This window comes from Pristiophorus japonicus, chromosome 11 (genome assembly GCF_044704955.1).
Source record: "Pristiophorus japonicus isolate sPriJap1 chromosome 11, sPriJap1.hap1, whole genome shotgun sequence".
Taxonomy (NCBI): Eukaryota; Metazoa; Chordata; class Chondrichthyes; family Pristiophoridae; genus Pristiophorus; species Pristiophorus japonicus.
In genome coordinates, this window is record NC_091987.1 from 80632878 (window position 1) to 80704966 (window position 72089).

At 45.8% G+C, this 72089-nt stretch overlaps 1 protein-coding gene across 1 annotated transcript; it reads right to left on the reverse strand.

Moving 5' to 3' along the window:
* Positions 1–16611: 16611 nt before the first annotated feature.
* LOC139275782 (immunoglobulin kappa light chain-like) lies at positions 16612–57988 on the reverse strand. Its single transcript, XM_070892985.1, has 6 exons — positions 57879–57988; positions 26423–26501; positions 23879–24238; positions 21128–21433; positions 19519–19623; positions 16612–16877 (listed from the first exon to the last, which is right to left on the reverse strand). The coding sequence occupies exons 2-6, from the start codon at positions 26484–26486 to the stop codon at positions 16738–16740; spliced, it is 975 nt and encodes a 324-aa protein (XP_070749086.1). The 5' UTR covers positions 26487–26501; positions 57879–57988; the 3' UTR covers positions 16612–16737.
* Positions 57989–72089: the final 14101 nt, after the last annotated feature.

Here is a 72089-nt window from a genome sequence, read left to right on the forward strand (position 1 = left end):
CACCTACGAGGGCACAGTGTACGAACTGCCACTCTGGATTGTCCTTGGCGATGGCCCCTCACTGCTTGGAAGGAGCCTGCTGGGCAAAATCCGCTGGAACTGGATGACATCCGAGCGCTTTCACATGTCGATGAGGCCTCATGTACTTAGGTTCTTAACAAATTTCCTTCCCTTTTTGAGCTAGGCATTGGAAACTTTTCTGGGACGAAGGTGCGGATCCACTTGGTCCCAGAGGCACGACCCATTCACCACAAGGCGCGAGCGGTACCTTACATGATGAGGGAGAGAGTGGAAATCGAGCTGGACAGGCTGCAACGCGAGGGCATCATCTCCCCAGCGGAATTCAGCGAGTGGGCCAGCCCGATTGTTCCAGTACTCAAAAGTGATGGCACGGTCAGGATTTGCGGCGATTATAAAGTAACTATTAATCGTTTCTCGCTACAGGACCAATACCCGCTACCTAAGGCAGACGACCTATTTGCGACGCTGGCAAGAGGCAAGACGTTCACCAAGCTCGACCTGACTTCGGCCTACATGACGCAGGAGCTCGAAGTGCCTCACCTGCATCAACATGCACAAGGGACTGTTCATCTACAACAGATGCCCGTTTGGAATCGGTCGGCTGCAGCGATCTTTCAGAGAAACATGGAGAGCCTACTCAAGTCGGTACCACGCATGGTGGTCTTTCAGGATGAGAAATTGGTCACAGGTCGGGACACCGCCGAGCACCTACAAAACCTGGAGGAGGTCCTCCAGCGACTGGATTGCGTAGGGCTACGGCTGAAGAGGTCGAAATGCATCTTCATGGCAAGTGAAGTGGAGTTTTTGGAGAGAAAGATCGTGGAGGATGGCATTCGGCCCACAGACGCCAAGACAGAGGCTATCAGGAACACGCCCAGGCCAAAGAATGTCACGGAGCTGCGGTCATTTCTGGGACTCCTCAATTATTTTGGTAACTTCCTACCGGGGTTAAGCACCCTTTTAAAGCCCCTACATGTGTTATTGCGCAAAGGTGAGAACTGGGTATGGGAAAAAAACAAGCAAGTAGTGCCACAGTATCGCCAGACACAGCCTTCGAATTCCGTGTGTGTCCACAGGCAATCTAAAGGTTCAGTTTGCAGTACTGCAACACCCTCTCTGTGCAAAAGCAGGGGTGGCGGGGGAATGGACAGGAAGTTCAGGCACTGTCATGTGGTTCCAGGTGCCGACCTGAGATTTACAGAAATATGGGGCAGGTGCATTCTAGTACAGTGTTATTGTATTTGGACAAATTTGAGATCACATGGTAAGCTGACCATTATTTTGAACAAATTAAATGCCCAACAAATATCTCGGCAGCATAGACGTAGCGAGGATGTTTCCAATTGTTGGGAAGTTTAGAAATAGGGGGCCATAAATACAAGATAGTCACTAATAAATCCAATGAAGAATTCAGGAGATACTTTACTCAGAGATTGTTAGAACGTGGAACTCCCTACCACAGAGAGTGATTGGGGCAAATAGCGTAGATGCATTTAAGGAGAAGCTAGATAAGTAGATGAGGGAGAAAGGAATAGAGAGATGTGCTGATAGGGTGAGATAAAGTAGGGCGAGAGGAGGCTCCTTGATCCAGTGGCAGGGGGGGTCCAAGACGACTGGAGACCAGGCACTGAAGGAGTATCCATAATAAGGTGGATGAATTAACTGTGCAAATAGATGTTAACGGATATGATGTGATTGAGATTACAGAGACGTGGCTCCAGGATGATCAGGGCTGGGAACTCAACATCCAAGAGTATTCAACATTCAGGAAGGATAGAATAAAAGGAAAAGGAGGTGGGGTAGCATTGCTGGTTAAAGAGGAGATTAATGCAATAGTTAGGAAGGACATTAGCTTGGATGATGTGGAATCTATATGGGTAGAGCTGCAGAACACCAAAGGGCAAAAAACGTTAGTGGGAGTTGTGTACAGACCTCCAAACAGTAGTAGTGATGTTGGGGAGGGCATCAAACAGGAAATTAGGGGTGCATGCAATAAAGGTGACTTTAATATGCATATAGATTGGGCTGACCAAACTGGAAGCAATACGGTGGAAGAGGATTTCCTGGAGTGCATAAGGGATGGTTTTCTAGACCAATATGTCGAGGAACCAACTAGGGGGGAGGCCATCTTATACTAGGTGTTATGTAATGAGAGAGGATTAATTAACAATCCCGTTGTGCGAGGCCCCTTAGGGAAAAGTGACCATAATATGGTGGAATTCTACATTAGGATGGAGAATGAAACAGCTAATTCAGAGACCATGGTTCAGAACTTAAAGAAGGGTAACTTTGAAGGTATGAGGCGTGAATTGGCTAGGATAGATTGGCGAATGATACTTAAGGGGTTGACTGTGGATGGGCAATGGCAGACATTGAGAGACCGCATGGATGAACTACAACAATTGTACATCCCTGTCTGGCGTAAAAATAAAAAAGGGAAGGTGGCTCAACCGTGGCTATTAAGGGAAATCAGAGATAGTATTAAAGGCAAAGAAGTGGCATACAAATTGGCCAGAAATAGCAGTGAACCTGGGGACTGGGAGAAATTTAGAACTCAGCAGAGGAGGACAAAGGGTTTGATTAGGGCAGGGAAAATAGAGTACGAGAGGAAGCTTGCAGGGACATTAAGACGTACTGCAAAAGTTTCTATAGATATGTAAAGAGAAAAAGGTTAGTAAAGACAAACGTAGGTCCCCTGCAGGGGATGTATAAAGGGGAACAAAGAAATGGCAGACCAATTGAACAAGTACTTTGGTTCGGTATTCACTAAGGAGGACACAAACAACCTTTCGGATATAAAAGGGGCCAGAGGGTCTAGTAAGAAGGAGGAACTGAGGGAAATCCTTATTAGTCGGGAAATTGTGTTGGGGAAATTGATGGGATTGAAGGCCGATAAATCCCCAGGGCCTGATGGACTGCATGCCAGAGTACTTAAGGAGGTGGCCTTGGAAATAGCGGATGCATTGACAGTCATTTTCCAACATTCCATTGACTCTGGATCAGTTCCTATCAAGTGGAGGGTAGCCAGTGTAACCCCACTTTTTAAAAAAAGAGGGAGAGAGAAAACAGGGAATTATAGACAGGTCAGCCTGACATCAGTAGTGGGTAAAATGATGGAATCAATTATCAAGGATGTTATAGCAGTGCATTTGGAAAGAGGTGACATGATAGGTCCAAGTCAGCATGGATTTGTGAAAGGGAAATCATGCTTGACAAATCTTCTGGAATTTTTTGAGGATGTTTCCAGTAGAGTGGACAAGGGAGAACCAGTTGATGTGGTATATTTGGACTTTCAGAAGGCTTTCGACAAGGACCCAGACAAGAGATTAATGTGCAAAGTTAAAGCACATGGGATTGGGGGTAGTGTGCTGACATGGATTGAGAACTGGTTGTCAGACAGGAAGCAAAGAGTAGGAGTAAATGGGGACTTTTCAGAATGGCAGGCAGTGACTAGTGGGGTACCGCAAGGTTCTGTGCTGGGGCCCCAGCTGTTTACATTGTACATTAATGATTTAGACGAGGGGATTAAATGTAGTATCTCCAAATTTGCGGATGACACTAAGTTGGGTAGCAGTGTGAGCTCCGAGGAGGCTGCTATGAGGCTGCAGAGTGACTTGGATAGGTTAGGTGAGTGGGCAAATGCATGGCAGATGAAGTATAATGTGGATAAATGTGAGGTTATCCACTTTGGTTGTAAAAACAGAGACAGACTATTATCTGAATGGTGACAGATTAGGAAAAGGGGAGGTGCAACGAGACCTGGGTGTCATGGTATATCAGCCATTGAAGGTTGGCATGCAGGTACAGCAGGCGGTTAAGAAAGCAAATGGCATGTTGGCCTTCATAGTGAGGGAATTTGAGTACATGGGCAGGGAGGTGTTACTACAGTTGTACAGGGCCTTGGTGAGGCCACACCTGGAGTATTGTGTACAGTTTTGGTCTCCTAACTTGAGGAAGGACATTCTTGCTATTGAGGGAGTGCAGCAAAGGTTCACCAGACTGATTCCCGGGATGGCGGGGCTGACATATCAAGAAAGACTGGAATCAACTGGGCTTGTATTCACTGGAGTTCAGAAGAATGAGAGGGGATTTCATAGAAACGTTTAAAATTCTGACGGGTTTAGACAGGTTAGATGCAGGAAGAATGTTCCCAATGTTGGGGAAGTCCAGAACCAGGGGTCACAGTCTAAGGATAAGGGGTAAGCCATTTAGGACCGAGATGAGGAGAAACTTCTTCACCCAGAGAGTGGTGAACCTATGGAATTCTCTACCACAGAAAGTTGTTGAGGCCAATTCACTACATATATTCAAAAAGGAGTTAGATGTAGTCCTTACTACTAGGGGGATCAAGGGGTATGGCGAGAAAGCAGGAATGGGGTCCTGAAGTTGCATGTTCAGCCATGAAATCATTGAATGGTGGTGCAGCCTCGAAGGGCCGAATGGCCTACTCCTGCACCTATTTTCTATGTTTCTATGTTTCCACGCTGGGGGCTAAAATTCCCGGCCCCAGAAGGTTACCGCCCCCAAGATGGGAGCCTATGCGGGGAGACAGAGGGAAGTGGAGGGGAGACGGGGGCGAGGGATGGAGGGGAGAGTGGTAGAGGTGGGGGGCGGAGAAACCTAGGGCGGGGGACAGGAGGGGCCACATTGCAGCAGAGGTCTGGGGGGGCGAAGTGTGTTGGAGGGGCGGGCCTGGGGGCTCTGTGCCTCTGTGCGGGGAGTGTTCAGAGTGGGGTGGACGGGTTGACTGTGCAGAAGGCGGTTGGTGGATGTGGTGTGCTTGGCATCGCGGGGGCATGGCTCCGGGATGGTTGGGGCTAGGGGCTTGACATCTGGGGGTGTTCGGCATTTGGGAAGGATTCTGACGGGATGTGGTGGGTTGGGTGCGGGGGGAGTGTTCCCGGTGTTGGGTGGGTCCGGAGCCTGGGGGGGGGGGGGGGTTTGCACACGGTCTTGGGATGGGGGGTGGGCTGTTTGGGGCTGGGATTGGGAGAGACTTCTTCACTCGGGGAGTTGAAGTTGTTGACCTGTGGGGATCCCTGCTGCGGAGAGTTGTTGATGCCAGTTCATTGGATGTGTTCGGGAGGGAGTTGGAAGTGGTCCTTGCGGCTGGGGGGGGGGGGGGGGGTCAGGGGGTGTGGAGGGGGCGTGGGGGGGAGGTGTTGGGGTGGGTGATCAGCCATGATCTTGTTGAATGGCGGTGCAGGCTCGAAGGGCTGAATGGCCTACTCCTCCACCTATTTTCTAGTTTCTATGTTTCTATTACACATCACCCAGTCTAGGATGGCCAGCCCTCTCATTGGTTCCTCGACATATTGGTCTAGGAAACCATCCCTAATACATTTCAGGAAATCCTCCTCCACCGTATTGCTACCAGTTTGTTCGCCCAATCTTTCTGTAGATTAAAGTCGCCCATGATAACTGCTGTACCCTTATTGCATGCATCCCTAATTTCTTGTTTGATGCTGTCCCCAACCTCACTACTACTGTTTGGTGGTCTGTACACAACTCCCGCTTGCGTTTTCTGCCCTTTGGTATTCCGCAGCTCTACCCATACAGATTCCACATCATCCAAGCTAATGTCCTTCCTTACTATTGCGATAATTTCCGCTTTAATCAGCAACGCCACCCCACCTTTCCTTTCTGTCTATCCTTCCTGAATCTTGAGTACCCCTGGATGTTGAGATCCCAGCCTTGGTCACCCTGGAGCCATGTCTCCGTAATGCCAATTATATCATATTCGTTAATTGCTGTCTGCGCAATTAATTCGTGCTGCATGTGTTACCTCTCTCACCATTGACAGATCGCAGCTGTCCTCTCTACTATCATCTCTACACCTGCCATCTATTCCATCAACATGGATGCGCTTTACACTCTCAGAATCCCACCACAATCAGCCCCACCACCAGCACCAGGCACACCAACAACACTAACCTTCTCCGCAATCAACTGATGCTGCACAGGACACAGGGCATCAGCACCCTACCATATTGTGGCCCTGGAGGGCAGGGATGGCCTCACCATGGCCAGATTTACTTCACTTGATGCTGTACACCCTGGCTGCCACATGATGTACCAGGTTGGCACCACCCCACACCAGCATCATAAAGCATCTCTACAATGCCCAAGCCATTCCTTTCACACTCATGACGATTGTGAGGGGTACCCTTATGTCTCACAATTCACTGCAACTTACTGCACCACTTCCAAAGGTGCACACTAATCTGTTCAAAAACGCAAAGTGTTGATAGTAGAGATTTCAATGTTTGACACCACATTAACAAAAACTTTACATGAACATTCTATAAAACACCCAAGTGCCTATCCTTTTGTGTTGTTAGTTGGTATGATTGCACTAGGATGAGGATGAGTGTGAGGGGTGGCTAGTGAGATGGGGATGTGATAACATAGAGAGAGGGATGTGTGGCGGGGTCCAAGGTAAGTAGGTGTGAGTAAGGATGTGCAGGAGTAGGGTTGGGAAGGCAGAGTGATGTGCAAGTGATGAGAGGCATAGCAGGATGAGGTTGAGTGTGTCTTTGTACTAATGTTTTGTGATCTACGTGTCTTTGTACTAACATTCTGAGATCATTGAAACATTTGTGACACTGCACCCAGGTTCTCCTGACCACATCCCTGCTTGTGCCCTCCTCTGCAATATGCAATTAGGCTGTGTTGATCTGGGGAGGTCTGTTCCGCCCATGGGAAGGGGAGAGGATCGCACTGCGTGCTGTGGCTCCCTCCATAAACATTGCAGTGTTTGTCAGTGTTTGCAGCACCTCAATGCTGTAGAACACTGACAGCACAACTGTCAAAGTAAATTTGATCATGGTCCCTTTAAGGAAATCGGCTGATGACACGACATCAAATGATGTCACCAGACTTGCTTCCTCTAATTGACCGGGAAATGCGCTGGAGGTCTTAACGAGCCCAATCAAGGTAAATTCATTTCAGACAGCGGGCTGGAGCCAGCAAGAGGGTCAGGACCCGCGACCGACGTCGCCTTTCATGGATCCGCTGAGGTCAGCAAAATCACGGTCTTATTGGGCCGAAAATTCCGCCTCGCCGCGTCTGTACGAAATGCGCACGGACCCGGCGAGGCCTCGCAAAAGCTGATTTTTGAGACGTGATGCGCACGCGCCAAAAAGCGGCTTTTCTAATCTTTCTCTTGACAGATCCTTCACATCCCCAGGGGAAGGACATCTGCATGGCAGAGAATGAGTTATTTGCCCAACTCATGCCCAGCAAATGTCCTTCAAACTTTTACGATTGGCACAGCTTACTTTTACCAGCGTAAGAGTTTTAAAATATATAAAAATGAAATTTAAACACTCATTTTTATATTAAAAACCTTGTCCATTAAGGTAAGTTTATTTTTTAACACTATTAAAACACATTAAAAAAATTCCAAAAAATATTTTTATTTTCTAAAACATTTAATTACATTTAATTTTAAATATGTGAGGTGTTTTATTTATTATGCTGTGTTTCGGTGTTTTAGGGTTTTTTCTTATTGGTAGTAATGGGAGTCTGTACAAACAGAGCTCCCATTTTTATCAATGAGAATACTGCATAATGATTGGTGATCCAGGCCCACGTGACTCCAGCATGTACGTATGTACCTGAAAGACATCTCCCCGTACGCTGCACAGCGAATCTAAGCCTCCGACCGGGATCTTACATTCCTCCGGGACCACCAGGTATTTTCGTAGATTTTTTTCAGGTCGGAGACGTTTGTACGAAGGAAGCCTCCGACCGGAACTTTCTCCCCAGAGTCTCACAAAGTATAAGGCTGAATCTGCCTAAACACTCGCTGCCTTCTCAACAGTATAATTCACAGGTCTACAAGTTTCTGTTTTTTGCCATCTGACATTTTGTTGGTTCACGTATCTTTACCTTGATCTCAAAGTTATTTACTATTTTGTACATAAAAGTACTTGAATACTGCTGCAGACAAATTGAAATCAGCGATGTACTGCCTGAAAAATGAAATGTCTATGGTGGATTTTGATCAGGGTAATTTAAAAAGAATGAGATCACTGAAAGGTAAGTGGCAGCCAAGGTAACCCGACCCAACAGTATAATTTACCAGGTATATTGTCCAGATACACGTGCCATAAAATGTTGCTAGGCAACCTGTTGTTGAATTTTCTCATGATAAACCCTTACATAACTTTAAAGTTCATGTATATTGGGCCACAAATTGTGGCCTCTCCAAGTGCGCACGCACCTGAAGAGGCCCCTTAAGTTCTGGGTTTAGGCTCGCCAAGCATATGCGTCTAAACCTGGCACTTGCGATCTGTCAAAATTTCTTTTGACAGATCGCATGCATCCCCAGGAGAAGGGCCTTCGCGGGCGGAGATTTGGACTCCTGCCCAGCGAATGTCCTTAAAACTCTTACGTAAGGCCTGCTTTTACCAGCGTAAGAATTTTAAAAGATAGAAAAATTACATTTTATCACTACATTTTATATTTAAAACCCTATCCATTGAGGCAAGTTTATTTTTAACCCTATTAAAATGTTTAGGGGCTGAAATTGCCCCTTTCCTTAAGGCCTGTTAACACCAGAAATCGGCGGCTATGTTGTGGAGTGTAATGGCCACCATTTTTAAAATTCAGCTCCTGCAGTATCCCGGTGGTGACCCGCTCCCTACTTACTGCTCTGCTGCTACCGATCCATCCTAAGTGCATCATCAGAGCGCGCACTACTGATATTTGCCCCCCCCCCACACCCCGCCGATGGCGAAATTCCGCCGAGAAAATCTTCCTCCAGTCGGGCAGTGCTAAAAGCTATTTTTCTCAGGCGGTGCAGCGGGGCTGTGGCCTTCTAAAATGGCGTTGCGGCTCCCGTTAAAGGGGAGGATGCGCTGTCGCTATGCTTTTTTTTGTTGGCCGACTGCCATGTTGGGCCGACAATTATGCTCCCCGAATTCGGCTGGGCCGCCAACAGGCAGCCTGGAACCCCCTCTTGGGTGCCAGGCCGCTGGCCCGGCCGAAACAGTGGACTGAACTTTAAAAATCACGCAGGCTCTTCTCCTTAAGTGAAGGGGAGAGCCGTGGTGACGCGGCGCCGCGATGACGTCATCAGCGCTACGCTGATGAGTGACAGCGGCGGCCACTCCGCCCGCCCCCCCCAACTTCCGCCCCTCTCGTGTGCTCACCGGCGCATATCCGCCCCCATTATGATTGACTGCCGGTCCGCCGGGAAAAAGCCAAAGAGCGGAATTTCGCTCAAGAGGCCACCGCCTCCACCGCGGCGGAGAAAACACTAGAAATGGGGTGCATACCCCCATATCCCCATATCCCCCGTTTCCAGTGGTGGGAAATTTCGGTCCCTTAATTTAATTTAATTTCAATTAATTTTAAATGTGTGAGGTATTTGTTTCATTTATGTTTTGTATTTCTGTGTTTTTGGGGGTATTCTCATTGATAGTAATGGGAGGTTCGTACAAACCGAATTTCCATTACTATCAGTGAAAATACTCCATGTTCATTGGTGGTCCAGGCCCACGTGATCTCAGGATGAGCGTACAATCCTGGGATGTTTGGGCCTCTGTGCTAGGCTGCGCATTTTGGAGCAGAAGTGCTCGTTCCACCCCTACCACCAGGTACTTTCATTAAAATAATTTTGGTCGGAAGCGTCCGGCTGCAATTTCTGGCCCACTGTATTCATGTAATTTGACACGCTCACAACTTCAAAGTGCTTCACACATAAAAGCACACCATCACAGCCCAGCTGCATGATGCCTGCTCATCTAATGAGCCTGAGGATGGGCTGCACCTGAAGCACATGTCTGTCACTAAATGTGCTCCTTCAACTTACAACATATAAAAATTACTTCTCTGTTTGCATGACAAGATGGTACCTGATACAGGTAACAGAACCAAACTGGAGAAGTCTGCAATTGTAAGCCTTTGATTCCCTTTTAAAACACCACCCTGGGGAACCATGTTCACCAACAGCATCGGAAGACTAAGGTGAAGACGTAGTCATCCCCAAACTAAGAGCTAGAATCATCCAGTTTTCATCTTTTGCCCCCCTTCTTACTTGTTCCCATATAGGCATAAACATTACCTCACTCACACAGTTAGAATCCTGTACTCTCAGCTTTATTTGACAGTATCTCTTGAAGAGACCATTACAACAGTTGTCAATTTTGTCACTGCCGGCCTGGAACAACACCTGCCAGTACTGCCAGGACAAGATGGTGATGGACAATTACGCAACACATGTGCTGGGCTGTGCCATCATTGAGAATGGGCATGTTAATGAACCCCGCACCCCCCCCCCCCCCCCATTAGGTGCTTAATGTTCACCACCATTCCTGACAATCAAACAACTAACAGGAGATGAAGGTGCCATGAACACCCCCATCCTCACAATGGTGGAGCTCAGCACCTGAGTGCAAAAGACTGTTTGCAACCAATTTCAACTAGAAGTGCCGAGTGGATAATCATTCTCCATCTCCTCCTGAGGTCCCCATCATCACAGATGCCAGTCTTCAGCCATTTTGATTCACTCCACGTGACATTAAGAAGGCCCTGACAATATCCCAGCAGTAGTGCTGAAGACCTGTGCTCCAGAGCTAGCTGCACCCATAGCTAAGCTTTTCCAGTAGAGCTATTTCTACCCAAGAATATGGTAAATTGCACAGGTATCTCCTATCTAGAGTAAGCAGGACATATCTAACATAACCAATTAGCGACCCATCAGCCTACTTCCAATCATCAGCAAATCATCAACCGGGTCCTCAAATAGAGCTATCAAGTGACACTTATTCACCATTAACCTGCTCACCAGTCCTCAGTTTGTGTTTTGCCAGGAACTTGGCTCCAGGCCTCATTACAACCTTGATCCAAACACAGACAAAAGAGCTGCATTCCAGAGGTGAAATGAAAGCGACTGCCCTTGCCATCAAGGCAGCATTTAAGCGATTGTGGTACTGAAGGTGCTGTAGTAAAACTGAAGTTAATTCCTTCACCGTCGCTGGGTCAAAATCTTGGAACTCACTTGGACTACAGTGATTCAATAAAAAGGCCCACCACCACTGTCTCAAGGACAGCTAGGGATCAGCAATAAATGATGGCTTTGCCAAAGAATGAATAAAACAAGATGGGATCTCACAGCATCCTTTTCATCAACTCCGCCAGCTCTAAGCTTAGTGTCACACTTTAAAGGGGAAACATCAGAATGAAAAGCAGTTAAAAAGAACTATTAAATTTAACATATTTTTTCTCTTTGGCAGTTTTGAAAGAGATTCATAATGCAGACATGTTCGATAAATGATTGTTTTCTCAAGAGAAGATAATACAAGGGTGTTAAGCATACAGATGTGAACCACATTGATTGGAAATTCTACCCTCTTGTCTTCTTACAGTAAATGAGTATTTTGGTGTCCTTATGGATAAAGCTGTGCCTGGCATAATGCGAGATATGATTGAATAAAATAATATGTAAAGTTACACTGATTCATATTTAAGAAATGGCATAAGGTGTGGAAAGCTGAACATTATTTGTGCATCATTCACAGGTAATCAGCAATGACATACTTATCAATAAGTAACAGTAACCTAATTGTTTAATGATTGCAAAGCCTATAGACATGGAAATGAATGTAATGATATTATAAACTGACAAAGGCAATCAGTACACACATATCTAGGAGTGGTGTGGTGAAGGTGTAAAATAAAGGAGATCAAACCTTTATGGCAAATCATGTGTTCACATTTTGCTCTTTAATTTTAATGTGTAACATTTTTAAGAAAAACCAGTCCTGTACATTGAAATATAAAAAGCCCAGACAGTGATCAACAGATTTGAACTTTCATTTTTTTTGTTGAACCCTAAATGCCTTTCCTGTGACACATATTCAATAGTGAGATAATAAAAAGCACATCCATAATGAACTCCAAGATGTTGAAGTTTCATTGTATTCAATTTGTTACATTTCTAATTTAATGCCTTAAAAAGCCATTTCTTTCTTTAATTAGACTTTTACCTCTTTAATGGGGCACGGCTTGGACTTTGGGCAATAGTGTAAAACGGGTGATAGCCAATCGGCAGTCCGTTTTACATCTCTCCTGATTTTTATTTCCATTGACTTCAGGCAAACCAATCTTGCAGTGGGGGCCACAAATGGGCATTGGGCCCCTCATTTACATGTGCAAAGTACCAAACATCTATTTGACGATCTTTTAATCCATTCCCAAATGAGGGGCAACACACATATGTGTGCGCTTCCTGCCTGCCATATTAGGGGCTTAGTAAGTGCTATATGGCCGAATTTCTAGATCAATGTGTCTGGAGCACCTGAGGGAGGTCTATTTAAAATGATAAATTTTACTCCTTTTCATTTGTAAGACTTTGGAGGAAACAGTCTTTCATAGGCCTCTCAAAGTGATGCTTGCATGTGGTTGGGTGATATTCCTGCCCACTGTACAGCGTCTGAAAGTCAATTCCAGAAACTAGATCTAACTAAAAAACTGATTTCTAAAATTAGTCACTGAACTGAAGATATGGAATATAGTCTGCAGTAAATATCCCAGCCCTAACTAAAGAACTGTGAATCAAGTTCAAAGAGACAATGTTTTCTGTATATAGAATCACATGATCAGTATCTGTTCACAAGTTTGCATATCTGTTAACATTTGATTAAGCTAGACCAATGTGGATAAAGTTTCCACATCCTGGCTTATCAGCAGATCAAAGATGCTGCCTCCAGTCTCACAGATTGCTGCAGCCCGGCCTCTATCTTGTAGTTTAATAGAAAAAAATAGTTTCCATCTTAACTCTAATTATTTCTAGAACACATATTTTATGTTGCATAAAGTGAATATCTTATTGTAGGACAAAAATTCTGCTTTTATCATACAGAGCAGTACCAAGGTAGAAAAGAGTGGAACATAAGAACATAAGAAATAGGAGCAGAAGTAGGCTATTTGCCCCTCGAGCCTGCTTCACCATTCAATAAGATCATGGCCTCAGTTCCACTTCCCTGCCCTCTCCCCATAACCCTTGACTTCCTTATTTTTCAGAAATCTGTCTACCTCCAACTTAAATATATTCAATAAGTAAAGGTAAATTGAGAATTGGTAAAGTGACACGAAGATTGGTTTTTAAGACTAAGGGAGCTAAGGCAAATGTGTCCAAACTACAAACTGTGGCCACATGCAGTCCCCGAATTCTTTGTGATCTGGTGCTTGATGTATAATTCAGAAGAAGAGGCCACGATAATACCCCTTTCCTCCATTTGGGTATTTACCGCCACTTCTCTGGGCCTACTGCCACCTCCATACATCACCTCCTGGGAAGTGGCAGTAAGTGTGGCACAGAGCAGGGAAATCCATTGGAACTCTAGGCCACGCCCTCCCTCTACGGTGGGCAGGAAGGAGCAGGTAGTGGCAGTGCCAGCGGGAAATCCCAGTCAGGTGATGAGGCAGCAGTGGGCCTCATTTCCTAAACTTTCTAACATTCTCCATCACAATCTCATTTGAATTTGGCCGGGATTGTGGAGGGCAATGACCTCTTTCAAGTCATAATTGTAAAAAAGTAAATGTAATGCCACAGGATTTGCAGGTGTATGACATTCAATGACAGGTATAGTATATCAAGAGGAAGGGATGACAGCAGATGATCAGTAATCAAGTTCTATCATAATTCAGTTATACGCATTTGAAAGCACTTTTGCTTTTAATTTGGAGTCTTGGGAGAGCGTAGCTCAAATGGAGACCTTTGAGCTCTGTGTACTGTCTCTCTAGTTTACTGTTGCTCTTACCATCTTTTACAATCATAGTCCGTTAGAGGCTACTTTTAATGCTTTGCGTGTGCCCATGCCTTGCCACAAGTTGTAAATCCCATGTTGAAAGATTTTTATAAAGTTTGTACATTTCAACACTTGGATCTGGATGACTGGTTATTTTGTTTACTTGTTTAAAATAAATATTTATTTAAACTTTAAATACTTTCCACTGTGTTGTATGTCAGGAATTTGTTCTGAACCATCTCTGTGTGTCTGCATGCTTTTATGATCATATGAATTAGCATTACAATGGGCCCAAATTTGGCCCTCCAGTTTTTTCGGCACACTCATGTGAGGTGCGCCGACTTCCTTCGCCTAAAACGGCGCCGAAAAGATATTCCCGTATTCTCCCCGCTCTGTCGACTGTCCTTGTGCTTGGCACGGCGTGGCAATTCAATTAGGGGGCAGAGCTAGGACCCTGCGCTCAAAAGAGTGCCAGCAGCTCAACGCATGCACACTGGTGGTTTCGCGCATGCGCAGCAGCTCCTCTATGACGCGGGACCTGATGTCCCGCCCCTATCCAAGGCCGAGCGCCGGGCTGCTGCACATCATGGAGAGGGTCCTGCACTTATCCCCGGGCGAGTGGCCTCCCGCACCGGCCGGCCGGCCTGCTGAATTGATGTAATATCTCCAAGTTTGCAGATGACGCTAAGCTGGGTGGCAGTGTGAGCTGTGAAGAGGATGCTAAGAGGCTGCAGGGTGACTTGGACAGGTTAGGTGAGTGGGCAAATGCATGGCAGATGCAGTATAATGTGGATGTGTGAGGTTATCCATTTTGGTGGCAAAACCAGGATGGCAGATTATTATCTGAATGGTGACAAATTAGTAAAAGGAGAGATGCAACGAGATCTGGGCGTCATAGTACATCATTCATTGAAAGTTGGCATACAGGTTCATAGGCAGTAAAGAAAGCAACTGGCATGTTGGCCTTCATAGCGAGAGGATTTGAGTATAGGAGCAGGGAGGTTTTGCTGCAGTTGTACAGCGCCTTGGTGAGACCACACCTTGAGTATCGTATGCAGTTTTGGTCTCCTAATCTGAGGAAGGACATTCTTGCTATTGAGGGAGTGCAACGAAGGTTCACCAGACTGATACCCAGGATGGCAGGATTGACATATGAAGAAAGACTGGATCGACTAGGCTTATATTCACTGGAATTTAGAAGAATGAGAGGGCATCTCATAGAAGCATATAAAATTCTGACAGGATTGGACAGGTTAGATGCAGGAAAAATGTTCCCGATGTTGGGGAAGTCCAGAACCAGGGGTCACAGTCTAAGGATAAGGGGTAAGCCATATAGGACTGAGATGCGGAGAAACGTCTTCACTCAGAGAATTGTGAACCTGTGGAATTCTCTACCACAGAAAGTTATTGAGTCCAGTTTGTTGGATATATTCAAAAGGGAGTTAGATGTGACCCTTACAGCCAAAGGGATCAAGGGGTATGGAGAGAAAGCAGGAATGGGGTACTGAAGTTGCATGATCAGCCCTGATCATATTGTGAATGGTGGTGTAGGCTCGAAGGGCCGAATAGCCTACTCCTGCACCTATTTTCTATGTTTCTATGTTTCCCAGGCCGAGGTAGGACTTGAGTTTTATTTTTTATTCATTGATGATTGTGCTTTGTTTTGATGGGAGGCCGGGAGAAGCGTTTTGATCCAGGGGGTGAGGGGAGGAAGAGTATTTTGATCGGGAGGGAGAGTCAGTAGTCCCTTGGCGAGAGAAGTCCACCAGTCCCTCGGAGGAGAAGTCAGCAGTCCCTCGGAGAGAGAAGTCAGCAGTCCCTCGGAGAGAGAAGTCAGCAGTCCCTCGGAGGAGAAGTCAGCAGTCCCTCGGAGAGAGAAGTCAGCAGTCCCTTGGAGAGAGAAGTCAGCAGTCCCTCTGAGAGAGAAGACCACGAGTCCCTCGGAGTTGACTCCTGCAGCCTCCGTGTTCTGCGAGCCCAGCCTGCTGTGTGTTGTGTGTGGCCAGCTCCCTGCTCTCTCTCCCGCCTGGGCGTCCCACCCACCCGCACCTATCCCCAATAGAGTGGCCTCTCGCACCGGCAGACCCGCTGACTTCCCGGGCCGAGTTATGAAGGTAGGACTTAATTTTTTTAATAATTATTTATTTATTTATTATTGATGGTTTTCTGCTTCTTCAATGTTGTTGTGAAGGTGTTTAGTGCTTTGCAAGGTCCTCTCCACTTCCCTCCCCCGCGCCCCCCCCCCCCACTCCACCCCATCTCTGGCTACCTGCGCTGATTTCTTAACTCTCTGCAAGGGTTTTCTGTGCGGCCACAAGTGGCCACATACGCTGGCCTAAGTTAGTTTGGAGAAACTATTAGCTGTCCAAACTGGCTTAAATGGCCAAAACAAGCATAGGTGGCAGGTAACGCCCTATTTTGAAAAAAAAGAAATAAACTAAAAAAAATCCTAACTAACTCACTTACACTGGCGCAAATTAAATGTGCAGAATGGGGATTTTTAAGATACTTCAGAAAAATCAAGTTGCTCCAAAAAAAACCGGAGCAACTCCTGGGCAAATTTGGGCTCACTTAGAGTAGCCAACACCTAATGTGATGGCAGCTCTGGGTCTGTGATGCCGTCGGAACTCTGAGGGTCTCCTCTTTTACGATGAGAGAACTGTTCATTTACCTACAACAATATACTTTCAAGGTAAAATTGCCTTAAGATGGCATTCCCAACAGGTCATTCATTCAGTGTCAAAGTATAAAACAGCTGTCTGAAAATAATGATTGAAGTAATAATTTGCTGACATTACCCGTAAGAATTTGTAAAACAGCACAAAATGGGTAAAGCTTAAAACATTGTTTATGGTCCTCCAGAAGAGAAATGTCAAATTTTCTAAAAGTGAATTATAGGAGCTTTTGAACATTTCAAATAATACGATAGACAGATGTTGATTAAACGGACGTCAGTTCATATATCATAAATGTGCTCTTGGCCAAGCAATGAGTAGATGGCATGATTATCAATGGTAGATTGCTCCCACACTGGATCTCTCGCATTTTGTTCACTTTCAGGTGTGGCTGTTGTCCTTGATGATGAAGCTTTTTTTTCTGCAACAAATCAAACAGGAAAATTCTTAGAGGGGTTCAGTAACCAAAAGTTGCAGCGGGTAAATAATGCCAACTGAAATATAGAGAGTTTGTATTAAAATGAAAATGACATCAATTCAACTGTGTAGTGTAGTGTACATAGTACTGAATAGCAAAAGAAGAAAAAACTGAAAATCTGAAATAAGAAACACAAAATGCAGTAAATACGCAGCAAGACAATTAACATCTGTAAAGAGAAAAGACAGGTTATGATGTTTCTGGTGTGGAAAGATAATGGGCATCTTAGTACGGTTAGAAAAATCAGAGGGGAAAGGAGAAAGAGGAAATCAGTACATCATACAGGGAAGTAACTAGTCTGAATGACCTGCAAACTGCTTAATAGAAAACTGTTAGAGGTGGTGACAAGGCAGTCCAAGAACGGAGTTAGAGATGGAACATGTAACAGTGAGGAATGGGGAATTGGAATCTTGGTAAATGAAATCCTTGAGAGCAGAGAGAGAGCAGGAAGCAGCATTGTCACAGTCATCAGTGTATCAGAGGAAATGGTCAGGAAGGTTGCCGGAGTAGGAATGGGAACAAAGGATATGCAAGATATCCTACAAAAAGACAGGCCTAGTTGGGATTCATGTAGATTCCCATAACAACACCTTTTATCTGGAGGAAGTTAAAAGAAAAGAAAAAGCAAAAACTGTAAAATCTGAAAATGCTGGAAGTCAGCAGGTCAGTCAGCATATGTGGAGAGAACAGACAAGTTAACAATTCAGGTGAATTCTACTGAGTGTTTCCAGCATTTATTGGAGTTAAAACAGAGGTTGCTCAAAGTGGTAACAAGTTCAGCCAGGTACAGGAGGGTGATGGTGGACAGGGACTGGTTAGCTTGTTTATCAACGAAGTGGAGGCCTCGACGATTATCTCAGTGAGGGATGTAGAGGGACTACATGTCTGTGGTGAAAAGTTGACCACATAGAGATGAAAATAACAATGATCCCAGTTTGAATAATTGAGTATGCTGTCCATTAATAAAGTGTCTCCTACATATATCTGCTGCCTCACCCACCTCATTATGCATTGACTTAACTATGTCTGAGCCATATATATGGTCCTTTTGGATCGTAGGAACAATCAATGCCCTTTGAAGTGGCCTAGCAAGCCATTCAGTTGCCTTTAACATAGAAAAAATGCCCCAAGATATTTCACAGAGACGTAAAGAAAAAATGAATGCCGAGTCAAAGAAAGATATTAGGAGGGGGTGATCAAAAACTTAATTCAAGAAGGTGAGTTATAAGGAGGGTCTTAAAGGAGGAGACAAAGATGGAGAGGTGGAGGGGTTTACAAACTGTGGGACTAAGGTTGATGGAGCCATGGCTGCCAATAGTGGGGCGAAGGGAGGGGGAATGCACAACTGGCCAGAATCAGAGAAAAGGAATGTTCAGGATGTGCACAGGTTGTAGAGCTGGAGAAAGCTATAGGGGTAGGGAAAGGCAATGCGATGACGAGATTTAAATGCAAGAGATGTTCTGGCTATGATCAGATAGATAAGAATGGAACTAAGCAAGGTTAGTCCCATTGAGCTGGACAATAAAAGAGGATGGTGTGGTCGACCTTGTCAAAGACTGCACAGAGATCGAAGACTATAAAGAGAAAGAAAAATTTGCAGTTATATAGTGTCGTACTGGACATCACGATATCCTAAAGGGCTTTACAGCCAATTAAATACTTTTAAAATGTTATAATATGTGCAAAACAGCAGCCAATTTGTGCACAGCATGCTCCATCATACATGAATGTGATAATAACCAGATAATCTGTTTTAGTAATATTGGTTGAGGGATAAATATTAGCCAGGACACTGGGGAGAACTCTTGTGCTCTTCTTTGAAAAAATGGCATGGGAGCCTTTAAGTCCACCTGTGAGGGCAGACAGGACCTTGATTTAATGTCTCATCCAAAAGGCAGCACCTCCAACAGTGGAGGTGTACTCTCAGCACTGCAGTGTCAACCTAGATTATGTGCTCAAGTCTCTGGAGTGGGTTTCAACCCCACAACCTTCTAACTCAGAAGTGAGAGTGTTACCATTGAGCTACAGCTGACACAGGATGGATAATGCACCACAATCACAGTCACAGAAGATATTATATGTGGCTTTTGTTAGGGCTGTTTCAATGCTGTGCCAGGAAGAAAATCTGATTGAAGAGATTCAAACAGCAGGTTATGGGAAAGATAGCCATGGATTTGGGAGGCAACATGTTCAAGTACTTTGGCAAAGAAAGGGAAATTGGAAATGGAGTGGTCATTTGCAAGGACAGAAGGGTAAATATTCAAGTACTCCTGATCAGAGTCAGATATCATTGCTGACTTTGAGTACTCAACTCGTTTGCCAACAATCCCAGAAAAATGCATTTGCAAATTACAAATCAGTCCATAAATGGCTTATACAATCTTCAATCTCTGCCAGCTCTGGAGAGCCAGTGAGTTCAGTTAGAAGAGTCCTCAGACAATTTGTGCTATTAGACTTGTGTGTTCACTTTATAGCATACAACTCTGAGCTTAACATAAAACTCCAAATGTGCTTGCTACAAGAGCTTTTTTTTTTAAGGTTAAAAATAAAGTTACAATAAAATCTAGAAAACATGAGCACTTACTTGAAATTGAACATGTACAAAGTACAGTAACTACCAGAAACATCATCAGCACAATTAGACTGCAAGCTGTCGATATTATCCATGATTGCTTATCACCAGTAGGACCTGTCGTAAATTATTGAGGCCATGCATTAAAAGCTGTATGGGATTACATACCACAAAGCTGGACTTAAGACTTCAACCTTATTTTTTTTAAATGTAACTATTAAATAAGTTCAGATGCCAACAACCATGAAGATGATGTGATCAGTTTGGCAAACATAATTTGGAAGTTATTTATTTTGATAGATTTCACTGTCCCTATTCTGCATAGCTAACTCACACCTATGCTATTGCACATTAAAATGCCTGTGACAAAAATGTTAATTTCTGTCTGCAGTTTTTCCATCTTTTCACTGGCTTCAAATAAAGATTTTAAACACCACACTCAAAATGGAAGGTATACCTTCATTAAAAGTCAAAAGCCCAGAAATTCCGGGAAACTGACTCCTCTGACATAAGTGTGGTAAGGTGGACTACCACTTACCTATCTGATTTGGCCCTCTACCAAGCTAATTTGAACAAATAGTGGGGTTCCTGCACTATGAACAGTGCTTCTTTGCTGCTTCATCAGTGGGGTGGGTGTGGGCTGGCCTGCTGAAAATCTTCAATGGCACAGAGGTTTTGCTGCATGCCCCTTTGTTTATGCCAACTCTCTAATGGCGGTTGATCTCATTGAGATCGCTTACCATTGGGATAAGCATTGTGGGGCCTATGAACGGTGAACCAGACATACTTACTTGCCACCTTATTGCCCACTCACTTAACCTGTCTATATTCCTTTGCAGGCTCTTTGTGTCCTCCTCACAATCTGCATTCCCACCTAGCTTTGTATCATCAGCAAATTTGGATACATTGCAGTCGGTCTCTTCATTAATATAGATTCTAAATAGCTGAGGCCCCAAGCACTGATCCTTGAGGCACTAGTTACGGCCTGCCAACCGGAAAATTACTTGTTTATCCCTACTCTCTGTTTTCTGTCCGTTAACCAATCCTCTATCCATGCTAATAGATTATTCCCAACCCATGAGCCCTTATTTTGTGTAGAAACCTTTGTGTGGCACCTTATCGAATGCCTTTTTCAAAATCCAAAATATACTACATCCACTAGTACCCCTTTATCTATCCTCAAAAATTCTAATAAATTTGCTAAACACAATTTCCCTTTCATGAAACCACGTTGACTCTGCCTAATCACATTATGATTTTCTAAGTGCCCTGTTACTACTTCCTTAATAATGGATTCCACCATTTTCTCATGATTGATGTCAGGCTAATTGGCCTGTAGCTCCCTGTTTTCTTGCCCCCTCCTTTCTTGAATAGCAGGGTTACATTTGCAGGTCACAGAGAGCGTGCGCTTGCCTATGACAGCGTTGTATTGTGGTAAGCATGCCTTAATTGCAAAGTATCAACTTCGTTTATGAAAATATCTTCCAAACTAATCACAGCACCAGCACGACATTCATATAGATATTTTATTCAAATCGTAAAAAGGCAAACATACAACTTAAACCTCTTCAATGCTGCAGAGTCTAATGATTTGTACAGCAAAAGACATAGGCAATCGTACCTTGGTTACTGCCAGGAGCTCGTTCAGTGATGGGTGCAGACAGTGTTGAGTGGTTCACCTGACAGGAATAATTTCCACCTTCATTCCAGTCAAATACAGAAAGATTCAGGAAACTTGTGATGGAGAAGGTGCCGTCACTGTTACAGTAGAGGGTCCCATTCTCAGTCCCATTGGTGATTAACTGTCCATCTTTAAACCAGGACACTTGAATGCTGTCAGGATAGAACTCCAGTGATGTGCAGACTAGCTGTACACCTTCATTAGGGTAAGGCAGAGTCTCTGCTCTTATGTGGACTTTTGGACGAGCTGAAAATCAATTGTAACATGTTATTAGTAGACCTCTACTGTTCCGGCTGCCTGTAATTTTGTATTGAATACGCCCAGATCAGGACACACAAGATACGATTTTCAATTGTCGACCATCTGTATCTCACCTAAAAAATGGGTGACTAGTGATTGAAAATCAGGGAAGGGAGGCCCCTAAATGAGCGAGCTGCCCACATTTCTGAAACAGGCAGGAGGTGGCTTAAGCATGCAAATCAGGGTCCTTGTGCAGTTGTAGTAGCCCAAATGCAATTTTCAGGTCCAATTGGATGGAGATTGCACGGTGAACACTCCTCCCAGTTAAAGCAGGCGTTGAGCAGCCTAATCAGCGACACTTCAAGGCATTGCTGGACATCCAGGAAGCTCTCAATTTTTCTTTGCTTGGGGGGATGGGGGGCGGCAGGAGTGCTCAGACTTCACTTTGCACAGTTTGGCTGCTACTTGAAAATCGCTCTACGCTCAACCTCTTGTACCAAGTACATACACATTTCGTGACCCAAATGTGATATAACTCCCTTTGTTACTTGGCCTGACCATTTACACTTGAGTTCAAGATCATAAACACTCATAAAACAAATAAAAGAAGCTGTTATTAAATGTTACACAATTATTTCTAAACATATCAGCAATGTCACCTTAAGCTATTACTGTATGGCTGTCCCTCAGTAAAGTATGCTCTTTTACAACACCATTCTTTGTGCTTTGCTCCCAACATTTGAGGCTTTTCAGCTGTTTACAACTTTTAAAAGATCAGCAAAAGTTCATGCAGTTGAACAGTTAAATGGATTAATAATGCTAAACAGAGCATTTTGCACATTGGGGTAGAATCTTCTGTCAATTTTCACTGGAAAAATAGCGCAAAGTGCAATACTGATTTCTGCTGTAAAAGATTGTTAGATTTGGGCACAAGTAACGTATGCCTGTTCTTACACTATGGCTGAATTTCCTCACTCTTTTGTGCCCATCTATTGATCCTTGTGCCCGAGCTCATTATAGTGGCTCCACCCACAAGCTAAAGTCGGAGAGGAGAATTTCCTGCAATTACACTGGTTCAAAATGGGTACAGAATTAAGCCCAGAATTGCAAGCGTAGCAAGAAAGTTATTTTTCTAGTGTTTTATTGTGATTTCTTAAGCAATTATTTTTATCCCCACTTTGAATGCACTTTTATGGTATCTGTGTAAGTCATATTAAGAATTGACAGCTTCTATGATTGCATGTACTTAAATATGGTGAATGAAAGATGGTTAGATGGCTTGAAACTTTCAACCTACTTAAAGAAGGAATATATGGTGTGAGTTTTGCACTTTTCTTGGATCCCGATTGTTTATGTTAATTTCCGATTGTTTACGCTCATTCTTGTGTACCGGCAGATGTCAATGTAATTGGCAGGAAATTTGGGTGTAAGTAAACATTTGCAAAATGGGTGCACGAATAGCTATCATTTTGGGTCTAACTTCCCAATTTCATCCCCACAGGAAATTCCTTATTTATGAAGGGCCTACTATTCAATGCAACGATAGATCAATTATACTGAATGAATGATGCAATTAAACCACTTTAGATTTAAATGTACAATTTTTAAGATAGCTCAAAAACTTCTGATTGATCACAGGAGGCATCATTCATTTGAAAGACTACAGATGCTGTCTGCTGCTAATATCCCCTGTCTGAGGTTAAACTAGACTGTTTGATCCTGAGCTTCCGACCCCATATCCTCAACATGTCTTTGTTATCTCTAGACTCGATTATTCCAATGCTTTCTTTGCTGGCCTTTCTCCTTACACCTTCCGTAAGCTTGAGCTCATCCAAAACTTATAGTTGTCAGCCAAGCCCGGGAGGGACGGCTAGCAGCTCACCCGCTTTACACATCACCTCTGTGCTCGCTGAACTACAAGTCCGGCAATGCCTCAATTTTAAAATTCTCATCCTTGTTTTCAAACCTCTCCAAGACCTCGCCTCTCCCTATCTCTGTAACCTCCTCCAGTTCTATAACCCTCCGAGATCTCTGCACACCTCTGATTCTGGTCTCTTGTGCATCCCCGATTTTCTTCACTCCACTATTAGTCTCCATGCCTTCAGCTGCCTTGGCCCTATGCTCTGGAATTCCCTCCCTAAACCTTGCCGCCTCTCTACCTCTCTTTCCTCCTTTAAGTCACTCCTTAAAACCCACCTCTTTGACCAGGCTTTTGGTCATCTGTCCTAATATTTGCTTATGTGACTCGGTGTCAAATTTTTTTTGAAAGTGCTCCTGTGAGGTGCCTTGGGAAGTTTTACTATGTTAAAGACACTGTATAAATGCAAGTTGTTGCTCCCTAATTCTCTACTTTCTGTTCTGCAATATATTGAGGAATGCTGGTTGTGAAGTATAAACTGATAAATCAGTGATAAATACCCGATGCTTTTGAGTTGTGGATGTTAAACTCACCTTCCACTGTTAGGTGCGTGCCAGTACTTTTTGCTGTTTGTATAGGGGGAGGTATTTCAATAAAAGCCTGACAGAAGTAAATGTCGGAGTCATTTACATGAAGATCATAGAGTATTAAAGATGAGAAGTTTGTTGAGCGGTCCAGTGTAATGTTAGCACGCTCAGCACACCACCTGATAGAAGAAGAATTAAACGTATTTTCCACATGATAACACAACGGTTGTGCACTGTTTCTTTTCCATGTAATCCTCAACTGTTCTTCATCTGTAATACTGTATGAACAGTTCATTTGTGCTATGTCCCCCTTCAATACTCTGAGTTCTGATGGTGTCTGGGAGACAGATAGATTTTTGCTTTTCACTGAAGAAAAAATGAAAAGGATTAACAATATGCAATCTCGTATCAGCAATGAATATATTCTGTGCTGAATGTAAAGTTCCGTTAGTAGTTTGTAGTTCATTGGAATCAGGGGGTTAATTGAGTCAGTAAAAAGACCAATTGGGATCTTTTCCCCTGTAAAGAAGTAAAACTGTCTGGATGTATTGATAGTTTAATACTTCCCAGCACCAATCTGTTAAATGAAATCTGTGCAAACCCATTTATAAAATTGTTAAATTCAATAACCTCCTTTCTTCAAATCATTGCTTACCCTTGCATAATTTTTTGATTTTCTTATTGTTCTCAGCTAATTGTCCTCATTGTTTTGTGTCTCACAATAGAGCCTGTCTTTCTTTGTCAGCTGTGGCTCAGTGGGTAGCATTCTCACCTCTGGGTCAGAAGGTTGTGGCTTCAAATCCTATTCCATGGACTTGAGCACAAAATCTAGGCTGACACTCCCAGTGCAGTGCTAAGGGAGTACTGCACTGTCGGAGGTGCCGTCTTTCAGATGAGATGTTAAAACAAGGTCTTGTCTGCTCTGTCAGGTGGGCGTAAAAGATCCCATGGCATTATTTTGAAGAAGAGCAGGAAGTTCTCCTCGGTGTCATAACAAATATTAATCCCTCAATCAACATAACAATCTGGTCATTACCACATTGCTGTCTGTGGGAGCTTGCTGTGTGCAAATTGGCTGCTACGTTTCCTACATTACAACATTGACTATACTTCAAAAAAAGAGTACTTCATTGGCAATAAAGTGCTTTGGAACATCCAGTAGGCATGAAAAAGGCTTTATAAATGCAAGTCTTTCTTTCTTTGCAGTCTCTGCTGTCTTCCCAGTATTTGCCCTTTCCTTATCTATGTCTCCATAAACTTGATATGATACAGAATAAAAATGGGCTTTGCTATACGTGTTACCGGTAGACAATGTAAAAAAGTATCTCCACATGTACAAAACTGATGTAAAAATGCAGATAGAGCAACATATAGGATTTACCTTGGCATATATTTGGAAAAATTTGAACAATGCATAGCGGCGATTCTATATATTTCCCAACTTCAACAAACCCGTCTCAGGGGCAACAACTACTTGAACTTTTACACCATCATCATCATAGGCAGTCCCTCGGAATCGAGGAAGACTTGCTTCCACTCTTAGCATGAGTTCTTAGGTGGGTGCAGAGTCCAATACAAGAACCACAGTCTCTGTCACAGGTGGGACAGATAGTCGTTGAAGGAAAGGGTGGGCAGGGAGCCTGGCTTGCCGTATGCTCCTTCCGCTGCCTGCGCTTGATTTCTGCATGCTCTCGGCAATGATACTCGAGGAGCTCAGCGCCCTCCCGAATGCACTTCATCCACTATGACCAGGGGCTCCCAGGTGTCAGTGGGGATGTCGCACTTTATCAGGGAGGCTTTGTGGGTGTCCTTGTAACGTTTCCTCTGCCCGCCTTTGGTTCGTTTGCCATGGACGAGTTCCGAGTAGAGCGCTTGCTTTGGGAGTCTCGTGTCTGGCATGCTAACTCTGTGGCCTGCCCAGCGGAGCTGATCAAGTGTGGTCAGTGCTTCAATGCTGGGGATGTTGGCCTGGACGAGGACGCTAATGTTTGTGCATCTGTCCTCTCAGTGGATTTACAGGATCTTGCAGAGACATCGCTGGTGGTATTTCTCCAGCGACTTGAGGTGTCTACTGTACATGGTCCACGTACAATAAACTTACAAATACCCATAACGTAAATAAATGTTCGAATGCGTTTCACAAATAGGTGCATGGAAAATGGACACCAAGCCAGGAAGGGAAATATTTAGATGGTACACCACCATTATAATGTAATAAAACATTCCGAAACACATCACATAGACAAAAACAGCCAGGTTGGAGGAGAATTAGGGTTGGTGACCAACACGAAGAAAGAAAGAAAAGAAAGAAAGAAAAAGAACTTGCATTTATATAGATTTAAATGCAATAGAAATTTTAGTTGTGTTTTTTTTAAACATTATTTGTGATTAATGCCTTTGGTAGAGCCCATTTCTATGCAGTGATTTGTAAAGTTCAAGCATGGCATATTGCTGTTTGCCAGTATGCAAAAACAACATTTTTTTTTTCTTTGTCTGCCTAACCCAATTATTAATTACTCTTGTATGTTGTTAGACTTGAATTAGACATACCTGCATTTAGAAAGAAGTGAAGCCAAACACAAAATATGATCACTTGTGTTCCCAGAAGTATCATTTCATTTGTCTCATCCTGAGGATAGGAGAATAGATATCAGTAACTTTGATAAAAGAGGAAATACTTTGTTAATACATTCGGACAGTATCATCCACAACAACAGCTTACACCCATAAAGTAAATAAATATTCCAATGCGTTTCACAAATAGGTGCATGGAAAATGGACAGCAAGCCAGGAAGGGAAATATTTAGATGGATAACTGAAAGCTTGGTCAAAGAAATGGGTCTTGAGAAGGTTTTTAAAAGTAGAGAAAAAAGTGGAGATGCAGTGATCTGTAGAGAGGGATTGCATAGTTTAAGGACGAGGCAACTGAAGGCTTTGAGATGAAGGGGGGTTGCACAGAAAATTGAAGTCAGAGGTGCTAAATGTTTGGTCATGGTACATTTTTGTAAGTTTATTTTTTTATTCCCTCATTTTCATTCTTCTGAAGTCTCCATTAATTCTCACATATCTGCAACTGGGGAGGTGCAGAGCTGTTCCGAGAACAGGTGCTTCCAAGCTGCAGCCCCAGGCTCCGAGAGTTAGCCATGCAGCCCTCAAAATTCAGCTGAGCCCAGTCCTATTTGGACTAGTATTTCATATTTATACTGATTTGAATGTTGTGGGATGTAGATTTGAGAAGGGCTGTATTTAGCATTCTTTAATTAATAAATCTTAAATCAGAACACCAGGATTTGCTCATACCTGCAGCTTGAGGAACGTGTAAATAAATGGGAATGGATTCAAATTTTATGGAGCAGATATTCCTTTTCAGCACCTGGGCATAATAGTTTGCTGGGGCGGCAATATTTATTTGACATATTTGCATCTCATTCTACCTTGACACTGACACACCCAAGGAAAAAAACAGGCTCACAGGAGTTCACTTTAGCTCAGCAGATTGTAGGACCTGAGTACAAGGAAATTGCCTCATGGTATAGTGTACAGGGATACAAATTCTGCTTCTGTAATTCCTGGCGTATACCAACAGTGTATATTTAAAAAATTACATGACCCCAGTCACGATTTTCTGACAATCCGAAATGTTTACTCCATGGAAACAATAATAAAACATTCCAGTTTCTCTGTACTTCTTTTGACAGATAGGGAATTCCAGATACATTTTACAGAAACCAGTTTTCCTGGTTCAACAGAATTTTTAATTTGGGTTTTCTGACTATCTACATGCCTAGATTTAAGGTGGAGATTTTTTAAAGTTTTTGTTTCTTCTTATCACAAACACAAGCAACATGAGTTAACACTAAAGTAGAATCTAAGTTAAATAATGTGGGGATACAAATTAGCTGATAAGCCGAAGTATCCTAAACAGTATCTGTAAAGTCCTGTCCCTGCAGTACAGACTCACACGAGGCACATGCTGAAGTCAAGGTCACTCAGGACCTGCACCTTTATTACACAGCTCTCGAATGCCACACTTGCCTGAGACCTGTCCTTATATACCTGTCTGGGACAGGTATCCAGTGTCTCCTGCAAGTGCACCCCTGGTGGTAAGGTAAGCTAGTGGTTACAGGTCATCTCTCGTTACCGTCATGTATAGCATGGTAAGATACAGTTATGTACAGTAGTGTGAGATACATGTCAGTATCCTTGTATTACTCTCCTTTAACATTCCCCTTCCACCTCGCAACCCTACTTCCTCCTGTGTCTTCTACTGGAAAAAACTCTCCAAATTCACTTCCAACTGCACTTTCAGAATCCCTGCTGTCAACCTTTCACCATTCACCTCGACATTTCTGCAGCTGGTGATCTGCTCAACCACACCCTTACCTGCAGCTTTCCATTAAAACCATTACTCTCTCTCACCCTGGCCGTTCCCCCAGGTACTGCCCTCATCTCCACTCCCTTAAGTCCAAGGGATGCAGACTTGAACGGATATGGCGGACAACTAGTTTAACCATTCACCACCAGATCTGGCTGGACTACATACAGCACTATCAGGTGCTGCTCTCGTCTGCCAAAACTGCTCATTCCAGAATCATCCCAGAATAATGCCCGGCTTCTTTACTCTACTATAAACCGTCTTCTTAAAACCGTACCCCTGTTTCCTCCACTCTCACCTCCAACAACAAGTGTGAGGAGCTCATGTAATTCTTTGTCACTAAGATTGAGATTATCGATCAGATGTCTCTGCCGCCTCCCTCCCTTCCCCTAGCCCACCGGGTCAAGCTTCCTCTCAGGTTTCCCCCTGCCCTAACCCTGAACTCGTAACTTCCTTTTCTGGCTCCCATGTTGGCTGACTTTGTTAATGGTTCTCTCTCCCCCTCTCCCTCAAATCTGGCATCATCACACCTCTCCTCAAAAAAACAAAGCTTGACCACTCATTCCTTGCAAACTACCACCCCATCTCCAACCTCCCTTTCCTCTCCAAAGACCTTGAACGTATTGTTGCCTCCCAAATCCGTGCCCATCTTTCCCGGAACTCCATGTATGAATCCTTCCAATTAAGTTTCTGCTCCTGCCTCAGTACTGAAATGGCACTTATCAAAGTCACAAATAACATCCTATTTGACTGTGACAAAGGTGAACTACCCCTCCTCATCCTTCTCGACCTGTCTGTAGCCTTTGACACGGTTGACCACTCCATCCTCATGCAATGCCTCTCCACCGTGGTCTAGTTGGTTGGGACTGCACGCGCCTGGTTCAATTCTTATCTAACTACACGTAGTCAGAGAATCACCTGCAATGGTTTTTCTTCCCGCTCCTGCTTCATTACCTCTGGTGTCCCCAAGGATCTATCCTTGGCCCCCTCCTATTTCTCATCTACATCCTGCCCCTTTGTGACAGCATCTGAAAACACAATGTCAGTTTCCATATGTACACGGACAGCACTCAGCTCTACCTCTCCACCACTTCTCTCGATCCCTCCAATGTCTCTAAATTGTCAGACTGCCTGTCCGACATCCAGTACTGGATGATCAGAAATATCTTCCAACTAAATATTGGGAAGACCGAAGCCATTGTCTTCAGTTCCCACCATAAACTCTATTTCCTAACCACCGACACTATCCCTCTCTCTGACAACTGAGGAGAGTTTACTGCAATCACTTCCATAATGCATACAGCTCAAAAGTCTCTTCCAAATCCTGAGTCTCTGCCTACATGGATTTCTCAAGTATGGTGATGTGTTTCAACACATCAGGCAGTTGGCTGACCAAACAATTTGCTAAAATTAATCAATTGTGATTTGGGGTGAAAGCTCTGATCCCTGTTGGTTTACTACGGTTCTGCTTTCTATAGCTTTCAGCCATTGATCAATATAGTGGGAAGGGGATGCATTTATGTTCCTTATTGGTCTGGGTGATTCATTTACAACCAATCAGACCAGAGCTCGACCTGGCCAATATTTATCGCTCAATCAGCAGCTAAAACAGGTTGTCTGGTCATTTTCACATTGCTGTTGGTGGGAACTTGCTTTGCGCAAATTGGCTGCTGCGTTTCCCACATTACAACAGTGAGTACACTTCAAAAGTACTTCATTGGCTGTAAAGTGCTTTGAGACACCCTGAGGTCATGAAAGACGCTATATTAATGCAAATCTTTCTCTTTTTTCTTCAGAATTGGTTTATTCAGAATTTTGAGAATATTGACAAAAATGAGAAAACCACATTTGCTCATAGTGTGATTCTGCTCCTATAACAAAACTCATTGCTGAAAGCATAATCCTGTCACCTGGTGGCTGATAGTTGGCACTACAGCAAGATTACCTCTGGTGATAAAAAAACATTGATTTCCTGAGTACATCATACGTCACTGGTGGTTAAGGGGATAGGAACATGAAAGAAAGAATGAAAACAAATGTATTTCTTTGCAGGTCCTGATACCAATACGAATTACAAACCAGAAAAAATAGATTTGAAGGCAATGAAAATAGCTTGCGATTATCTTTTTCTCTAGGTTGTCTCTCACCATTTGTCAATTCAACATGTAACACTGGATTTAAGAGTGCCCCCGGCCAAACATATCTGGGGCCTATTTTCATCTGCTTAATGCTCTATTGGAAGCAAATAGGAGCAAAGACCCACCTCACTGGGTTTCTGCCCTGTTTATGCTTGATGCACACTTCCTTGGACCTAGAGGGTGGAGCTCTGAGTATTTAAATGGTAAGCAACTGCCCAACGTAAACTCCAACTCACCTAGAACTCCACCGCATGCAATCTTTCTTGCACAAATTCCCATTCATCTATTACCCCCAGAATTGTCAACTTCCATTGGCTCCCTATGCCTCAGCACACAGAGTCATCCTCATTTACAAATCCCTCCATGGTCTTGCTCCTCCCACCCTGTGCAACACCGACCAGCCCTTGGGACACTTTTGCGATAATAATAGCACTACATAAATGTAACCTGTTGTTATTGAGTCTCAAACCCTCCTGTTATGATTCAGCTGCTTTTCAAATATTTTATCTCATGTCCATTGAAAGTGATTGCTTTCACAGACAAACTGACACTTCCTATGAACCAAAGTGTGACCCCATGCACAAAGTAATCTAGTAAGTAGGGTGTGCGAGAAGAAAAATAACCCCATTTACCATCAATATGTATGCTAGACACAGAAGCTCCAGATCTAACCGACTGATGGACAAATAACACTCTGACAGACCAACTATCACAAACAAGACACTATTGCTCTGATTTTCCCCTTTTTTCTCCACCCATTTCTGGGCTGGTGTGGGAAATGCAGCTGGGAGTTGTTCACTGAGCTCCCTAACTTCCACCACCATCTCTGGGATTTCCCCACCACAAGTGACGGTGGATGGTGAAAACCATATTTGGATGGGCATATTGATATTAAATGCTAATGATGGAAATGCATCATCCAATGTATTTTCTGTTATTGATACCTGGTGTCTAGCAGTTCTAAAGCAAGGAGGATTTCAAATTGAAAGGGTATCACAGGCCAATGCAGTTGATTGCAGAGTGATCAATTGAAGTGTACCAATTAACTTGGTTGCCTCGGATGCCATTGCCAGTCACACTACACTGCAGCAAATGTCGCAGAGATTTTCTTCCCCTCTATCCCATGGGACCTAAAGCACCACTGTAAGGGCACCACAATTATTATAATTTGAAGATTTGGTGGGGTCAGGGTAGAGTGACACAGGCAGTGGTAAGCCTGACCTGCAACCAATCTGACAGGATTCCCACTGGAATGGAAAATTCAGGCCTATTAACTAGGCTTATGAAGAAGTTAGATTAAACAGAAGCAAAGAACATAAGAAATTGGAGCAGGAGTAGGTCATTTGGCCCCTCGAGCCTGCTCCGCCATTCACTATTATGGCTGATCTGATCATGGGCTCAGCTCCACTTCCCTGCCCGCTCCCCATAACTCTTTATTCCCTTATTGCTCAAATATCTGTCTATCTCCGCCTTAAATATATTCAGTGACGCAGCCTCCACAGCTCTCTGGGGCAGAGAATTCCACAGATTTACAACCCTCTGAGAGAAGAAATTTCTCCTCATCTCAGTTTTAAATGGGCGGCCCCTTATTTTGAGATTATGTCCCCTAGTTTTAGTTGCCCCTATGAGTGAAAATATCCTCTCTGCATCCACCTTGTCGAGCCCCCTCATTATCTTATAAGTTTCAATAAGATCACCTCTCATTCTTAAAGCAAAAACACACATGCATTTAACTAGATTAAGAGATAAATTTTGTGAGCCTCCATGGGGATCGCAATATTTCAGGGGGCACATAGGTTCAAATGCCACTCCAGAGCTTGAGTACATAATCTAGGCTGATACTTCAGTGCAGTATTGAGGGAGTGCTTCACTGTCAGAGGTGCCGTCTTTCAGATGAAATGTTAAACCAAGACCCCACCTGCCTGTTCAAGTTCATGTAAAATAACAAGACAGAACTATTTGAATAAGAGCAGGGAATTCTCCTGGGGCCCGAATTTGAATAACTTACTGCCGATTGTCGCCAACTGTCACCCATTGCTGCCAACATTCCTCTGGTCAAACCGTCCAGTGCCACTTTCGACATGGCCTGGAGCGGGTGGGAGAGGAGAGCCGCCGGGAAGCACCCGCTGACGTCAGCGGACAGCCGAGTCATGCAACTGGTCTCCCGCCCGCTGAGCTGCAATATTCATGCAGGCGGGAGTTGGCGTCAGAACGGGGCTGGAGGCTGGTCTGTCCCCGACAGTAGGTAGGAAGATGGTGAAAAAAAGATTAGTGCACTTTTTGTAATTCTTTTCTTGACAGGGACTTACCTGGACGGGATCTCCTGAAAGTCTTCAGATGTTTTAAAAAAAAAATTTTTCAGCTTTTGCTTTTCTGCTCTTCGACCCTTCATGGGCCCGACTATCCTCAGTGGCACTTGGGCGGCAAGCACCTTTCCCACTGAGAATGGGGGTTCCCGTTGGCTGCCGCCCAGATTGGCAGCTTAAGTCGCTCATTTGCTGCCCGCCGACATTCAAAGGACCTCTCCGATGAAAATCCCGCCAAATGTACCGTCAGGTACCTTGGCGGCCATCGGCGGTCCTTTGAGCGGCACTTGGGCGGGCAGAGGCCTTCATCAATTTCGGGCCCCTGGTATTATGGCCAAATTCCTCCCTTAAACCGTACCGTCTAAACAGAGTGAACTTGTCCTTCCTTCATTCATTTGCTGTTTGTCGACCTTGCTGTATGTAAATAGGCTGCATAACAACAATGATTGCTCTTCTTAAAGCAATTAATTGGTTGTAAAGCACTTTGGTATATCCCGAGGATGTGAAAAGCATCACATAGATGCAATTTCTTTCTTAGATCATAATAAAGGAGAACTTGAATTCTCAACTGTACTTTAAACTCACTTCAAAATTAAAAATGTCTCAAACTTTTAACAGTTCTCGTAATCTTAACTTGGGAAACACGTCAGCGAAAAGATTTATCGGGCTAGTTTCATGAATCTGCACTACCAATGGGAAGACTCATCCACTGGCTTTGCATAGCAGGAAATGGAAGATGCCCACGATTTTCTAGCCATTAGTTTAATGGTAGGCAAAATTACAGTTGCACAATCACAATTTCCGGATAAGCGTAGCTGGTGGGCAAAGTTCCATGATGCACAAATTTATAAAATTGGCTCTTCTATGTGAACTCGGGTATTTACAGTGTTTCCACTAGCTTCTGCTTGTTCAACCATCTGGCTAAGCAGAGGTTCACTAAAGAAGCTTTGTTGCAGAGCGGCAACTGTACCCCATCTTTACTTTGAAGTTCAAACTAGGAGAACGATCGAATACAGTGGTCAATGACAAGTAGGTTTCAAAGTCGCTCGGTCTGCCGGACAGGTTTTCCTAATAAAACGGCTGATTCTCAGTTGTGAACAAAATGGTCTTGCGATTCTGGTGCACGTATTCTGGAAGGTCAGCTTATTAACATCATTATAATATGCTCTTTGTGTTTTTTCATATGTGCAGGGAACACTTTGGTAGTAGTGGGCGGGGAATCTGCAACAGCTCTTAAAAGACTGCTGCTCAATTCTTCTTTCATGCAGACTTTTGTGGCAGTCTGCATGCAGAAGGACTGCTATGCACCAGAACCAAGTCCCAGGACTGCTGCCTCAACTCTCGATGTGCTACACAGGAAGATCCCAATTTGTGAGGCACTGATGAACCCTCCATTCAAAGGTGCTGTGCAGGAAGCTTAGCAGCTGATGGCCAACAGAGCCAGTGCTGTCTCTCCCACATAGTTCTGTCACCTGGGTGATCTTTCCGGCCAACGATTGTTTAACAGTCCACCTATATGGAGTATAAAAGCAGGGAAGTCTTGCTGCAGCTATATAAGGTATTGGTGAGGCCACACCTAGAATACTGCGTGCAGTTTTGGTTTCCATACTTATGAAAGGATATACTTGCTTTGGAGGCAGTTCAGAGAAGGTTCACTAGGTTGATTCCAGAGATGAGGGGGTTGACTTATGAGGAAAGATTGAGTAGGTTGGACCTCTACTCATTGGAATTCAGAAGAATGAGAGGTGATCTTATCAAAACGTATAAGATTATGAGGGGGCTTGACAAGGTGGATGCAGAGAGGATGTTTCCACTGATGGGGGAGACTAGAAATAGAGGGCATGATCTTAGAATAAGGGGTCGCCCATTTAAAACTGAGATGAGGAGAAATTTCTTCTCTCAGAGAGTTGTAAATCTATGAAATTCGCTGTCTCAGAGAGCTGTGGAAGACATTGAATAAATTTAAGACAGAAATAGACAGTTTCTTAAACGATAAGGGGTTAAGTGGTTATGGGGAGCGGGCAGGGAAGTAGAGCTGAGTCCATGATCAGATCAGCCATGATCTTATTGAATGGCGGAGCAGGCTCGAGGGGCCTATGGCCTACACCTGTTCCTATTTCTTATGTTCTTATGTTCATATATCTGGTGCTAGTATTCCGTCACTCTTGAGTATCACCTATTGCACTATGGGTCAAGTAAATGGAATATATGACCACAAGTCAAATATGAAGAGGTGTAGCTGACGACTGATAAAAAGGAAGTTTCCCCAAATTCCAGTCCACACAGGATGTTTGTCAGTTATCAAAATGCAGATCTTCACACCAGCCTGTTTACAGCACAGTATAGTATAGCAGCTAAACTCTTAAACAGTGCACTCTGAGGAAAAAGTACCTAACTTTTCATACTGATGCTGGTGTTTACCAATTTAAATATACTGCCATCACCAGTTGTCCAAAATAATGTCTTTGTAGTTTCAGACTAACAATTCTCAGATTTGAATAGAATAAGGTAAGTCTACAGGGGAAGCACCAGAGACCCAGACTGGCTTTGTGGAGCCCAAACGAATACATCTGCTCTTCCGAGACCCATACAAATAAACACAAACATACCTGTCGGCTCCTCTTCAGCTGGACCGCCAGCTGATACTTAAGCATTGGCTGCGCTCTCCTAAAATAACAAACACGGTCCTATATGTGTCAAAGGACCACAATTTGCATTTTAAATTGGTCCACTGCCTGAGTCAGGCAGCACTCTGGCCACCCAGTGGTAGGCCCAAGAAAAGATTGCAGCTGCCACAGCGATGGCAGTCAGTCATCCCCCACCATTTCAGGGGCATTTATGTCCCATTTCTACTGGGCAAGAGGCCTCACAATTTACCCCTAGGTAACTAATTCAATTGTCTGAAGGCTATAAACAGATCATGACCCTTTTGCTCATAATGTTAGAAACATAGAAACATAGAAAATAGGTGCAGGAGTAGGCCATTCGGCCCTTCGAGCCTGCACCACCATTCAATAAGATCATGGCTGATCATTCACCTCAATACCCCTTTCCTGCTTTCTCTCTATACTCCTTGATCCCTTTAGCCATAAGGACCATATCTAACTCCCTCTTGCATATATCCAATGAACTGGCATCAACATCTCTCTGCTGTAGGGTTAACAACTCACTGAGTGAAGAAGTTTCTCCTCATCTCAGTCCTAAATGGCTTACCCCTTATCCTTAGACTATGTCTCCTGGTTCTGGACTTCCCCAACATCGGAAACATTCTTCCTGCATCTAACCTGTACAGTCCCGTCAGAATTTTATGTTTCTATGAGATCCCCTCTCATCCTTCTAAACTCCAGCGAATACAGGCCCAGTTGATCCTGTCTCTCCTCATATGTCAGTCCTGCCATCCCGGGAATCAGTCTGGTGAACCTTCGCTGTACTCCCTCAATAGCAAGAACGTCCTTCCTCAGATTAGGAGACTAAAACTGAACACCACATTCCAGGTGAGGCCTCACTAAGGCCCTGTACAACTGCAGTAACACCTCTCTGCTCCTATACTCAAATCCCCTAGCTATGAAGGCCAACATACCATTTGCCTTCTTTACCGCCTGCTGAACCTGCATGGCAACCTTCAATGACTGATGTACCATGATACCCAGGTCTTGCTGCACCTCCCCTTTTCCTAATCTGCCGCCATTCAGATAATAATCTGCATTCGTGTTTTTGCCACCAAAGTGGATAACCTCACATTTATCCACATTATACTGCATCTGCCATGTATTTTCCCACTCACCTAACCTGTCCAATTCCCCCTGCAGCCTCTTAGCATTCTCCTCACAGCTCACACCGCTACCCAGCTTAGTGTCATCTGCAAACTTGGAGATATTACACTCAATTCCCTCATCCAAATCATCCAAATGTTGGAAGTGTTCCAGTGGAAAAGAATAGTTACCGAAGGACTAGGTCAGCTAAACCTCAAAAATAAGTTGGTGTATTTTGAGGTAAAATAATGACAGATGCTGCAGACATATCTAAGCACCAAACTCTGGGAGAGAAGAGCCAAGCATCGCACCCCAGCTGAGAAGAAGTAGAAGAAGGATTGAAGAAAAAAGAGAACACGACTGACCAGCTCATAAGAACATAAGAAATAGGAGCAGGAGTAGGCCATTAGGCCCCTCAAGCCTGCTCCGCCATTCAATAACATCATGGCTGATCTGATCCTGGCCTCAACTTCACTCCCCTGCCCACTCCCCATAATCCTTGACTCCCTTATTGTTCAAAAATCTGTCTATCTCCACCTTAAATGTATTCAGACTCAGCCTCCACAGCTCTCTGGGGTGGAGAATTCCAAAGATTCATGACCCTCGGAGAGAAGAAATTCCTCCCCATTTACATTTTAAATGGGCGACCCCTTATTCTGAAACTATGCCCCCAAGTTCTAGATTCCGCATGAGGGGAAACACCCTCTCTGCATCTACCCTGTCAAGCCCCCTTAGAATCTTATATGTTTCAATAAGTTCACCTCTCATTCTTCTAAACTCCAATTAGAATAGGTCAAACCTACTCAACCTTTCTTCATAAAACAACCTCTTCATCTCAGGAATCAACCTAGTGAACCTTCTCTGAACTGCCTCCAATGCAGCTATATCCCTCTTTAAATAAGGAGATCAAAGCTGTATGTTGTACTCCATGTGTGGTCTCACCAACACCCTGTACAGTTGTAGCAGGACTTCCCTACTATTATACTCCATCCCAATATATATCTATGGTTAAAGCAGACAGTGTTCTAGAGTGTAATCACAGGGAAGTTCACTAGCTAAAAATGTACTGATTTAACATTCCTGCACTGTTACCTGGATCGACCAATAATACAACCCCTCTGGCCTTGTAAGATTGTATCTGTGGCTCACACACTTGTTGGAATCAGTTGAACTTTGAATGCCAAACAGAAAGTGTTGATAGTGAGTGTTGATCAACAGAAACTGAGCAACTGTTCTGTTGCTTAGTGACAAGACATTGAAGGAATTGGATAAATATTGAAAGAGAAAAATTTGCAGGGCTGTGGGGAATGAGCAGGGGAGTGGAGTTAACCGGATTGCTCTTTCAAAGAGCTGTCACAGGCACAATGGGCCAAATGGCCTCCTTCTGTGCTGCATGATTCTAAGATTCGTGCAGAACTGAGCAGATAAATTAAAACTAATGATGGGATCACACGTTGGCAGCAGCTCCACATTCCACTTCATGGGCTCAATTTTGACCAGGAGTTGCTCTGTTTTTTTTGGAGTAGGCTGCTTTTTCTGGCGTAGCTTAAAAATCACCAGTTTCCCCAATCAATTTGCACCAGCGTAACTCACTTAGTTATGTTTTTTTTTAGATTAGTTTTTTTTTAACTCAAAAGTGGGTGTTACCAGCCACCTATGCCAGTTCTGACCATTTAGGCAACTTTGGCCAGATAATAGTTACTCCATTTCTACTTAGGCCAGCATATGTGGCCACTTGAGAAAACCCTTGTGGAGAGTTAAAGGAAATCGGTGTAGGTAAGTACATCGGAGGCCATTCGGTCTGGGATAGGGGCGGGAAGCGGAGAGGACCTGGACCTGAACCTGAACCAACCAAGCCTTAGGGAACAGACTTGCAAAACCATCCTTCCTTCGCACAATTAAAATAAGAAGAAATAAAAAATTAAAGTCCTACCTTCATCATCAAACTGCAATTCACCTTTCTGCAGTTGGCCCGGGCAGGCAGCGAGCCAGTGTGGGAGATCACTTGGCCTGGGCTAGGGGAGGGAGAACGCACCGGGAGGCCACTCGGCCTGGGCTAGGGATGGGAGCAATTGAACTGGCCGGCATCGGGTCCCACAGAGCGGCTGCAATTCAATGGAGGGGCTGCAACTCAATGGAGGCTAGGGTGGGGAGGGGGATTGGGGGGGGTTGTGGGGAGGAGGGAGAGAGCAACTGGCAAGCATCTGGGGCCACAGAGAGGAGGCTGCAATTCAACTGAAAGGCTGGGGGGTGGGGGGGGGGGGGGGGGAGATGGGGGGAGGGAGGTCACAAGACTCAAGAGGGGGAGGAGGAGGGAGAGAGAGATCACAAGACTCAAGGGGGGGCGAGGGAGTGAGGAGAGGACAAAAGACCTATTTTGGTGTGGTCCATCCATACAGACCTTGGGAGTGGAGAGAGAGAGAGAGACAACTGCAAACCTGTGCTGCCTGCTTTCCAGTGTTTTGACCTTCTTTGAAAGTTTAACTTTAAGTATGGGGGCAATACTGACAATGCCATACCTTGTGCGAGCGTTCTGCATCATTGTGCTACGTAGGAGACAATTGATTAGAGCTCATCACATCAGGAACATCAGAGCCCATAGGCTACTGGGCAGGAGGCCTTACCCACCTCGGAAATTTCGAGTCAGACATTCGTACCTGCAACTGAGTGGTGCAGAATGTGTCAGAAGGCAGCGTTTCCGCAGAGAAGTTGTCCGTGAGATCTGTGTGAGACCAGACCTGCAGCCAAGAAGCATCAGGAGGACTGCTTTGTCAGTTGAAGTGAAGGTTATAGCTGCACTTTCATTCTATGCCTCCAGATCGTTTCAAGCTACAACTGGAGATATGTGCACCATCTCTCAACATGGAATACATGTCTCCATTCGCCAGGTCATGGCTGCACTCTATCCGTGGAGGAATGACTTCATTAAGTTCCCAATGACCACCCAAGCAATCCATGACAGGGCAGTGGGGTTCTCAAGGATTGCTGGTTTCCAAAGGTACAGGGCTGCATTAAGTGTAACCACATCGCCTTGCGAGCACCTTTGGAGGATTCCGAGCTGTTCAGGAATAGAAAAGGCTTCCACTCCATTAATGTGCAGCTCGTGTGTGACAACATGCATCGCACCATGTCAGTCGATGCAAGATACCCTGGCAGCACCCATGATGTGTTCATCCTACGTGACAGCATTATATCTGCCATGTTTCAGCAGCAGCCAGAAGGGCAGAGCTGGCTACTGGGAGACAAAGGGTACGGCCTCGCCACCTGGCTCATGACGCCCCTACGTGTAACCCGGACGGAAGCTGACCATCAATACAACATGTCGCACATTACGACGCACAACATCAGAGAGAGGACCATTGGCATCTTGCAACAGCGTTTCCGATGCCTGGACCATTCCGGAGGCTACTTGCAATATTCCCCTGAGATTGTCGGTCAGTTCACTGTTGTGTGCTGCATGCTGCATAACTTAGCCATTATAAGGCAGCAGCAGCTGGTCGTGGAAGAAGTGGTGAGAGTGACTGATGGTAATGATGTGGAAGATGCAGGTGATGAGCAGGAGGAGGTGGAGGAGGATGATGACGAGGTTGAGGAAACCATGCAAGTGCTTGAGGCGGGAGCACGATGGCAGAGGAGAGTGAGCCATCGTGCTCCTTTAACGATTGCTCGAACCTTGCGCCAGCAGCTCATCTGCTTTACTGAGGCCTGAGGGCACAGCAACAACTATTCCACATGGACATGTTTATTTTTTGGAGCTGTTCCGTAATGTTGTGTTGTGTTAATGGAACATGATACAGTTTTAATGTAAAATATATTTTATTCAAAAGTTGACAATGTAATTAACTTTACTGTAATAAAATTATTCTTGTATCAAACTTTACTTTAATATGACTCTTTAAGATCACTTATAAACTTGTAAATTTACATAACTTACAAAAAACTTTTTAACGTGCGAATATTTACACTCTAAGATCATTTAAACTTTAAGATCACTTATAATGTTGTAAATTTGCATAACTTACAAAAAACATTCAATTTGAAAACAGTTACAACAGTAACAGCAACAACAACAACAATGGCAGAATAGAAAGGCTACACCCATCTCTCAGCCCCCTTAGTCTAAGACCGCCCGCTGTGCTTGGTCTTGGATTCGCCACCACACCTGTCCGCAGGCGGTGGCGCAGTGAATTTGGGTTTGATACCAAGCTTATTCCTTCTAACATCTCAGTTAATGCACACTCCTGATGGCGGGAGGGATCAGGTGGTAAATATAGAAACATAGAAAATAGGTGCAGGAGTAGGTCATTCGGCCCTGCGAGCCTGCACCACCATTCAATAAGATCATGGCTCATCATTTACCTCAGTACCCCTTTCCTGCTTTCTCTCCATACCCCTTGATCCCTTTAGCTGTAAGGACCATCTCTAACTCCCTCTTGAATATATCCAATCAACTGGCATCAACAACTCTCTGCGGTAGGGTTTCCACAGGTTAACAACTCTCTGAGTGCAGAAGTTGTTCCTCATCTCAGTCCGAAATGGCTTACCCCTTATCCTTAGACTATGTCCCCTGGTTCTGGACTTCCTCAACATCGGGAACATTTTTCCTGCATCTAACCTGTCCAGTCCCGTCAGAATTTTATATGTTTCTATGAGATCCCCTCTCATCCTTCTAAACTCCAGTGAATACAGGCCCAGTCAATCCAGTCTCTCCTCATATGTCAGTCCTGCCATCCTGGGAATCAGTCTGGTGAACCTTCGCTGCACTCCCTCAATAGCAAGAACATCCTTCCTCAGATTAGGAGACCAAAACTGAACACAATATTGCAGGTAAGGACTCACTAAGGCCCTGTACAACTGCAATAAGACCTCCCTGCTCCTACACTCAAATTCCCTAGCAATGAAGGCCAACATACCATTTGCCTTTTTCACCGCCTGCTGTACCTGCATGCCAACTTTCAATGACTGATGTACCATGACACCCAGGTCTCGTTGCACCTCCCCTTTTACTAATCTGCCGCCATTCAGATAATATTCTGCCTTCGTGTTTTTGCCACCAATGTGGATAACCTCACATTTATCCACATTATACTGCATCTACCATGCATTTGCCCACTCACCTAACCTGTCCAAGGCACCCTGCAGCCTCTTAGCGTCCCCCTCACAGCTCACACCGCCACCCAGCTTAGTGTCATCTGCAAACTTGGAGATATTACGCTCAATTCCTTCATCTAAATCATTAATGTATATTGTAAATAACTGGGGTCCCAGCACTGAGCCCTGCGGCACACCACTAGTCACTGCCTGCCATTCTGAAAAGGACTCGTTTATACCGACTCTCTGCTTCTTGTCTGCCAACCAGTTCTCTATCCACGTCAGTACTTTACCTCCAATACCATGTGCTTTAATTTTGTGTGGGACCTTGTCAAAAGCCTTTTGAAAGTCCAAATACACCACATCCACTGGTTCTCCCTTGTCCACTCTACCAGTTACATCCTCAAAAAATTCCAGAAGATTTGTCAAGCACGATTTCCCTTTCATAAATCCATGCTGACTTGGACTGATCCTGTCACTGCTTTCTAAATGCGCTGCTATTTCATCTTTAATAATTGATTCCAACATTTTCCCCACTACTGATGTAAGGCGAATTGGTCTATAATTACCCGTTTTCTCTCTCCCTCCTTTTTAAAAAAGTGGTGTTACATTAGCTACCCTCCAGTCCATAGGAACTGATCCAGAGTCGATAGACTGTTGGAAAATGGTCACCAATGCATCCACTATTTCTTGGGCCACTTCCTGAAGTACTCTGGGATGCAGACTATCAGGCCCTGGGGATTTATCGGCCTTCAATCCCATTAATTTTCCTAGCCGAATAAGGATTTCCTTCAGTTCCTCCTTCTCACTAGAACCTCGGTTCCCTTGTATTTCCAGAAGGTTATTTGTGTTTTCCTTCGTGAAGACAGAAACAAAGTATTTGTTTAACTGGTCCGCCATTTCTTTGTTCCCCATTAAAAATTCACCTGAATCGGACTGCAAGGGACCTATGTTTGTCTTCACTAATCTTTTTCTCTTCACATATCTATAGAAGCTTTTGCAGTCAGTTTTTATGTTGCCAGCAAGCTTCCTCTCATACTCTATTTTCCCCTTCCTAATTAAACTCTGTCCTCCTCTGCTGAATTATAAAATTCTCCCAGTCCTCAGGTTTGCCTCTTCCTTGAATTTAACACTATCCTTAATTTCCTTTGTTAACCACGGTTGAGCCACCTTCCCCGTTTTATTTTTACTCCAGATAGGGATGTACAATTGTTGAAGTTCATCCATGTGATCTTTAAATGTTTGCCATTCCCTATCCACTGTCAACCCTTTAAGTATCATTCGCCAGTCTATTCTAGCCAATTCACATCTAATACCATCGAAGTTACCTTTCCTTCAGTTCACGACCCTGGTCTCTGAATTAACTGTGTCACTCTCCATCTTAATAAAGAGTTCTATCATATTATGGTCACTCTTCCCCAAAATGGGCCTCGCACAACAAGATTGCTAATTAGTCCTTTCTCATTACACATCGCCCAGTCTAGGATGGCCAGCCCTTTAGTTGGTTCCTCGACAAATTGGTCTAGAAAACCATCCCTAATACACTCCAGGAAATCCTCTTCCACCGCATTGCCAGCAGTTTGGTTAGCCCAATCAATATGTAGATTAAAGTCACCCATGATAACTGCTGTACCTTTATTACACGCATCCCTAATTTCTTTTTTGATGCTGTCCACAACCTCACTAGTACTGTTTGGTGGTCTGTACACAACTCCCACTAGCGTTTTCTGCCCTTTGGTATTCCGTAGCTCCACCCATACCGATTACACATCATCCAAGCTAATGTCTTTCCTTACTATTGCGTTAATTTCCTCTTTAAGCAGCAATGCCACCCCTCCTCCTTTTCCTTTCTATCTATCCTTCCTGAATGTTGAATACCCCTGGATATTGAGTTCCCAGCCTTGGTCACCCTGGAGCCATGTCTCCGTGATGCCAATTACTTCATATCCGTTAACAGCTATCTGCGCAGTTAATTCATCCACCTTATTCCGAATACTCCTCGCATTGAGGCACAGAGCCTTCAGGCTTGTCTTTTTAACACACTTTGCCCCTTTAGAATTTTGCTGTAATGTGGCCTTTTTTGCTTTTTGCCTTGAATTTCTCTGCCCTCCACTTTTACTTTTCTTCTTTCTATCTTTTGCTTCTGTCCCCATTCTACTTCGCTCTGTCTCCCTGCATAGGTTCCCATCCCCCTGCCATATTAGTTTAACCCCTCCCCAACAGTGCTAACAAACACTGCCCCTAGGACATTTGTCCCGGTCCTGCCCAGGTGCAGATCATCTGGTTCGTACTGGTCCCACCTCCCCCAGAACCGGTTCCAATGTCCCAGGAATTTGAATCCCTCCCTTCTGTACCACTCCTCAAGCCACGTATTCATCTGAGCTATCCTGCGATTTCTACTCTGACTAGCACGTGGCACTGGTAGCAATCCTGAGATTACTACCTTTGAGGTCCTACTTTTTAATTTAGCTCCTAGCTCCCTAAATTCGTCTTGTAGGACCTCATCCCATTTTTTACCTATATCGTTGGTACCTACATGCACCACGACAACTGGCTGTTCACCCTCCCCCTTCAAAATATCCTGCAGCCACTCCGAGACATCCTTGACCCTTGCACCAGGGAAGCAACATACCATCCTGGAGTCTCGATTGCGGCCGCAGAAACGCCTATCTATTCCCGTTACAATAGAATTCCCTACCACTATAGCTCTCCCACTCTTTTTCCTGCCCTCCAATGCAGCAGAGCCACCCACTGTGCCATGAACTTGGCTGCTGCTGCGCTCCTCTGATGAGTCATCCCCCTCAACAATACCCAAAGTGGTGTATCTGTTTTGCAGGGGGATGACCACAGGGGACCCCTGCACTACCTTCCTTCCACAGCTCTTCCTGTTGGTCACCCATCCCCTATCTGGCTGTGTACCCTTTACCTGCAGTGTGGCCAACTCACTAAACATGCTCCAGAGTAAATCCTCCCACAGCTCCAGTGCCACAATGCAGTCTGTCAGGTGCTACAGCCACATACACTTCCTGCACATGTAGTCTGGGAGCGACCCTGACTGCCCACATAGCACAGGAGGATCATGACACGTGTCTGAGCTCTCCTGCCATGACTTACCCCTTAGATTAACTTAATTTGGCAACAATAATCACAAAGGTTACCTCCTGATAAAGGAAAAGAAAAAGAAAATCTACTCACCAATCACCAGCCAATCACTTACCCCCTTGGCTGTGATGTCATCCTTTGATTTCTTTCTACTTCTTTTTTGCTTTCTCACCCTGCAGCTGCAGCGGCTGGCTCCTCGATGTCTGTTGGGCCTTTTGTAGGCCTCCCCGACTCACCACGCTGCCGCTCCACCTCCTCGACTCCCCGCTGGCTCCTCGACGTCTGTTGGGCCTTTTGTAGGCCTCCCCGACTCACCACGCTGCCGCTCCACCTCCTCGACTCCCCTAATGTGGAGGGCCTGGTTTGGTGCTCTTCAGAGGCTGGTGTGGGGATTTCAGTGGGAGTGGCAGTTTATTCTGTCAATGGGCGCATGGTCTGGGTGTGTACCCTTATTGCAGCAGCTAACTCACACATGCCCTCCCTCATGCACCCTGACAGTGTCTCAGCGGACTGAAACATTCCCTTCCTGAGGACCTGTGTCATTTCCAGTGTCGTCCTTTCCACTACCTCTGACATTTCCTCCCTCATGGACACTAGTCCCTCACTGATGTCCCCGGACATCATTCCCATTTCCCGTGTCATTGCTATTACTTCTCCCGATAGTCCTGCTACCTCATCACTCACCCCACTGATGGTGTCCAGGAGCGATCGGGTAGGGTCAATGCTCTCCGCACTCAATGACATGATCTGATCCACATCTGTTGCATCCTGCATCTCAGGAGAGCGTGGTCGATTTCTCCTTCCCCTCACCCTGGTGTGCTTCACACCATCCCAGTGGGACCTACAGCCTCGGATGGTGGGGCCTTGGGTGTGCCTCGCGGCATCCCACTACTGGGACCCGCGACCTCGGAATGTGTGAAACCATGGAATGTCCCATCAGTACTCAAATCACTAGTCACGGAAGGGGCTGGCAACTCCATGAACTGCACCTGCTCCATATTCAGTAGAAAAGTGGCAGTTTCATCCAGCACATGCCACTCCCCCTCCCCCCCATGTTCTTGGTCTGGAGGGTTGGAGTGTAAGATGTTTTCTTCAGGCTCGTCTGAGTCTGAATCTTCTGTATTTTCAGGATTGGCCTCAAGTTCTGCAAAATATAACAGAACAGTCAAATGGTTAGCAGCAGAGGATGGCATGAGTAGGATCACACATAGCAGGCCAGGCAGCAGGTTGATTTGAAGGACCATGATGAATTTTCAGGACTTACCCTCTCCCTCGAGTGTGGGCCCAGTTTGTGCAGTACTGATTGTTTTTCTCCAGACAGGACCCATCAAAGCAGCGACCCTCTCTTCCAAGGGTGACAGTGGGTGCAGATTTGCCGGGCCTCCTCCTGTTCGAGTTCTTTCCCCTTTGTTGTGGGACAATTTCTTCTGCAAAGATGAAAATGCAACTTCTTAGAGAGGGTGTCTTTCTGCTGGGTGGGACATATACATTGTGTCACATGTACAATTGCAATTGCATTGAATAAATGAAAATATTACTTACACTAACTACTTGACCAAGGTCCTGCCATTTCTTTTTAAACTGGCTTTCAGATCTCTTGATGTTCACCACTGCGCAGAAATCTTCTGCAACTTAGTTCCAGCGTTTCTTCATTTCTTTTGATGGCACTTTTATGTGACCTCTGCTGGTATCCAGCTCCTGCCATCTGTTCTCAATGACGTTAACTAGTATCATGTATTCAACTATCATTGTAACCCATGTATAAGCTGACCTAAGTTGTACACCTTGAGAACATTGACCACAAGGGGCGAACTTGTGGGAGACACTCCTAACCTGGACTTTCAGTTATAAAAGGGAAAGCTCCACCCACCTTCGTCACTTGAGGTCTTGGTAATAAAGGTAACTGGTCACAGAGTGACCGTCTCTCAAGTATGGGCCTCGTGTGCATTTATACTGTATAGTAAGGACATATTATTGGCAACGAGAAACTGGGATTTAAACCACGCGAGCATGGCCACTAGCAGCACAGATGAGAGGTACTGTGTTAGTGATGATTGGAACGACTTTATTGAGAGACTACAGCAAAGTTTTGTCACTAAGGAATGGTTGGGACAGGATTCGGCTGACAAACGCAGGGCTCATCTCCTGACGGTTTGTGGATCCAGAACGTACTCCCTGATGAAGGACCTTCTAGCAGCAGAGAAGCCGGCGGATGAGCTCAGTAAGTTGATCGGGGAACATCTTAAACAGGCAAGCAGCATGCACATGGTGAGACACCGGTTTTACACGCACCAGCGGCGAGAAGGGCAAAGCGTTCCAGACTTCGTGGCAGATCTCCTGCGACTGGCGAGCCTATGTAAGTTCCCAGATGCATGCAGAGCAGAGAAGCTGTGAGACTTTTTTATTGAGGGCATCGGGCACACTGGGTTTTCAGGAAACTGATTGAGACCAAAGACTTGACCTTGGAAGCGGCGGCTCTGATAGCCCAGACATTTATCTCAGGGGAGGAAGAGACCAGAATGATGTATGACAAAAATCTTGGCTCAAATACGGCAAACGACCAGGGAGTCAACATTGTTAACGCGGCACACAGTTCTATAGGCAGACAAGGGCAATCAGATATGCCCCAGCATGTAGTCGAACCCAAAGGGGGAATTCAACAGAGACAATGGCTAGCTGAACGGCGATTCATGCCATCGCAATGGACAATGCGGCCAGTAATGGGGCCATCAACACCTGTTAATGGTGCACTTAAGGACAGTTACAGAGAAAGTCAGAGACGATCGACTGGTAATGGACCTTTTGTTTCCAACAATGGGGCCTCCAGCTCATGCTGGAGGTGTGGAGGCAAACACCCAGCTAGAGCTCAGCAATATACCTGCAGAAACTGCAACGTCAGCGGTCACTTGGCGCGTATGTGCAGGAAGCCTGCAGCCAGGTTGATGTAGGAAGAGGACAGGTCCGACGTAAGCCCTGCGAGGCCAAATGAATACTGGGGGAAATCGCTGGAAGCTGAAGTTCAGCGAGTTCATGTGGAGCACATATACAATTCACATACCAGGAGGCCACCAATAATGATGGAAGTTCTCCTCAATGGCATCCCAGTATTAATGGAGCTAGACATGTTCCTGATGAGTATCAAACACTTCGAAAGTTTGTGGGTGTCCAAGACCAGGAGGCCAAAATTATTGCCAATTGATGCACAGCTACGGACATATACAAAGGAGATCATTCCGGTACTAGGCAGCGCCACGGTAGTCATGACCCACAAAGATTCGGAGAACAGGTTGCCACTCTGGATTGTCTCGGGGGACAGTCCCGCACTACTGGGGAGGAGTTGGCTTGCTGTCATGAACTGGAAATGGGGCGATGTCAATGCAATTTCTTCTGTGGAGCGAGTATCATGCTCACAGGTCCTGAACAAATTTGACTCATTATTTCAACCCGGCATCGGCACTTTCATGGGGGCCAAGGTCATGATTCACATAAACCCGGACGCCAGGCCAGTACACCACAAGGCCAGAGCGGTGCCGTACGTGATGCGGGAAAAGATAGATTGCGAATTGGACAGCCTGCTGAGAGAAGGCATCATCTCGCCAGTCGAATTCAGTGACTGGGCGAGCCCGATTGTGCCTGTGCTCAAGGCGGATGGGTCGGTCAGGATATGTGGCGATTACAAGGTCATCATCAATGGGGTGTCACTCCAAGACCAGTACCCGCTACCGAGAGCGGAGGAACTCTTTGCGATGCTATCCGGTGGCAAACTTTTTTCAAAATTGGACCTGACCTCAGCTCACATGACCCAGAAGCTGGCGAGTGAGTCGAAGAAGCTGACCACCATCACGACACACAAGGGGTTGTTTGAGTACAATAGATGTCCATTCAGGATTCGTTCGGCCGCCGCGATCTTTCAGCGAAATATGGAAAGCCTCCTCAAGTTGATTCCAAGGACGGTGGTTTTTCAAGACGACATCCTCATCACGGGTCGCGATACTGAAGAACACCTCCACAACCTGGAGGAGGTGCTACGCAGACTGGACCGGGTAGGGCTGCGACTGAAAAAGGCGAAGTGCGTCTTCTTAGCTCCAGAGGTAGAATTCCTGGGGAGGAGGGTAGCAGCGGATGGGATCAGACCTACTGCATCCAAAATGGAAGCGATCCAGAGAGCACCCAGACCCCATAACACGACGGAGCTGCGTTCATTCCTGAGGCTCCTGAACTATTTTGGTCACTTACTTCCCAAATTGAGTACGCTGTTAGAGCTGCTACACGTGCTCCTACGCAAAGGTCGCGATTGGGTCTGGGGCAACAGCCAGGAAAGGGCTTTTGACAGAGCACGCAACTTGTTATGCTCCAACAAACTGTTAACGTTATATGCAAGGAGTATCTGCAATAAAGTGGATGAATTAACTGTGCAAATAGATGTTAACAAATATGATGTGATTGGGATTACGGAGACGTGGCTCCAGGATGATCAGGGCTGGGAACTCAACATCCAGGGGTATTCAACATTCAGGAAAGATAGAATAAAAGGAAAAGGAGGTGGGGTAGCATTGCTGGTTAAGGAGCAAATTAAGGCAATCGTTCGGATGATGTGGAATCTATATGGGTAGAGCTGCAGAATACCAAAGGACAAAAAACGTTAGTGGGAGTTGTGTACAGACCTCCAAACAGTAGTAGTGATGTTGGGGAGGGCATCAAACATGAAATTAGGGGTGCGTGCAATAAAGGTGCAGCAGTTATAATGGGTGACTTTAATATGCACATAAATTGGGTTAACCAAACTGGAAGCAATACGGTAGAGGAGGATTTCCTGGAGTGCATAAGGGATGGTTTTTTAGACCAATATGTCAAGGAACCAACTAGGGGGGAGGCCATCTTAGACTGGGTGTTGTGTAATGAGAGAGGATTAATTAACAATCTCGTTGTGCGAGGCCCCTTGGGGAAGAGTGACCATAATATGGTGGAATTCTGCATTAGGATGGAGAATGAAACAGTTAATTCAGAGACCATGGTCCAGAACTTAAAGAAGGGTAACTTTGAAGGTATGAGGCGTGAATTGGCTGGGATAGATTGGCGAATGATACTGAAGGGGTTGACTGTGGATGGGCAATGGCAGACATTTAGAGACCGCATGGATGAACTACAACAATTGTACATTCCTGTCTGTCGTAAAAATAAAAAAGGGAAGGTGGCTCAACCGTGGCTATCAAGGGAAATCAGGGATAGCATTAAAGCCAAGGAAGTGGCATACAAATTGGCCAGAAATAGCAGCGAACCCGGGGACTGGGAGAAATTTAGAACTCAGCAGAGGAGGACAAAGGGTTTGATTAGGGCAGGGAAAATGGAGTACGAGAAGAAGCTTGCAGGGAACATTAAGACGGATTGCAAAAGTTTCTATAGGTATGTAAAGAGAAAAAGGTTAGTAAAGACAAACGTAGGTCCCCTGCAGTCAGAATCAGGGGAAGTCATAACGGGGAACAAAGAAATGGCGGACCAATTGAACAAGTACTTTGGTTCGGTATTCACTGAGGAGGACACAAACAACCTTCCGGATATAAAAGGGGTCGGAGGGTCTAGTAAGGAGGAGGAACTAAGGGAAATCCTTATTAGTCGGGAAATTGTGTTGGGGAAATTGAAGGGATTGAAGGCCGATAAATCCCCAGGGCCTGATGGACTGCATCCCAGAGTACTTAAGGAGGTGGCCTTGAAAATAGTGGATGCATTGACAGTCATTTTCCAACATTCCATTGACTCTGGATCAGTTCCTATGGAGTGGAGGGTAGCCAATGTAACCCCACTTTTTAAAAAAGGAGGGAGAGAGAAAACAGGGAATTACAGACCGGTCAGCCTGACATCGGTAGTGGGTAAAATGATGGAATCAATTATTAAGGATGTCATAGCAGTGCATTTGGAAAGAGGTAATATGATAGGTCCAAGTCAGCATGGATTTGTGAAAGGGAAATCATGCTTGACAAATCTTCTGGAATTTTTTGAGGATGTTTCCAGTACAGTGGACAAGGGAGAACCAGTTGATGTGGTATATTTGGACTTTCAGAAGGCTTTCGACAAGGTCCCACACAAGAGATTAATGTGCAAAGTTAAAGCACATGGGATTGGGGGTAGTGTGCTGACATGGATTGAGAACTGGTTGTCAGACAGGAAGCAAAGAGTAGGAGTAAATGGGGACTTTTCAGAATGGCAGGCAGTGACTAGTGGGGTACCGCAAGGTTCTGTGCTGGGGCCCCAGCTGTTTACACTGTACATTAATGATTTAGACGAGGGGATTAAATGTAGTATCTCCAAATTTGCGGATGACACCAAGTTGGGTGGCAGTGTGAGCTGCAAGGAGGATTCTATGAGGCTGCAGAGCGACTTGGATAGGTTAGGTGAGTGGGCAAATGCATGGCAGATGAAGTATAATGTGAATAAATGTGAGGTTATCCACTTTGGTGGTAAAAACAGAGAGACAGACTATTATCTGAATGGTGACAGATTAGGAAAAGGGGAGGTGCAAAGAGACCTGGGTGTCATGGTACATCAGTCATTGAAGGTTGGCATGCAGGTACAGCAGGCGGTTAAGAAAGCAAATGGCATGTTGGCCTTCATAGCGAGGGGATTTGAGTACAAGGGCAGGGAGGTGTTGCTACAATTGTACAGGGCCTTGGTGAGGCCACACCTGGAGTATTGTGTACAGTTTTGGTCTCCTAACCTGAGGAAGGACATTCTTGCTATTGAGGGAGTGCAGCGAAGGTTCACCAGACTGATTCCCGGGATGGCGGGACTGACCTATCAAGAAAGACTGGATCAACTGGGATTGTATTCACTGGAGTTCAGAAGAATGAGAGGGGACCTCATAGAAACATTTAAAATTCTGACGGGGTTAGACAGGTTAGATGCAGGAAGAATGTTCCCAATGTTGGGGAAGTCCAGAACCAGGGGACACGGTATAAGGATAAGGGGGAAGCCATTTAGGACCGAGATGAGGAGGAATTTCTTCACCCAGAGAGTGGTGAACCTGTGGAATTCTCTACCACAGAAAGTTGTTGAGGCCAATTCACTAAATATATTCAAAAAGGAGTTAGATGAAGTCCTTACTACTAGGGGAATCAAGGGGTATGGTGAGAAAGCAGGAATGGGGTACTGAAGTTGCATGTTCGGCCATGAACTCATTGAATGGCGGTGCAGGCTAGAAGGGCCGAATGGCCTACTCCTGCACCTATTTTCTATGTTTCTATGTCTATGATCTGTGTAAGAAACTTGTTTTAACATGTGATGCGTCGTCCTATGGGGTCGGGTGTGTGTTGCAGCATGTGAATGCCAATGGTCAATTACAGCCGGTAGCTTATAGAAACATAGAAACATAGAAACATAGAAAATAGGTGCAGGAGTAGGCCATTCGGCCCTTCTAGCCTGCACCGCCATTCAATGAGTTCATGGCCGAACATGCAACTTCAGTACCCCATTCCTGCTTTCTCGCCATACCCCTTGATTCCCCTAGTAGTAAGGACTTCATCTAACTCCTTTTTGAATATATTTAGTGAATTGGCCTCAACAACTTTCTGTGGTAGAGAATTCCACAGGTTCACCACTCTCTGGGTGAAGAAGTTCCTCCGCATCTCGGTCCTAAATGGCTTACCCCTTATCCTTAGACTGTGACCCCTGGTTCTGGACTTCCCCAACATTGGGAACATTCTTCCTGCATCTAACCTGTCTAACCCCGTCAGAATTTTATATGTTTCTATGAGGTCCCCTCTCATTCTTCTGAACTCCAGTGAATACAAGCCCAGTTGATCCAGTCTTTCTTGATAGGTCAGTCCCGCCATCCCGGGAATCAGTCTGGTGAACCTTCGCTGCACTCCCTCAATAGCAAGAATGTCCTTCCTCAGGTTAGGAGACCAAAACTGTGCACAATACTCCAGGTGTGGCCTCACCAAGGCCCTGTACAATTGTAGTAACACCTCCCTGCCCCTGTACTCAAATCCCCTTGCTATGAAGGCCAACATGCCATTTGCTTTCTTAACCGCCTGCTGCACCTGCATGCCAACCTTCAATGACTGATGTACCATGACACCCAGGTCTCTTTGCACCTCCCCTTTTCCTAATCTGTCACCATTCAGATAATAGTCTGTCTCTCTGTTTTTACCACCAAAGTGGATAACCTCACATTTATTCACATTATACTTCATCTGCCATGCATTTGCCCACTCACCTAACCTATCCAAGTCGCTCTGCAGCCTCACAGCATCCTCCTCGCAGCTCACACTGCCACCCAACTTAGTGTCATCCGCAAATTTGGAGATACTACATTTAATCCCCTCATCTAAATCATTAATGTACAGTGTAAACAGCTGGGGCCCCAGCACAGAACCTTGCGGTACCCCACTAGTCACTGCCTGCCATTCTGAAAAGTACCCATTTACTCCTACTCTTTGCTTCCTGTCTGACAACCAGTTCTCAATCCATGTCAGTACACTACCCCCAATCCCATGTGCTCTAACTTTGCACATCAATCTCTTGTGTCTTGTGCCTTCAGAAGTCTATCCCAGGCAGAAAGGGGCTACGGGATGGTAGAAAAGGAAGCGCTAGCATGTGTATATACAGTAAAAAAAATGCACCAGTACCTGTTTGGCAGGAAATTTGAGCTGGAGACAGATCACAAACCCCTAACGTCCCTTTTGGCCGACAACAAGGCCATAAATGCGAATGCATCGGCCTGCATACAGAGGTGGGCACTCACGTTAGCCGCCTATGACTACACAATTTGGCACAGACTGGGCACTGAAAACTGCGCTGATGCACTCAGCAGACTCCCACTAGCCACCACTGAGGGAGCAACTGAGCACGATGCTGAGATGGTCATGGCTGTTGAAGCTTTCGAAAGCGACGGCTCACCTGTGACAGCCCGTCAGATTAAAGTCTGGACAAATAAATACCCGCTATTGTCTTTAGTTAAGAAATGTGTCCTGAATGGGGACTGAGCAGCCACGTACGGGGCATGCCCTGAGGAATTTAAACCGTTTCATAGGTGCAAGGATGAACTCTCGATTCAGGCCAATTGCCTACTGTGGGGAAACCGAGTAGTCATGTCCCAGATGGGCAGAGAGGTGTTTATCAGAGAACTTCACAATGAGCACCCAGGCATTGTTATGATGAAGGCAATTGCCATGTCAGACGTTTGGTGACCAGGGATAGATGCAGACCCGGAACTTTGTGTTCGCAGGTGCAACACATGTGCTCAGCTGGGCAACGCACCCAGGGAACCCCCCCTTAGCCCCCCGCCAAGCCATGGTCACGCATCCAAGTGAATTACGCAGGTCCTTTCATGGGAAAAAATGTTTTTGGTAGTAGTAGATGCCTACTCCAAATGGATTGAGTGTGCCATTTTAAATTCAAGCACAACCTCTGCCACGGTAGAAAGCCTACGGGAAATGTTCGCAGCCCATGGTGTTTCGGATGTCTTGGTCAGCGACAATGGCCTGTGCTTCACAAGCACTGAATTCCAGGACTTTATGGCAGGCAATGGAATCAACCATGTCAGAACGGCACCGTTCAAGCCGGCCTCAAACGGCCAGGTGGAACGAGCAGTGCAGATAATCAAACAGGGGACGCTCAGAATCCAAGGGGGTTCCCTATAAAACTGCTTATCACACCTCCTGTTGGCCAATAGATCTTGACCACACTCGCTCACAGGAGTTCCACCCGCAGAGCTGCTAATGAAAAGGACGCTCAAAACCAGGTTATCCCTTATACACACCACCATGAAATAAATTGTCGAGAGCAGGCGTCAGAGAGAGAGAGTGGCGAGAGAGAGTGGAGAGCACCAGCTCCAACTGTCGCAGGACGGGAGAGTGGAGAGCACCAGTTCAAACTGTCACAGGACGGGATAGTGGAGAGCACCTGTTCCAACTGTCGCAGGACGGGAGAGTGGAGAGCACCAGTTCCAACTGTCGCAGGACGGGAGAGTGCAGAGCACCAGTTCCAACTGTCGCAGGAGCATCCAGTTGTGTGCCGGTAACTGACCCCAAAGGTAGTGGAGTGTGGGAAATTGCGCTCCGCTTCCATTGAGGGGTGGTAAGGCCAATTCTGCGGCGGGAGCAGGACTTCCACGCTGGGGGCTAAAATTCCCGGCCCCAGAAGGTTACCGCCCCCAAGATGGGAGCCTGTGCAGGGAGGCAGAGGGAAGTTGAGGCGGGGGCGGGGGCAGGGGATGGAGGGGAGGGTGGTGGAGGTGGGGAGTGAAGAAACCCAGGACGGGGACAGGAGGGGCCACATTGCAGCGGAGGTCTAGAGGGGGGGGCGAAGTGTGTTGGAGGGGCGGGCCTAGGGGCTCTGTGCCTCGGTACTCGGTACGGGGAGTGTTCAGAGTGGGGTGGACGGGTTGACTGCGCAGATGGCGGTTGGTGGATGTGGTGTGGTTGGCGTCGCGGGGGCGTGGCTCCGGGGTGGCCGGGCTGGGGGCTCAACATCCAGGGGGTGTTCGGCATTTGGGAAGGATTCTGACGGGACGGGGCGGGTTGGGTGCGGGGGGAGTGTTCCCGGTCGGTGTTGGGTGGATCCGGAGCCGGTGTGGGGGGGGGGGGGGGGGGAACGCACGGTCTTGGGATGGGGGGTGGGCTGTTTGGGGCTGGGATGGTTAGAGACTTCTTCACTCGGGGAGTTGTTGACCTGTGGGGTTCCCTGCCGCGGAGAGTTGTTGATGCCAGTTCATTGGATGTGTTCGGGAGGGAGTTGGATGTGGTCCTTGCGGCTGGGGGGGGGCGTGGGGTGTGTGGGGGTGGTTGCTGCTGGGGTGGGTGATCAGCCATGATCTTGTTGAATGGCGGTGCAGGCTCGAAGGGCCGAATGGCCTACTCCTGCACCTATTTTCTATGTTTCTATGTTTCTATGTCAGTCACAATGTGACTACCATGACAGGAATCCGGGGGCGCGATGTATTGATGTCAATGACCCTGTTTTTATCCTTAATTACGCTGCAGGGCCCAAATGGCTTGCAGGCACTGTGATTGTCAAAGAGGGGAATAGGGTTTTGGTAGTTAAAATTTCCAATGGTCAAATCTGCCACAAACACGTGGATCAAACTAAAAGGAGGTTCAGCAACCCCATAGAAGAAGCAGAGGAAGAACACGACGTAGAGTTTACTCCACCACAGGTGACCGAACACCGGAACCAAGTGGAGGAGAGCCCAGTCACTGTGAGCAGCCCAGACAGGCCCGAGGCACCGCAAACAGCAGACACTCAGGCCAGCGCACAACAACCAGAGCTCTCCAAGGGAGTATAAACTACCAGAGAGATTTAACCTGTGATCCCAATAAGACTTTGAGGGGGAGGTGATGTCATGTATTCAACTATCATTGTCACCCATGTTTTAGCTGACCTAGGTTGTACACCTTGAGAACATTGACCACAAGGGGCAAATTTGTGGGAGACACGCCTAACCTGGACTTTCAGGTATAAAAGGGGAAGCTCCACCCACCTTCATCACTTGAGATCTTGGTAATAAAGGCAACTGGTCACAGAGTGACCTTGTCTCAAGTATGGGCCTCATGTGCATTTATACTGGATATATTAACTAGTGTCTCCACTTCTTCCAGCAAGAAATTCTTTGTCCTTGGTCCACGTTGCTGCATTGCTGTATGCTGCAGCTGCTCTGAGACACTCACAGCACTTTTCTAATGTTCTTAGCCACACAGTACTGCTTTTGCATGCAGCAGTGATTTTTCCAAACACACGGTACTGATTTTGCATGCAGCAGTGATTTTCCTAACACAGCACTCCTTCTGGCACCAAGACACAAGCAGCTCTTTAAAAATGTCCGATTGCCAACTTGCAGTGTTATTGCGCATGCGCGGCCATCACTATTCTCCACTGTGCATGTGCAGACATCCCGGCACATTTTCCAGCGCAGAACGCAGGCTCCACCATCTGAGACAATTGGCCATGCTGCACGGTTGCAGTGAAGAGGCCAGACAGCGGCCAAAGTTGGAACATTTTTTCCGACGCATCTCTGAACGTACTTAAGCGGCGCAACTCGGGTAAGTACGCTGAAAAACGGGCTCGGCCAAAATTGAGCCCCATAACTGTGCACCCCTGAGTCCTATTACAGACAAATTTGTAGTCCATAAGATGCCTACTCTTAGCACTGTGCCACCATAGGTAACTCACATAAGAAGGGGTTTCACACCTGTAAGCTAAGGGTGCAGTATTCCACTGGTTGATCGGTCCTTCATTTTGGCACTCAGGGATTTCAGGAATGACCAGAATTAGCTGATCAAAATCAGGTTAACATCACTAGACATTGCACTGAGGCTAGTGAGATTGCTATCCAAAGCAGAGTCTTCCTGGATAAAGGGTTCACCTGAATACGCCTCCCCATGAAATTTATGGGTTTTAAGACAGGTTGGAATTGAAACGCCTGAGCTCTTGAATGTACACATTAAGTATCACTGGATTGAAATAAGACAAATATAAGTGTCACGTGTACACAAACAAGACTTTTTGGCTATGGATTTTGCAAATAAAATGCCCTGAAAACTGCTTGCCTTCAAAATGGTGTCAGGTATCAGGCTGATCTGTGGGAAACCGAAAGGCTGATGCCAGTTAAAACTTTGATTAGTCATGTGAAATAAAGCACTCTCACAGCAGCATAAGCCCTCAAGGCAACAGGCCCAGAGGTACTTAATAGAAGATATTATAATTCCACTCCCATTGAAAAGAATATAGAAGAGTCTTTGTTAATAAGAGATTTAGGGGACAAATTGCCCATTTTTTTAAGGCTGTTTAGCGCCTCGGTAATGAGGCGGTAAGGCCTTTTTGCCCGGGTGCAGGAGAGGGTGCAACCCATCCGTAATTGTCTCCGAGCCAGGGGTGTCAGAAATTAGTTTTTGCCGCGCCCCGTCTTTCTTTCCCTGCCCGGCGCCGACCCCATTTGCGCCCATGGGGGGAATTGACCCGGGGAGCGCAGTCAGCGCCGATCGATGCCCCTGACAGCGGGGCGTGAAGTTGCTAGTGGCTGGGCACTGCGGCCGCCCTTAAAGGGGGAGGGTGTACTGCCACGGCCACCGTTTTGTTTTAATTGTCGACCGACTCCGAAGTCAGCCTGACAATGGCGGCTGCTGGCCCGGTCGAACCCCTCCCTAGTGATCCAGTGGGCACCAGTGAGGCCTCATTAGGCCTTGCAATGTCCCTCCCCTTTAAGTGAAGGGGAGGGACGTCAGCGTTGTGCTAAATAACTCTACTCACCTTCTGCCTCGCTCCCGACTCTATTCCGCCCCACTCCGAACCCTGTTCTGCCCCACACCCGACTCTATTCCGTCCAACTCCCGACTCTGTTCCGCCCCGCTCCCGACCCCTGTTCCGTCCCGCTCCCGACTCTGTTCCGTCTCGCTCCCGACTCTGTTCCGTCCTGCTCCCAACTCTGTTCCGCCCCGCTCCGAACCCTGTTCCGCCCCGATCCCGACTCTGTTCCGCCCCGCTCCCCACTCCCACATCCAGCAGCGCCTGAGAGCGCCGGGAGGCTTCCCAAAAAATAAAGTCCTGAATATCGCTCCATTCTCTGCCCCAATTCTATGGGTTTTAAATCTTCAGTTAAATCAATTTATCTGCCCCATTGGAGAGCAATTTCGGTCCCTGAAAGTCAAGCGAGCGAAATCTCCACCTAGCATGCCTGGGTACCGACACATTGTTAACCTGAGGCCATCAGAAGTATTAAAATGGTAGTGTGTGGTGATAAAAACTGAAAGGTGAACTCTTCTAACACATGTATCACTCAGATACTTATTTCAGGGGCGTCTTTGAAAATCACGAATATATAAGATGGTGCATTGACACTAAAAATGATTTTTTTTAATCCAGTTTAGTTCAGTTCTAGTTTTCTTGGTTCTTTAAATCTCATTCTTTTAGTAATATTCTACTAGTGTATGTAGAAGGGTGTCTCTGTAAAAGATGGAAAGTGGATTTTTGACAGAATGAGAGGAGAGGGAGGTTAGAGAAGTAAGTACAGTCTAGAAATTGGTTCATGTTGGCAGACCGGCGTGACCTGAGCGCAGAAAATGATCCTTGAGCTGGAACAGATAGGCCTGAGGTTGACCCGATATTGGGCCTCGGGCCTCATTTATATCGGACCAGCGAGCTGCAGTCACATGCTGGGCATCCCCAGCAGCTCACCAGCAGAAACCATTTGAATTTGAGGCTGCTGCATTGCTGGCAATAATCCTCAAGTTTGGAAATGAAGAGAGCGGCTGGGAGAGGGAGGTGGGGGGGAACCGGGAGAGGGAGTATGTGATCGCGAGGAAGGGGGCGACTGGGAGAGGGGGGTAAATGATTGGGTGGGAGGAGGTGACATTGAGGGGGGTAAATGATTAGGTGAGAGAGGTGAGCGGGAGAGGGGGGTAAATGATTGGGTGGGAGAGATGAGCGAGAGAGGGGGGTAAATGATTGGGTGGGAGGGGTGAGCAAGAGAGGGGGGTAAATGATTGGGTGGGAGGGGTGAGCGGGAGAGGGGGGTAAATGATTGGGTGGGAGAGATGAGCGAGAGAGGGGGGTAAATGATTGGGTGGGAGGGGTGAGCGAGAGAGGGGGGTAAATGATTGATTGGCAGGGGTGAGTGGGAGAGGGGGGTAAATGATTGGGGGGAGGGGTGAGCGGGAGAGGGGATAAATGATTGGGTGGGAGGGGTGAGCGGGAGAGGGGGGTAAATGATTGGGTGGGAGGGGTCACATCTAACTCCCTCTTGAGTTTATCCAACAAACTGGCATCAACAACTCTCTGCAGTAGGGAATTCCACAAGTTAACAACTCTCTGAGTGAAGAAGTTTCTCCTCATCTCAGTCCTAAATGGCTTACCCCTTATCCTTAGACTATGTCCCCTGGTTCTGGACTTCCCCAACATCGGGAACATTCTTCCTGCATCTAACCTGTCCAGTCCCGTCAGAATTTTATATGTTTTTATGAGATCCCCTCTCATCCTTCTAAACTCCAGTGAAGAAAGGCCCAGTCGATCCAGTCTCTTCTCATATGTCAGACCAGCCATCCCAGGAATCAGTCTGTTGAACCTTCGCTGCACTTCCTCAATAGCAAGAACGTCCTTCCTCAGATTAGGAGACCAAAACTGAACACAATATTCCAGGTGAGGCCTCACCAAGCCTTGTACAACTGCAGTAAGACCTCCCTGCTCCTATACTCAAATCCCCTAGCTATGAAGGCCAACATACCATTTTCCTTCTTCACCGCCTTCTGTACCTGCATGCCAAACTTCAATGACTGATGTACCATGACATCCAGGTCTCGTTGCACCTCCCCTTTTCCTAATCTGCCGCCATTCAGATAATATTCTGCCTTCGTGTTTTTGCCCTCAAAGTGGATAACCTCACATTTATTCACATTATACTGCATCTGCCATGCATTTTCCCACTCACCCAACCTGTCCAAGTCACCCTGCAGCCTCTTAGTGTCCTCCTCGCAGCTCACACCGCCACCCAGCTTAGTGTCATCTGCAAACTTGGAGATATTACACTCAATTCCTTCATCTAAATCATTAATGTATATTGTAAATAGCTGGGGTCCCAGCATTGAGCCCTGCGGCACCACACTAATCACTGCCTGCCATTCTGAAAAGGATCCATGTATCCCGACTCTCTGCCAACCAGTTCTCTATCCACGTCAGGACATTACCCCCAATACCATGTGCTTTAATTTTGCACACCAATCTCTTGTGTGGGACCTTGTCAAAAGCCTTTTGAATGTCCACTGGTTCTCCCTTGTCCACTCTACTAGTTACATCCTCAAAAAATTCCAGAAGATTTGTCAAGCATGATTTCTCTTTCATAAATCAATGCTTAATTGGACTGATCCTGTCACTGCTTTCCAAATGCGCTGTTATTTCATCTTTAAAAATTGATTCCAACATTTTCCCCACCACTGATGTCAGGCTAATTGGTCTATAATTATCCGTTTTCTCTCTCCCTCCTTTTTTAAAAAGTGGTGTTACATTAGCTACCCTCCAGTCCATAGGAACTGATCCAGAGTCGATAGACTGTTGGAAAATGATCACCAATGCATCCACTATTTCTAGGGCCACTTCCTTAAGTACTCTGGGATGCAGACTATCAGGCCCCGGGGAGTTATCGGCCTTCAATCTCATCAATTTCCTTAACACAATTTCCCGCCGAATAAGGATTTCCTTCAGTTTCTCCTTCTCACTATACCCTCGGTCCCCTAGTATTTCCGGAAGGTTATTTGTGTCTTCCTTCGTGAACCAAAGTATTTGTTCAACTGGTCTGCCATTTCTTTGTTCCCCATTATAAATTCACCTGAATCTGACTGCAAGGGACCTACGTTTGTCTTCACTAATCTTTTTCTCTTCACATATCTATAGAAGCTTTTGCAGTCAGTTTTTATGTTCCCGGCAAGTTTCCTCTCGTACTCTATTTTCCCCCTCCTAATTAAACTCTTTGTCCTCCTCTGCTGAATTTTACATTTCACCCAGTCCTCAGGTTTGCTGCTTTTTCTGGCCAATTTATATGCCTCTTCCTTGGATTTAACACTACCCTTAATTTCCCTTGTTAGCCACAGTTGAGCCACCTTCCCCATTTTATTTTTACTCAGACAGGGATGTACAATTGTTGAAGTTCATCCATGTGATCTTTAAATGTTTGCCATTGCCTATCCACCGTCAACCCTCTAAGTACTATTTGCCAGTCTATTCTAGCCAATTCATGTTTCATACCATCGAAGTTACCTTTCCTTCAGTTCAGGACCCTAGTCTCTGAATTAACTGTGTCACTCTCCATCTTAATAAAGAATTCTACCATATTATGGTCACTCTTCCCCAAGGGGCCTCGCACAACATGATTGCTAATTAGTCCTTTCTCATTACACTAGGATGGCCAGCCCTCTAGTTGGTTCCTCAACATATTGGTCCAGAAAACCATCCCTAATACACTCAAGGAAATCCTCCTCCATCGTATTGCTACCAGTTTGGTTAGCCCAATCTATATGTAGATTAAAGTCGCCCATGGTAACTGCCGTACCTTTATTGCACGCATCCCTAATTTCTTGTTTGATGCTGTCCCCAACCTCACTACTACTGTTTGGTGGTCTGTACACAACTCCCACTAGCATTTTCTGAGTTGGTGGGAGGAGTGACTGGGAGAGGGGGGAAATGAGGGATGGGAGGGGTGAGTGAGAGAGCGGGGGTAAATGATTGGGAGGGGTGAGCGAGAGAGGGGGCATAAATGATTGGAAGGGTGGGGTGACTGGCAGAGCGGGGGAAATAAGTGGGTGGGAGGGGGTGAGCGTGAGGGTGTAAATGATTTGGAGGAAGGGGTGACTGTTTTAGGCACAGGCCCAGGATGCCACTTTTGATGCCTATACCAACAAACCTCTTGAACTTGACCCAATTCTTGCCTGAACCTACTCAGATAGAGGAGAGTAGTCTACTTTTACTGCTATCGTACTACCAGGTAGTAAATGGGACATCCCAGCAACTGTAGTCCATCAGTTCATGTCACAGCTGACCTGAAAATCATATCCCAGATTCCAGGTTTTGCATGCTGTGGTCAGTTTTATCGGGCCTAAAACAACCAAAGCAGTGGTCTTTAAATGGCCGCTGGAGACTGCCACAAAAAGATAAGTCATCATCATCATCATAGGCAGTCCCTCGAAATTGAGGAAGACTTCTTCCACTTTGAAAGTAAGTTCTTAGGTAACTGAACAGTCCAATATGGAAATTACAGTCTCTGTCACAGGTGGGACAGACAGTCGTTGGAGGAAAGGGTGGGTGGGGAATATCGTTTGCCGCACGCTCCTTCCGCTGCCTGTGCTTGTTCTCTGCATGCTCTCGGCGACGAGACTCGAGGTACTCAGCGCCCTCCCGGATGCTGTTCCTCCACTTAGGGCGGTCTCTGGCCAGGAGCTCCCAGGTGTCGGTGGGGATGTTGCATTTTATCAAGGAGGCTTTGAGGGTGTCCTTGAAATGTTTCCTCTGCCCACCTGGGGCTTGCTTGCCGTGTAGGAATTCTGAGTAGAGCGCTTGCTTTGGGAGTCTTCTGTCAGGCATGTGAACAATGTGGCCTGCCCAGCGGAGCTGGTCACGTGTGGTCAGTGCTTCGATGTTGCGAATGCTGGCCTGGTTGAGGACACTAATGTTGGTGCGCCTATCCTCCCAGGGGATTTGCAGGATCTTGCAGAGACATCGTTGGTGGTATTTCTCCAGCTATTTGAGGTGTCTACTATATATGGTCCATGTCTCTGAGCCATACAGGAGGGCGGGTATTACTGCAGCCCTGTAGACCATGAGTTTGGTGCCAGATTTGAGGGCCTGATCTTCAAAAACTCTCTACCTTGTCGTCGATGATTGCCGTTGCTGATAATAGGCTCCCAAGGTAAAAGATAAGTAAAATAATATTGACTTTCCTGATTGTGGAACCAGGAGGAGCAAAAGTGCTCTACTTGACTTCATATTGAAACTGCTGGCCGCTGCTGGCCACCACTTGCTTACCTCCCAATCTCCTCCACCCGCACCCCTCCCCCCTGCTGCGGCCCGGCCTCCCCGCCCTCAAATAATTCCAGACTCACTGTGGGCCTGGTGTCCCCACCAGCTGACTTTCACCCTCTTCAGGATTGGCGCACTGCATCCCGGTAACACAAGAGAACCTCGGCCGGCATAGATAGGATGGGCCGAATAGCCTCCGTCTGTCTCATAAACTTCTATGATTCTTGCATGTCAGTTTCAGCAGTCGGCGATCATTGCTACCCCTAACACAAGCTCAACAAAGCTTTGCTATATGTGAGCGCAGTTCAAACCTATTGCTGGCTTCTTAAGAAGTATAACGTGCTTGGTCCTTCATCTCTGAGGCCTCGGTTAAAATCCAGCTCAGACCAGAAAGCTTGGAGACTGTTCTTGTTGACATGATAAATGCAATAAAACTCTACTGAACTGAAATGTCAAACAGTTTAGGCACTTCATTTACAAATAGAACTCAATCAATTCAGAAGAAACATAAAAAGATAAGGGAATGACTTGATACAGATGAAATCTACGTCATCAGATAATTCATCACATATCATGACAGCTCAGTCCATTCTGGTACTTGATAACAATTTGAAATGTGTTTCATAAATTTATCATCATAAAATATTTATTTATTTATAAAGCTAGTGAATGCCTCCTTACTTTGTAACATAAACCTATTCGTCCACATCTTTCATTACCAAGTACCGCAAGTACCACAAGAGCAACTGTAACCTAACTGTATTGGTAAGGGATCATTTAGAACTTGACCACAAAAGAATGAAATGAATAAGAATGACTTCACGGATATACTCACTCCTCATTCAATCATTGACTACAGAAAACGTACTAGCATTGACTGAAGTGGTAATGAGAAATGCTAGCGTAGGAGGCCTTAACTGTTCATTTGCTTTTAGAATAGATTTTACTAGTGATAAGATATAAGTCATGGGGTGGGAGGAGGCTCGTGTGGAGCATAAACACTGGTATGGACCTGTTGGGCTGAATGGCCTGTTTCTGTGCTGTAAATACTTAGGTCATTGCAAGGTTTCCTGTGCTAATGGGAATCCTAACACATGAACTTAAGACTGGTACAGTAGTGTAAAGAATATGAGTAGCAACTCAGTAATCACAAGCTCAAATCCCACCAGGGCCAAGTTGTGAAATTAAATTTAATAAAGTCTGGTAGTTTATGGGCTAGCACCAGAAAAATAAATGAACCATAAAGGTTGTCTGACTGTCATAAAAACCTAACTGAGAAACTAGGGATGGGCAATAAATGTGACCTTACCCACATCCTGGGAATAAGTTATGATTTCCAAATAATTCCAGTAAACAGTGCGGTGTCATGGTTGTCTGGGGTAACAGGCAGCTAATAATCTCTCTAAAGTAATTAATGGCTGTCCTCAGTATATCAATTACATAAATGAAATAATGATAATTGATGTTTTTACATTTGGTACATCTGTAGGCTTTACTGTGATAAAAAGGCAGAAGCGGCAAACACAAAAGCAATTAATGGATTAACACGGGGAGATAAATACTGTGAGCAGTCATTTAAGAAATGCTGAGAGGTAAAAATTCCTCTGTGAGTTACACTTATCTCTTAGACCAACTAATTGTACTCACTGTGACTTTATCAGTAGAATGGAGGCAATACTCCGAGGGATTTTGTCACTGAAATGCAGAAGTCACTTTAGAATTAGAATTAGCCCTGTGCACAGCTTCAACAGCAACAACATTTATTTATACAGGTTATAGCGCCTTTAACGTAGTAAAACATCCCAAGGCGCTTCACAGCAGTGTTACAAGAAAAAACAGATACATTTGACACCGAGCCACAAAAGAAGAAATTAAGGCAGATGACCAAAAGCTTGGTTAAAGAGGTAGGTTTTAAGGAGCGTCTTAAAGGAAGAAAGAGAGGTAGAGAGGCAGAGAGGTTTAGGGAGGGAGTTCCAGTGCTTAGGACCCAAACAGCTGTAGACATGTCAACCAATGGTTGAGCAGTTATAATGAGGGATGTTCAAGAGACCAGAATTTGAGGAGCGCAGACATCTTGTGGGGTTGTGAGGCTGAAAAAGATTACAGAGATAGGGAGGGACAAGGCCATGGAGTGATTTATAAACAAGGATTTTGAAATCGAGACTGTTATGTCTTTAATACCCTTATGAATGACTCCACGAGGTATAGTATTGTACTTGAGCTGTTGTGAACATTTATTGTAACTCCAGAGTAAGGCACAAGCATGGTGGGCAGCCATTTATACTGGTCCCTGCACACCTATGCAGGTGACCCTCAGGTCTCCCACCGCAGTGCCCTCTGGTGGCACACCTTATGTGACTATACAGTTAACACACATGCTCGACATACATGACATCACTTTCCCCCAAGTCTTTAATGCAAATTGACTCGTACATTGACGGTGACCTGGGCTTTGCTCTTCCTGGTTGACCATTGGAGGGTCGCTTCTAACTTGGGTGGGTTGGTAATGAGATTTGTTACCAGTGGAGGTTCCCATGGTTTCTGGTTGTGAGCCCATGACGACTCCATTCTCCCCCCCACACAGAGATCATGTTAATGGCCCATTACATGCAAGTTGCATTCAGGTTCATCACATGGGTTTTACATTTACATCTTGGTACATTTGTTGGGTGGATTACATTTGCGGTTCTTTTTGTGTGGTACATTTACATGATCAGCACAGGTATCTCAGTATAGGTATACAAGGACAGTCTAGTTCCAGCACGGCCGGGTGAGATCTGGGTCGTCTGGTGGCGGTGCAGCGCCCCATGCTAGTGGGTCTGTGTGCGAGGTGAGCTCATTTTGCTCGAGTTGCCGGAGCTCACGGCTCTTGCTGTTACTCCTAATGTCGGGCAGGCCCAAAGACAGTTGATGTATCTGTGACCTCCCTGTCCTTTTTGTTTGCACAGTGTCGCTGCTGCTCCCTGGGAAGCGGTCTGAGCGAATGAGCGTTTCGTCTAAGCGACGGTGAGGCTGCCTCATCTTGTCGAGCAGTTTGCAGGGGACTGCTGACTCGCTTTCCTTCAGGGCACCGTTGTGAGCACTCTCTAGTTTGGGATCCTGGCTGGGCCAGGTCCCGTTCGGAGGAACCGTTGCGGGTGACTCTTCGCTCTTGGGCATTGCCGTGGTGGCGAGGGGGGTTTGTGGGCTGCGACTTTTCCACCCGGGTGGTGGGCGACGGTAGCCGACTGCGAACATAGGCGCAGTTTACTGTTTCTGGCCCGTGGCGGTTCATGCCATCGGGTGCCTGCAATGTTAAACCGATCTGAGGCAGGGTATCGCTACAGGTGCCTCTGCTCTCCGGGGATCGTTTACTCTGCGGCTTGTCTACTTCTGTCAGCTGTGGTGACACTTTATGATACATCGTTCTGATCCCAGGGACGCAGGCTACAGCATTGGGTAACCCACTAGACCTGTATATTACCGTTAGGTGTTCACCCACTACATTGGCTGATTGCAATTTGCACCTGACAGCGCTCAACAACATTTTGCTCGTTACAGTTGGACTTTTACATTGGTTACCAATTTCAAGCAGTTCATTCAACAATCGCAGGTTGCTGGCCTCCTTTAAAATGGCCTTACTATTTTTAACCCAATTGTCTTCCTTGCGTGGAACCACGTGTCGTTGCTCCATTAGCGCTGCACCTCGTGATTTGGACGCCATCTTTTCCCTGTGCATGATGTCGACTGCCGCGATCTTCTTTCCCAGGGATTCTGCCACTGAAGCTGGGAAGGTGCCCTCGGATCCAATCTTCCTCCCCAGGAGTCCTGCCACTGAAACCGGGAAGGTGCAGTCGGGTTGTCTCGGCCGGATCATCGCCACGCAGTCGTGATGAGCGGTCTTTGCCTCGGGGGCTGTGTGGATCTGCTCTCCGGTGCCTGGTTCAACCGAGGGTGGGGCCTTGCTCTGCCTCTGAGCACGGGGGACGTCGATCGCTGGAGGGATGGAGTCTTCTCGGTTCCAATAAATCTTCCCCATCCATCTTCTTCCAAGTAGCATTGGTCCATCACCTGAAACAATCCACCATGGTAAATTGTGCACCACGCCATCATGGGATACACTTACATCCGCACTACCAATAACTGATATCAGTTCCTTGGTGCAGGTGCGCAGCTTTGCCTGAACCGGGACCAGCTTGGGTCATTCAGCTTAATCGTTCCATAGCCTCTCAAAGGCTTCCTGGCTCATTACTGACTGACTCGCCCCCCTGTTCACTTCCATGAAGACTGGAACGCTATTTATCTCATAACATACATAAGAACATAAGAATTAGGAACAGGAGTAGGTCATCTAGCCCCTCGGGCCTGCTCCGCCACTCAACAAGATCATGGCTGATCTGGCCGTGGACTCAGCTCCACTTACCCGCCCACTCCCCATAACCCTTGATTCTCTTATTGGTTAAAAATCTATCTATCTGTGATTTGAATACATTCAATGAGCAAGCCTCAACTGCTTCCCTGGGCAGAGAATTCCACAGATTCACAACCCTCTAGGAGAAGAAATTCCTTCTCAACTCGGTTTTAAATTGGCTCCCCAGTATTTTGAGGCTGTGCCCCCTAGTTCTAGTCTCCCCGACCAGTGGAAACAACCTCTCTGCCTCTATCTTGTCTATCCCTTTCATGATTTTAAATGTTTCTTTAAGATCACCCCTCATCCTTCTGAACTCCAACGAGTAAAGACCCAGTCTACTCAATCTATCATCATAAAGAAACCCCCTCATCTCCGGAATCAGCCTAGTGAATCGTCTCTGTACCCCCTCCAAAGCTAGTATATCCTTTCTTAAGTAAGGTGACCAAAACTGCACGCAGTACTCCAGGTGTGGCCTCACCAATATCCTGTACAGTTGCAGCACGACCTCCCTGCTTTTGTACTCCATCCCTCTCGCAATGAAGGCCAACATTCCATTCGCCTTCCTGATTACCTGCTGCACCTGCAAACTAATTTTTTGGGATTCATGCACAAGGACCCCAGGTTCCTCTGTACTGCAACATGTTGTAATTTCTCCCCATTCAAATAATATTCCCTTTTACTGTTTTTTTTTCCAAGGTGGATGACCTCACATTTTCCGACATTGTATTCCATCTGCCAAACCTTAGCCCATTCGCTTAACCTATCTAAATCTCTTTGCAGCCTCTCTGTGTCCTCTACACAACCCGCTTTCCCACTAATCTTTGTGTCATCGACAAATGTTGTTACACTACACTCTATCCCCTCTTCCAGGTTATCTATGTATATTGTAAACAGTTGTGGTCCCAGCAACGATCCCTGTGGCACACCACTAACCACCGATTTCCAACCCTAAAAGGCCCCATTTATCTCGACTCTCTGCTTTCTGTTAGCCAGCCAATTCTCGATCCATGCTAATACATTTCCTCTGACTCCGCGTAACTTTATCTTTTGCAGTAACCTTTTGTGTGGCACTTTATCGAATTCCTTTTGGAAATCTAAATACACTACATCCATCGGTACACCTCTATCCACCATGCTTGTTATATCCTCAAAGAATTCCAGTAAATTAGTTAAACATGATTTCCCCTTCATGAATCCATGCTGCGTCTGCTTGATTGCACTATTCCTATCTAGATGGCCCACTATTTCTTCCTTAATGATAGCTTCAAGCATTTTCCCCACTACAGATGTTAAACTAACCGGCCTATAGTTACCTGTCTTTTGTCTGCCCCCTTTTTTAAACAGAGGCGTTACATTAGCTGCTTTCCAATCCACTGGTACCTCCCCAAAGTCCAGAGAATTTTGGTAGATTATAACAAATGCATCTGCTATAATTTCCGCCATCTCTTTTAATACCCTGGGATGCATTTCATCAGGACCAGGGGACTTGTCTACCTTGAGTCCCATTAGCCTGTCCAGCACAACCCCGCTACTGATAGTGATTGTCTCAAAGTCCTCCCTTCTCACATTCCCGTGACCAGCAATTTTTGGCATGGTTTTTGTGAAGACCGAAGCAAAATAATTGTTTACGGTCTCAGCCATTTCCACATTTCCCATTATTAAATCCCCCTTCTCATCTTCTAAAGGAGCAACATTTACTTAAGTCACTCTTTTCCGTTTTATATATCTGTAAAAGCTTTTACTATCTGTTTTTATGTTTTGCGCAAGTTTACTTTCGTAATCTATCTTTCCTTTCTTTATTGCTTTCTTAGTCATTCTTTACTGTCGTTTAAAATTTTCCCAATCTTCTAGTTTCCCACTAACCTTGACCACCTTATACGCATTGGTTTTTAATTTGATACTCTCCTTTATTTCCTTGGTTATCCACGGCTGGTTATCCCTTCTCTTACCGCCCTTCTTTTTCACTGGAATATATTTTTGTTGAGCACTATGAAAGAGCTCCTTAAAAGTCCTCCACTGTTCCTCAATTGTGCCACCGTTTAGTCTGTGTTCCCAGTCTACTTTAGCCAACTCTGCCCTCATCCCACTGTAGTCCCCTTTGTTTAAGCATAGTTCACTCGTTTGAGACACTACTTCCTCACCCTCAATCTGTATTACAAATTCAACCATACTGTGATCACTCATTCCAAGAGGATCTTTTACGAGGAGATCGTTTATTATTCCTGTCTCATTACACAGGACCAGATCTAAGATAGCTTGCTCCCTTGTAGGTTCTGTAACATACTGTTCTAAGAAACAATCCTGTATGCATTCTACGAATTCCTCCTCAAGGCTACTATCTCTAATCTCCACCCACTATGATTTAACATTTTGTTCATTAGAGCCAATATCTTCTCTCACAACTGCCCTGATATCATCCTTTATTAACAGAGCTACCGGACCTCCTTCCCCTTCTTGTCTATCTTTCCGAATTGTCAGATACCCCTGTATGTTTAATTCCCAGTCTTAGCCACCCTGCAACCACGTTTCTGTAATGGCCACCAAATCATACCCATTTGTAATGATTTGTGCCGTCAGCTCATTTACTTTGTTTCGAATGCTGCGTGCGTTGAGGTAAAGTGTTTTAATACTAGTTTTTAAACCATGAATTTTAGTTTTGACCCCTCCTGCAGCCCCTTTACTTTCAAACATATTGTCCCTTCCTATCCCCTTATGGTTTACACTTATCCCAGTGCTACTCTGCTCTGTTGCCTCCTGCCTTTTGCATCCTTTCTTGGGGTTCTGTTCATCTGAGCTCTCACCCACTCTAACTAACTCAGAGCCCTCTCCTGGGTTCCCAACCCCCTGCCAAGCTAGTTTAAAGCCCTCCCAACCGCACTATCAAAACCACCCACGAGAATATTGGTCCCGTCTCTGTTGAGGTGTAACCTGTCCGACTTGTACAGGTCCCACCTACCCAATTGTTCAGGAAACTAAAGCCCTCCCTCCTACACCAATGCCCCAGCCACGTAGTTATCTGACTAGCCTTCCTATTTCTACTTTGACTAGTACGTGGCACTGGCAGTAATCCCGAGATTACCACCTTTGAGGTCCTGGCTTTCAATCTTACTCCTAGCTCCTTAAACTTAGCTTTCAGGACCTCACCCCTCTTTCTACCTATGTCGTTGGTACCAATGTGGACCACAACCACTGGCTGTTCCCCTTCCCTCCCCAGAATGCCCTGCAGTCGCTCAGTGACATCATTGACCCTTGCACCAAGGAGGCAACACACCATCCTGATGTCACTTTTGCTGCCGCAGAAGCGCCTATCTGCTCCCCTAACTATTGAATCTCCTATCACTATAGCCCTTCCCGTCTTCTTCCTCCTCCCCTGTGCAGCTGAGCCACCCACGGTGCTGTGGACTTGGCCCTGGCTGCACTCCCCAGAGGCATCATCGCCCTCGCCAGTAGTCAGAATAGAGCGGGATAGCCTCAGGGGACTCCTGCACTACCTGCCTCACCATACTCTTGTGTGCGACGGTCACCCATTCCCTATCCTCCTGTATCCTTTTAATCTGTGGGGTGACCAACGCCTGAAACGAGCTATCCACGTACCTCTCGTTCTCTCGGATGCTCCTCCGTGTCTCCAGTCCTTGCTCAAGCTCCGAGACTCAGCACTCGAGTTGGAGGAGCTGGAGACACTTCCTGCACATGTGGTCATCCCCGTTGCAGGAAGCATCCAGGAATTCCCACATGGCACAGGTGTTGCATTCCGTTTGAACGAGCTGCCCTGCCATCCCACTAGTTACCCTTAAATTACCCAGCAAAAACTCTGACTCCCACTACACACACTAAACAGCTATTTAGTAATTTATCCTCTTATCTATTAGAACACAAAATCAAAGAGATATATTCACCAGCCGATCAGCCAACCACTTACCAGCTTGGCTGTGACGTCACTTTTGATTTCTTGTCCCTCCTCCCCGCACTGCTCGCTCACCGACTGCCGCTGGGCCTTTGTAGGCCGCTGACCCCGGACTGCCGCTGATGCTGCTCCTCCCCGCACTCTGACGTCACCTCTCGATTTCTCACCTCTCTATCTTTGTCTGCAGCTGGTTGGGCTGGTCCCTGGGTCTCTGTCTCCTACTCTCGCACTCCTTATAAGCTGCTCTAGTGTCAGCACTGGTAGGAAAAACAAGACAAAACAGCACCTGCCACCCCCGCTTGCTCGAACTCATCCACTTACCAAACTCACAAATGCCACTCTATGCTGCTGCCATCCATTATCTAGACTTCCATTATCACTGGAGGACAATCTGTGGTACAGGTATCTACTCCATACACTTCATCCTGGGACTGAGCTGCCTCTCTTGCCATCTCCTCGTAATCTGCACTGGATTCACAGCCACCTGCTGACTCCTCTTCCACATGGTGAGTCACAGCTCTTTTGCACATTCACTGGAAGTGGTCCTTTGTGCTGCAGCCTTTGCACACATAATCTCTGAACCGATACTGATGAGCCCAGTGATTACCTCCGCAACGCCAGCATGGTGCTACTCAACTTACGTTTGCACCCCTTGGCGGACTTTGAG

Coding starts and splice junctions, on each gene's coding strand:
- LOC139275782 (XM_070892985.1), bottom strand. CDS start 26,486: ATGATACTTCTGGGAACACAAGTGATCATATTTTGTGTTTGGCTTCAC. Junction 21,434..23,878: donor CACGCACCTAACAGTGGAAG/GTGAGTTTAACA, acceptor ATTGATTTTCAG/CTCGTCCAAAAGTCCACATA. Junction 19,624..21,127: donor AGCTCCTGGCAGTAACCAAG/GTACGATTGCCT, acceptor AATTTACGACAG/GTCCTACTGGTGATAAGCAA.